The sequence below is a fragment of the Zea mays genome, chromosome 9, assembly GCF_902167145.1.
Source record: "Zea mays cultivar B73 chromosome 9, Zm-B73-REFERENCE-NAM-5.0, whole genome shotgun sequence".
NCBI lineage: Eukaryota > Viridiplantae > Streptophyta > Magnoliopsida > Poales > Poaceae > Zea > Zea mays.
In genome coordinates this window covers 13,051,582-13,121,384 of record NC_050104.1, presented here as the reverse complement: position 1 = coordinate 13,121,384, position 69,803 = coordinate 13,051,582, and the positions used below count along the sequence as shown (strand labels likewise).

General features: G+C 46.6%; 6 protein-coding genes and 1 long non-coding RNA gene across 9 annotated transcripts in view; 4 read left to right on the top strand and 3 right to left on the bottom strand.

Moving 5' to 3' along the window:
* LOC732800 (UDPG-flavonoid 3-oxy glucosyl transferase) overlaps nucleotides 1-979 on the top strand; it is a 1,757-nt gene extending 778 nt beyond the window's left edge. The window contains exon 2 of the mRNA NM_001112416.2: nucleotides 1-979. This exon is cut by the window's left edge and continues 71 nt beyond it. Coding sequence (NP_001105886.2) covers nucleotides 1-822 — 822 coding nt within the window. The 3' untranslated portion in view covers nucleotides 823-979.
* Nucleotides 980-27,366: 26,387 nt separating this feature from the next.
* LOC732795 (sesquiterpene cyclase 1) lies at nucleotides 27,367-31,707 on the bottom strand. The gene is made up of 7 exons (NM_001112412.2): nucleotides 31,253-31,707; nucleotides 30,872-31,130; nucleotides 30,333-30,702; nucleotides 29,739-29,957; nucleotides 29,033-29,168; nucleotides 27,961-28,212; nucleotides 27,367-27,750 (listed from the first exon to the last, which is right to left on the bottom strand). Exons 1-7 carry the CDS (start codon nucleotides 31,649-31,651, stop codon nucleotides 27,454-27,456), a joined length of 1,932 nt encoding a protein of 643 aa, NP_001105882.2. The 5' UTR covers nucleotides 31,652-31,707; the 3' UTR covers nucleotides 27,367-27,453.
* A 2,042-nt stretch (nucleotides 31,708-33,749) lies between these two features.
* LOC100281989 (60S ribosomal protein L35a-like) lies at nucleotides 33,750-36,133 on the bottom strand. Of its 2 annotated transcripts, NM_001374365.1 has the most exons (4): nucleotides 35,891-36,133; nucleotides 35,561-35,789; nucleotides 35,426-35,468; nucleotides 33,750-33,947 (listed from the first exon to the last, which is right to left on the bottom strand). In NM_001374365.1, the coding sequence occupies exons 1-3, from the start codon at nucleotides 35,956-35,958 to the stop codon at nucleotides 35,427-35,429; spliced, it is 339 nt and encodes a 112-aa protein (NP_001361294.1). In that variant the 5' UTR covers nucleotides 35,959-36,133; the 3' UTR covers nucleotides 33,750-33,947; nucleotide 35,426. The 2 variants fall into 2 exon arrangements, with proteins under 2 accessions (NP_001361294.1, XP_035818151.1); XM_035962258.1 differs by lacking the exon at nucleotides 33,750-33,947 and having other exon boundaries at nucleotides 35,421-35,468; nucleotides 35,891-36,098.
* A 76-nt stretch (nucleotides 36,134-36,209) lies between these two features.
* LOC103637957 (uncharacterized) lies at nucleotides 36,210-36,870 on the top strand. Its single transcript, XR_558492.3, has 2 exons — nucleotides 36,210-36,424; nucleotides 36,646-36,870. It is a non-coding gene; the product is annotated as an uncharacterized lncRNA (long non-coding RNA).
* A 406-nt stretch (nucleotides 36,871-37,276) lies between these two features.
* On the bottom strand, nucleotides 37,277-38,835 carry LOC103637956 (hydroxyproline O-galactosyltransferase GALT4). The gene is made up of 2 exons (XM_008660957.4): nucleotides 37,905-38,835; nucleotides 37,277-37,741 (listed from the first exon to the last, which is right to left on the bottom strand). Exons 1-2 carry the CDS (start codon nucleotides 38,686-38,688, stop codon nucleotides 37,512-37,514), a joined length of 1,014 nt encoding a protein of 337 aa, XP_008659179.1. The 5' UTR covers nucleotides 38,689-38,835; the 3' UTR covers nucleotides 37,277-37,511.
* Nucleotides 38,836-44,638: 5,803 nt separating this feature from the next.
* LOC107521953 (Zinc finger nuclease2) lies at nucleotides 44,639-45,994 on the top strand. The gene has a single exon (NM_001321755.1). It carries the CDS (start codon nucleotides 44,757-44,759, stop codon nucleotides 45,750-45,752), a length of 996 nt encoding a protein of 331 aa, NP_001308684.1. The 5' UTR covers nucleotides 44,639-44,756; the 3' UTR covers nucleotides 45,753-45,994.
* A 16,328-nt stretch (nucleotides 45,995-62,322) lies between these two features.
* Nucleotides 62,323-66,508, top strand: LOC100284769 (tac7077). Of its 2 annotated transcripts, none has more exons than XM_008660472.4 (7): nucleotides 62,323-62,787; nucleotides 62,882-63,411; nucleotides 63,675-63,772; nucleotides 63,921-63,945; nucleotides 64,047-64,167; nucleotides 64,250-64,384; nucleotides 65,751-66,508. In XM_008660472.4, exons 2-7 carry the CDS (start codon nucleotides 62,922-62,924, stop codon nucleotides 65,959-65,961), a joined length of 1,080 nt encoding a protein of 359 aa, XP_008658694.1. In that variant the 5' UTR covers nucleotides 62,323-62,787; nucleotides 62,882-62,921; the 3' UTR covers nucleotides 65,962-66,508. The 2 variants fall into 2 exon arrangements, with proteins under 2 accessions (XP_008658694.1, NP_001151136.1); NM_001157664.1 differs by having other exon boundaries at nucleotides 62,690-62,787; nucleotides 62,874-63,411; nucleotides 65,751-66,453.
* The last annotated feature ends 3,295 nt before the right edge of the window (nucleotides 66,509-69,803 follow it).

Below are 69,803 nucleotides of genomic sequence, written 5' to 3'. Positions count from 1 at the left end.
GACGGCGTCGTCTCCGGCGACTTCAACTACGTCATCAACCTCCTCGTCCACCGCATGGGGCAGTGCCTCCCGCGCTCTGCCGCCGCCGTGGCACTCAACACGTTCCCAGGCCTGGACCCGCCCGACGTCACCGCGGCGCTCGCGGAGATCCTGCCCAACTGCGTCCCGTTCGGCCCCTACCACCTCCTCCTCGCCGAGGACGACGCCGACACCGCCGCACCAGCCGACCCGCACGGCTGCCTCGCCTGGCTGGGCCGCCAACCCGCGCGCGGCGTCGCGTACGTCAGCTTCGGCACGGTGGCGTGCCCGCGGCCTGACGAGCTCCGCGAGCTGGCGGCCGGGCTGGAGGCCTCGGCCGCGCCGTTCCTGTGGTCGCTGCGCGAGGACTCGTGGACGCTCCTCCCGCCGGGTTTCCTTGACCGCGCCGCGGGCACCGGGTCCGGGCTCGTGGTGCCCTGGGCGCCGCAGGTGGCCGTGCTGCGCCACCCTTCCGTGGGCGCGTTCGTGACGCACGCCGGGTGGGCGTCGGTGCTGGAGGGCGTGTCCAGCGGGGTGCCCATGGCGTGCCGCCCCTTCTTCGGCGACCAGCGGATGAACGCGCGGTCCGTGGCGCACGTGTGGGGGTTCGGCGCCGCGTTCGAGGGCGCCATGACGAGCGCCGGAGTGGCCGCGGCCGTGGAGGAGCTGCTGCGCGGGGAGGAAGGGGCGCGGATGAGGGCAAGGGCCAAGGAGCTGCAGGCCTTGGTGGCCGAGGCGTTCGGGCCAGGCGGTGAGTGCAGGAAGAACTTCGACAGGTTCGTCGAGATAGTCTGTCGCGCGTGAAAGGTCGTCTTGCTGTTCAGAGGTTTTACCAACAGAAGAACATAATTTGTAGTTGATACATGAGTTGCAGCAGCAGTAACAGCCTCCTGTATCTTGGCTTTGGATCTGTATTCCTGTCACCAGTTGTCTGAAAGCATCAAGAACCTTCTGTCTTCTAGCAGTTGCCTCTCCAGATTGACAAAATAGCATTTATTATAAGGTTTTATGCAATGTTTTCAGATTGATCCGATTAATCGTGATAAGTCTACGATTAGCCTGCATTGTTTGGAAATTTTGGCCTACTTCATTTTTTTCTATCAATCATTTTAGCCCAGCAGTCCAGCCCACTAAATAAACATCCGGTGCACATAAGCAACACGGCTGCCAGCCTACCAGACCTCCCAGCCCGAGACAATTGCCATTATGAAACAACAGATAAGCGGTTTCGACAAATTGGAGGCTTTACCGAGGGCTTCTCTATTTTGTAGACGCAATCAACAGGCAAACACTGATATGGACAACAGAGAGATTTGGTTCGGTGGTCAACTTTAAACTCACTCTGTGTTCACGCCGTCTATTGTACTCGACGCGAGCTGCTTCGAAACAGAAACCCTAGTCTCGTCGCGGCCGGTTGGTGCTCATGCTGGCTGCTTCCCCAATCCATAGAGAAAACCTAGCCGCCTTTCTCTGCTCCTCTTGCTGATGGATCGTTCTCCGAGCCAAGTGGTTGCCGATGTTGTACAAGCGACGTGTGCTGCTGTCGTCGCGGCTGCTGAGGCGAGATGCACGGCCGTTATCGTAGAGAAGGAGGCCAAGGATGCGATTGAGTTCGCCGCCATTGCCGTCGACAAGGTCGAAGCAGTGAAGGTGTCATCAAATGTGGTATGTATTATCAAACTCATGTAGTCATCTGGTTGTATTATGAAGGTCGATTTGTAGCTAAGCAAAACTGTAATCTCTATATGCCGTGATTATCATCTTGTTGTTCCACAGGAAATTGTCGACTTTAAGTATCTTGTGAACATAAAGAATTCGTTGAGATACGCTATTCAAGAAATGAGGAGGCAATCTTCACTGTTGCATTCGGTTCATAAATTGTGTTCCACTATCCCCGAAGTAGAAGGTGGCAAGATAGGAAAGGTTTGTGGGCATTTGGAACATGTGTGCAAGAAGCTAGAGGAAACTTCAATTGTCTGTGAACAAGATTTGGAAACAAAGAATCCTAGTTGGGAGCTTGATGACAACCCTTCCGTAGATGATGAACATCCTTTAGATGATGATGAACTTAGCAAGGGCTACAGTACAGAAGATCCAGAGCTATGGGAAATGGTTTTTGACGACCTCAAGTGGGAAGAGATTAAAGCTAATGTCTCATTTGATGAGCACTACCGTGTCATAAACTACAGGTTCGAAGAGATAATTGATCGTAACATGTAGTTGTGAGGCAGTGTTTGGTATGGATGAAGTTATTTTGTATGTAATGCTCCAAATGTAGTCTGGAGCAATGTATTTTGTATGCTATTATGTATGTTCTATGAAACATTAGCTTTATGTCTCCATTAGCCGACTCTCCAAATGTATCTGCTTTATGTTCTATGAAACATTAGCTTTATTTGTCCCTTTTGTGTATCTGGTTATCTGGTTATCTGTCTGTATTGTAGCTGGCGATAGAAACTGAAACGACAGAAACTGAAACAGAAATTCTTGGCGACACTAACTGCTGGCGACAGAATCTGAAACGAATCCATAGTATGCACTAACTGAAACTGTCTCCAGGATACTAACTTAAATGAATTTTATGTACTTCTGTTCCAAAACCTGATGAAGCCGCAGCTGGAGAAGTATCTGCAACTGTCTCCAGGATACTAACTGAAACTGTCTCCAGGTTGCACTCGCTACAGCTGGAGCAGTATCTGCAAACAGAAAACTGCTTTCTACTGTAGCTAAAACCTGATGAAGCCGCAGTTGAAAAAAAGCAGAAATAAAGAGGCTGCACCTTCTGAGCACAGAAAATGAATGACACAGTACACAATACAGAAAGTGGACATCTTCTGAGCACAGCTTTTGTAACGCCCCGAATTTTGCAGTTGAATTTTTTCTTTTCTTTACTCGCCAAAATTCGGGCGTTACCTTTTCTTTTTCTTTTTTCCCTCGCTAAACCTTGACCTTTTCCAAAGTTCTAGCGGGATTCAGTTTGGAATTCCCGTGTAATGAAAAACCCTAAGTACTTTAGGTTGTTTGATGCACCATGCCGAACCTTGCATTTCTTTTGATTGCTTTGAAAGCGCAAATGCATTCATGTAGAAAGATCGGATTTCGAAAATGAGGAGAAGATCTTTTCTTTCTTTTTTTCTCTCTCTTTCTCTCTCCTCTTTTTCTCTCTCTCCCGCGCCGTGGGCCGACCCCGGCCGGCCCAGCCGCCCCTGGCGCCCCCTCTTGGGCCCAAAAAGGCCCAGCCCCCCCCCCTCTCCCTTTTTCCCCAAACCCTCTCCCTCTCCCTCTCATTTTCCCTCTCTCATTCTCTCCCTAGCCGCCGCCCCTACCCGCCCCCTGCCCTAGCGCCGCCCCTGCCCTAAGCCGCCGCCGCCGCCCTCGGCCGCCCCCTACTGCCGGCCGCCCCTCGCCGTCGCTCCCCAACGCCGGTGAGCCCCCCCCCCCTCTCCCTCTCCCTCTCCCCTCCCCCCTCCTCTCTCCCTGGCAGCCCAGCCGCCCGGCCGGCCCTCGGCCGCGCCCTGGCGCCCCCGGCCAGCCCCAGCCCGCCCCTGGCCGCGCGCCCCGGCCAGCCCCCAGCCGCGCCCCGGCCGGCCGCTGGCCGCGCCTGGCCCGCCCGCTGGCCGCGCCTGGCCCGCCCGCCTGGCCCTTGGCCGCGCCCCCTGCGCAGGGCCGGTTCAACCGCCCCTAGGGCCGGTTCAACCGCCCCCCCCCCTCTGTTTTTTTTTATTTTTTTATTTCATTTTATTTACTTTCTGTGATCCTAGTTACTTTATTTTAGGTAGGTTAATCATTGTTCGTGTTATTGAAATAGGAAGTTTAATTTAAAATTTCGTTATGCTAGTTGATTCATGTAGTTAATTGTTTATCTCGTGCAATGTTGATCAACTTAAAATGATTAGGTTTCCATTAGTGTATATGTAACAGAAGTCTTTTGTTAAGAACCAATTGTAATTGATCGTTAGTGCATAAGATTTAACCCCCTGCGAGACCCTTTCCCGTTTCTTTCTGACCATAACAAATGCGATATCGAATGTCATACTTGATGCATATTCGCTTTACTTGTTCCCTTGTATGGTGTACTGTTCTTTTGTATTAAATATGTGGATGTATGTATGTTTGCGCTCGCATAGAGAACGATCCGGTCGAAGAGCTCGAGGAATTCGCAGGAGAAGCCCCTGAGCAGCAGTCGGTTGGTGGAGGCAAGTGTCCTTTGACCTATCTATGTCCTATTCATTATTTAATTCACCCCCGCTTTACACATTTATGCCTAAGGATTGACTAGCCTTTTGTTATCCATGTCCTTGTTTACCTATCTGGGTTGGATTATTACTGTTTAGCTTTATGCTATTGCTCAAACTATAATCAATGAACATGATGAGATTATCTATGATACGCTGTTTTCCCTTCTCTTATGATGATGTGATACTTGTGGTCTTCAAGGGGGCTCGAGCGGTTTCTCGAGTGCCTCTCCGTAAGGACCTGTTCTATGGATGACCGCCCGGGAAAACAGTGCAACCATGAGGGTGGAATGGGGTGCCCTTAGCTGAATAATTAGAGGATCCGGGGTGTAGTTCACTTAGCCGTCGTGCCGTCAATGGGGCTCGGTGTATGCGGCTCGCTCTGCCAAGTTTGGGTTCGCCCCTTGGGGAGGAGTGCGGTGCATTTAGGAAACCTAACGGGTGGCTACAGCCCCGGGGAATCTTTGTAAAGGCTTCGTAGTGAATCCCTGGCCATTCACCTCGGGAGTGAATAAGGGTCTTGCAAGCCCGGGCCAGAGAGGGAATCACGGCTTGTGGGTAAAGTGCACAACCTCTGCAGAGTGTTATGAAACTGATATATCAGCCGTGCTCGCGGTTATGAGCGGCCAAGGGAGCTCCAGTGATTAGTGGTACTTGATCAGAGATATTTTGGTACAGGTGGTTATGAGATTGATGGTTTTGGTTATGATTATGGTGCTGGTAAGTGGTACTCTTTCCGTTTGGAAAGGAGTACGTTTGGGTTAATGCTAAAACTTGGCTTTCTACTAGTAAGTAATAATCTGACCAACTAAAAGCAACTGCTTGACTTATCCCCACATAAAGCTAGTCCACTACAGCCAAACAGGATACTTGCTGAGTATGTTGATGTGTACTCACCCTTGCTCTACACACCAAACCCCCCCCCAGGTTGTCAGCATTGCAACCACTGCTCAGGCGAAGATGAAGCTGTGGAAGGAGACTTCCAGGAGTTCCAAGACTACGACGAGTTCTAGGTGTGGGTTAGCGGCAACCCCCAGTCGGCTGCCTGTGAAGGCCGCGGTTATCTACGTTTCTTTTCCGCACTTTGATTTATTGTAAGAACTATATGGACGTCTCAGACGTATGATGTAATCGACTATTTCCCTTATTAATACTATTTTGAGCACTGTGTGATGATGTCCATATTATGTAACTGCTGTGTACGTGAATAACTGATCCTGGCACGTACATGGTTCGCATTCGGTTTGCCTTCTAAAACCGGGTGTGACATAAGTGGTATCAAAGCCGTGCTGACTGTAGGACCGCTAACCTAGAGTAGAATGGTCGTTCTAAGGACTATAGACCTCTGTCCCTGCCTTGACTTTGATATCCCTTCAAAAGTTGGTCATACCGACCAAACCTATGTTCTACTATATACTATACCTTGCTGAAAATCATGTTTTATTCTGATCCTTCATTTACTTATGATTCATTATTTGTTGGTCATATTAATTCTGTTCTCACCCTTTTGCTTGCGATGTCTTTTGTAGATGGCTCGACTTAGACACACTGCACGAAAGTCAGTCATCCCCTTCTTACCCTCCCGCCTTGCTGAGCGTCCGCTTCGCCGTCCCGTGGCTGGACAGTCCAGCCACTTGGAGAGACTACACCACCGCCTGCGTGAGGAGCAGGAGCGTCGACGACAGGAGCAGCAGGGCTCTTCTTTCTCGCTCCACCAGGAGATAGAGTCTGTGAGGAGCTGCTCCCCTGTGCTTCCTCTGGAGCCGCCCCCTGCACCACCACTGGGCGCCCCAGCTTCTGGAGTAGCTGCTGGAGGAGACCCAGACGACGGAGACGGCGACGACAGCTCGAGCCACGACACCGACTTCTCTGCTAACCCTGAGCCGGAAGGATGGGTTGCTCGACCCATCACTCGCGACGCTGCTCGCGGGTGCCACTTCCACGATGCGCTCGACACCCTGCTACGTCGGGCATTTGACCGGCATACTTGGTCCGTCGAGTATCGCTGTGTGGTCTACCAGCATAGTCGCGGGGTCTACCCGGACCGCTGGGAGGCGACTTGCTTGGTGCGCTGCCCGGAGAACAGTCTCCAGGGTGCAGAGGCCTGTTCAGAGCACTATTCTATCTCTGAGCGGGACTCAGCTGAGGCAGCCATGCAAGATGCTGCACGGCGTGCGCTTTCGCACTACTGCTCGGTCTTCGGTGGGGCAGCTGATGGTCTTGACCTGAAGTATTACCCCCGCCGTCCATCTGGGAGCACAGGAGGCGTGATTGTCTCACCTGTCGGTGAGGGCAATCCTAGGTTGAGCAGCACAGTCAACCTAGCCGCCGTGCTAAACACGGAGCTGGACCATGCATTAGACGAGCTGAGTAGGGCTCGTGCTGAGATCGCCCTGCTGCGGGCTGAGCGCGCGGAACGTCGTCACCTGGATGGTGGTTCCCCCGCTCCCGTTGGGACTCAACACCTGTACCGCTCACCTCAGCGTGGACACCAGTCTTATGGCAACCCCGACTGCAAGACCAAGATAACTCTAGAACCATAGATCGTTAGAGTTGGATCTTGTAATTAATACGAAATATATGCATAGAAGCTTCAGTCTTAGCGTTAGTCTCGGTCTTAGTTAGTCTTAGTTAGACAGGGTAGTTTGCTATATCCTGTGCATCTATGTTTGTCATGATGAACTATGTTTGGTTTGGATCTTTGTAATGACTGTCACCAGAGTGTGGGTATCCCCTGCATTTTGGTTTATCTATTATGTTAATGGAGTTAGTTATATAGTTGGGAAACCTTTATTCCACTTTCCTCTTTATCTGAGAAGCTGTGTGGCCTGTGTTGGAGATCAGTGAAGATGCTCATCTGTTCAGTGCTGTTGAAGAATTCTATTCTCTTTTCTTATGCTGCAAGATCTGCCAGATCAGTTCTGATGTGTGGTTGCATTCTGCAGATGTCAGAGAACAGGCGCAGAGGAGGAAGGCGTGCTCAGCAGGAGCGAGCCGCTCAACAAGATGAGGTGCCTCAGCAGCAGCACCTGCCGCCCCCGCCCCCGATGTCGATCGAGCAGATGTTTCTGATGCAGACTCAGGCAGTTCAGGCCATCGGTCAGACCTTGGCCGCCATTCAGCAGCAGCAGCAGGCCCCACCTCAGCCTCAGATGCCTCAGATGCCCAGAGACAAGCGTGCTGAATTCATGAGAGGTCATCCACCAACGTTTGCTCACTCTTCTGACCCCATGGATGCTGAAGATTGGCTGCGCACTGTGGAGTGGGAGCTGCATACCGCTCAGTGCGATGATAGGGAGAAAGTTCTGTATGGTCCCCGTCTGTTGAGAGGAGCAGCCCAGTCATGGTGGGAGTCTTACCTCGCCACCCATGCCCATCCTGACGCCATCACCTGGGAAGAGTTCAGAGGTAGCTTTCGTCAGTACCATGTTCCTGCAGGTCTGATGACAGTGAAGAAGGAGGAGTTCCTGGCTCTCAAGCAAGGGCCATTGTCTGTCAGTGAGTATCGGGACAAGTTTCTGCAATTGTCTTGCTATGCTCCTGAAGATGTCAACACTGACGCCAAGCGACAGTATCGTTTTCTGAGAGGCTTGGTCGACCCTCTGCAGTATCAGCTGATGAATCACACCTTCCCGACATTCCAGCACCTGATTGACAGAGCAATCATGACAGAGAGAAAGCGTAAGGAGATGGAAGATCGTAAGCGCAAGATCAGTGGACCCCAGCCTGGAAGCAGCAATCGTCCTCGTTTCTCAGGCAATCAACCTCAGCAGTTCAGGCAGAACCAGCGTCCACCTCAGCAGCATCAGCAGTTTCAAAGGCAGTATCCTCAGAATCAGTATCAGAACCGTCAGAGCAACCAGTCAGGAGGTCAGTTTCAGAGGCAGAATCAGCAGGCACCTCGCCTTCCTGCCCCAGCAAATCAGCAGAACAGTCAGGCAGCACCAGCTCAGGTTGGAAACAGAGCATGTTTCCACTGTGGAGAGCAAGGCCATTGGGTGATGCAATGTCCGAAGAAGGCAGCCCAGCAGCAGTCAGGCCCCAATGCCCCAGCAAAGCAGAATGTGCCTCAGCCTGGAGCAGGCAATCGCTCTCAGCCGCGTTATAATCATGGAAGACTGAACCACTTGGAGGCTGAAGCAGTTCAGGAGACCCCCGGCATGATAGTAGGTATGTTCCCAGTCGACTCCCGTATTGCAGAAGTGTTATTTGATACTGGAGCAACGCATTCTTTCATTACTGCATCATGGGTAGAAGCACATAATCTTCCAATTACTACCATGTCAACCCCCATTCAAATTGACTCAGCCGGTGGTAGAATTCGAGCTGATAGCATTTGTTTAAATATAAGTGTGGAAATAAGGGGGATAGCGTTTCCCGCCAACCTTATAGTAATGGGTACTCAGGGAATAGATGTCATCCTAGGGATGAATTGGCTAGATAAGTATCAGGCAGTTATCAGTTGTGATAAAAGGACAATCAAGTTGGTGTCCCCAGTAGGAAAGGAAGTGGTGACCGAACTAGTCCCGCCTGAGCCAAAGAAAGGAAGTTGTTATCAGATGGCCAGACTGAAAGGACCAATCAAATTCTCGAAGATATGTTGAGAGCCTGTGCGTTGCAAGATCAGTCCGGATGGGACAAGCGATTGCCTTATGCAGAGTTTTCCTATAACAACAGTTACCAGGCCAGTTTGAAGATGTCACCATTTCAGGCGCTTTATGGAAGGAGTTGCAGAACTCCGTTGCAATGGGATCAGCCTGGAGAAAAGCAAGTGTTTGGGCCAGACATTTTGCTTGAAGCCGAAGAGAACATCAAGATGGTCCGAGAGAATCTAAAGATAGCGCAATCGAGGCAGCGAAGCTATGCAGACACAAGAAGAAGAGAGCTGAGTTTTGAAGTCGGAGATTTTGTCTATCTGAAAGTGTCACCGATCAGAGGAGTCAGAAGATTCGGAGTGAAAGGCAAGCTAGCACCCCGCTACATTGGTCCGTATCAGATTCTTGCAAGACGTGGAGAAGTGGCCTATCAGCTCAGTTTGCCAGAGAAATTGTCTGCTGTGCATGATGTCTTTCATGTGTCTCAGTTGAAGAAGTGCTTGCGTGTGCCAGAAGAGCAGTTGCCAGTGGAAGGTCTTGAAGTCCAGGAGGACTTGACCTATGTTGAGAAGCCAGCTCAGATCCTTGAGATTGCAGACAGAGTCACCCGAAGGAAGACCATCAGAATGTGCAAAGTCAGATGGAATCACCATTCAGAGGAAGAAGCAACCTGGGAGCGTGAAGATGATCTGATGGCTAAGTACCCAGAGCTCTTTGCTAGCCAGCCCTGAATCTCGAGGGCGAGATTCTTTTAAGGGGGATAGGTTTGTAACGCCCCGAATTTTGCAGTTGAATTTTTTCTTTTCTTTACTCGCCAAAATTCGGGCGTTACCTTTTCTTTTTCTTTTTTCCCTCGCTAAACCTTGACCTTTTCCAAAGTTCTAGCGGGATTCGGTTTGGAATTCCCGTGTAATGAAAAACCCTAAGTACTTTAGGTTGTTTGATGCACCATGCCGAACCTTGCATTTCTTTTGATTGCTTTGAAAGCGCAAATGCATTCATGTAGAAAGATCGGATTTCGAAAATGAGAAGATCTTTTCTTTCTTTTTTTTCTCTCTTTCTCTCTCCTCTTTTTCTCTCTCTCCCGCGCTGTGGGCCGACCCCGGCCGGCCCAGCCGCCCCTGGCGCCCCCTCTTGGGCCCAAAAAGGCCCAGCCGCCCCCCCCCCCCTCTCCCTTTTTCCCCAAACCCTCTCCCTCTCCCTCTCATTTTCCCTCTCTCATTCTCTCCCTAGCCGCCGCCCCTACCCGCCCCCTGCCCTAGCGCCGCCCCTGCCCTAAGCCGCCGCCCTCGGCCGCCCCCTACTGCCGGCCGCCCCTCGCCGTCGCTCCCCAACGCCGGTGAGCCCCCCCCCCCCTCTCCCTCTCCCTCTCCCCTCCCCCCTCCTCTCTCCCTGGCAGCCCAGCCGCCCGGCCGGCCCTCGGCCGCGCCCTGGCGCCCCCGGCCAGCCCCAGCCCGCCCCTGGCCGTGCGCCCCGGCCAGCCCCCAGCCGCCCCAGCCGCGCCCCGGCCGGCCGCTGGCCGCGCCTGGCCCGCCCGCCTGGCCCTTGGCCGCGCCCCCTGCGCAGGGCCGGTTCAACCGCCCCTAGGGCCGGTTCAACCGCCCCCCCCTCTGTTTTTTTTTATTTTTTTATTTCATTTTATTTACTTTCTGTGATCCTAGTTACTTTATTTTAGGTAGGTTAATCATTGTTCGTGTTATTGAAATAGGAAGTTTAATTTAAAATTTCGTTATGCTAGTTGATTCATGTAGTTAATTGTTTATCTCGTGCAATGTTGATCAACTTAAAATGATTAGGTTTCCATTAGTGTATATGTAACAGAAGTCTTTTGTTAAGAACCAATTGTAATTGATCGTTAGTGCATAAGATTTAACCCCCTGCGAGACCCTTTCCCGTTTCTTTCTGACCATAACAAATGCGATATCGAATGTCATACTTGATGCATATTCGCTTTACTTGTTCCCTTGTATGGTGTACTGTTCTTTTGTATTAAATATGTGGATGTATGTATGTTTGCGCTCGCATAGAGAACGATCCGGTCGAAGAGCCCGAGGAATTCGCAGGAGAAGCCCCTGAGCAGCAGTCGGTTGGTGGAGGCAAGTGTCCTTTGACCTATCTATGTCCTATTCATTATTTAATTCACCCCCGCTTTACACATTTATGCCTAAGGATTGACTAGCCTTTTGTTATCCATGTCCTTGTTTACCTATCTGGGTTGGATTATTACTGTTTAGCTTTATGCTATTGCTCAAACTATAATCAATGAACATGATGAGATTATCTATGATACGCTGTTTTCCCTTCTCTTATGATGATGTGATACTTGTGGTCTTCAAGGGGGCTCGAGCGGTTTCTCGAGTGCCTCTCCGTAAGGACCTGTTCTATGGATGACCGCCCGGGAAAACAGTGCAACCATGAGGGTGGAATGGGGTGCCCTTAGCTGAATAATTAGAGGATCCGGGGTGTAGTTCACTTAGCCGTCGTGCCGTCAATGGGGCTCGGTGTATGCGGCTCGCTCTGCCAAGTTTGGGTTCGCCCCTTGGGGAGGAGTGCGGTGCATTTAGGAAACCTAACAGGTGGCTACAGCCCCGGGGAATCTTTGTAAAGGCTTCGTAGTGAATCCCTGGCCATTCACCTCAGGAGTGAATAAGGGTCTTGCAAGCCCGGGCCAGAGAGGGAATCACGGCTTGTGGGTAAAGTGCACAACCTCTGCAGAGTGTTATGAAACTGATATATCAGCCGTGCTCACGGTTATGAGCGGCCAAGGGAGCTCCAGTGATTAGTGGTACTTGATCAGAGATATTTTGGTACAGGTGGTTATGAGATTGATGGTTTTGGTTATGATTATGGTGCTGGTAAGTGGTACTCTTTCCGTTTGGAAAGGAGTACGTTTGGGTTAATAACTTGGGTTAATGCTAAAACTTGGCTTTCTACTAGTAAGTAATAATCTGACCAACTAAAAGCAACTGCTTGACTTATCCCCACATAAAGCTAGTCCACTACAGCCAAACAGGATACTTGCTGAGTATGTTGATGTGTACTCACCCTTGCTCTACACACCAAACCCCCCCCCCAGGTTGTCAGCATTGCAACCACTGCTCAGGCGAAGATGAAGCTGTGGAAGGAGACTTCCAGGAGTTCCAAGACTACGACGAGTTCTAGGTGTGGGTTAGCGGCAACCCCCAGTCGGCTGCCTGTGAAGGCCGCGGTTATCTACGTTTCTTTTCCGCACTTTGATTTATTGTAAGAACTATATGGACGTCTCAGACGTACGATGTAATCGACTATTTCCCTTATTAATACTATTTTGAGCACTGTGTGATGATGTCCATATTATGTAACTGCTGTGTACGTGAATAACTGATCCTGGCACGTACATGGTTCGCATTCGGTTTGCCTTCTAAAACCGGGTGTGACAGCTTAACACAATACACAACACAACTGAAACTATAAAATCTATCACATGGTGGTCTTCGTTGTCAATATCCACTCTATCTTGCGAATGAGAAGTTGTACCACTGCTATAAAATCTATCACGCTTTCTATTTTTTGCAGCCTCATCATCTGAATTGAGTCCAAGATTACAATATACCTCATTTTCGCATGGAACTTGTACTCTTCCTTCTTCATCCAACACATCAGAAACTATAATCGAATCCCAGTCCAGTTGTGTTGTTCCATCAATCCTCTGCACTTCCTATATTACAGACAATACAGAAGCATCCAATCATCAACGACATTATTTTCACAATTAATGACATAGTTCTGTAAATTTATCTCACCTCACTGCCAACTATTTCCCCCCCTCGCACTGGTGGCGCAGTTGAACTCGGTGCCGCCAATGGCACTAGTGGCGCAGTTGAACTCGGTGAAGCAAGAGTGGTAAACGGTGATTGCACAGGGTGTAGATCCGGGGAGTTGCAGTCTGGCGAAATGCCGAAGGGGTCGAACTCCATGGTTCCGAACTCACATAAACCCTAAGAAATAGGAGTCGAGGAGAACTCAGGTAAAAAGGAGTTAAGAGGAGCGGTTTCGAATGGAAGACGACGAGAACTCACCGCCGCAACAGGAGGACAGTAGAAGACGACCGCTAGACGCAGAGGAGACGCAAGAGCTGTCCGCGGCGAAAAGTCTGTTCGCGACGGAGAGAAGAAGACGACGTCTGAGCTGGGCGACAGTAATAGCGAAAGGAGACTAATCTCTGTTTGCTCAGCTCCTATTGAATGTCTCGTATCCATTTTAGAGTTTGCTAGTTGGCTGCGTCTCCAAAACAGAGACGCCCTCGGCAACGCCTCCAATTTGTCAAAACCGCTTCTCTGTTGTTTCATAATGGCAATTGTCTCCCCAACCCAGGTGCCCACACCCGGCTGCCACTCGGCAAGCGACCGCCGTGAGCCGAACTGAGGAACCGGCGACGGATAAAGCGACAGCTCCCTCCTCCATCCCCGGCGCGGCTGCGCCCTGAAGCTGCAGGTACGGGTCCCGGGCTCCACGCCTCCACCTCTTCTCCCTAGTCCCTAGTCCCCAGTCCCCACTCCCCAATACACGTTCATCTCTTCTAGTGCTAGGTAACTGTGGTTGTGGCCTGTGGGTGCTCGGTTTAGATTTAGCGTCTTAGACTGCTGAATGATGAATGCTGATGAGGGCGATCAGAAAAGATCATCTGATTAGAAAACATTGGTTTTATGGTTTTTTCATAATAATATACATTGACTTTATGTTCTCCAACTAATTAAATGATATATCTTTTTTTGTAACCATGTATAACCACGCTTTTTATCTGGAGAAAGAGAAATTTTACAACACTATCCCTGCAAAGCGAATCTCACAATGACCATCAACAAAGTTAAATAGCAGCTAATTACATGAGAAAGAGGCAACTGAAGATGAAACACAACTAGCAGCTAAAAACAAACACTCTGTTAGTGCCCTTGTTGGGGACTTGTTATCAAATACTAAGAGTTAAGAACAAGGCAACATAAAAAGTGTTAAATGTTAAAGTCCTTCGTCCTTCAAGACATTATGTCCCTTCGGATATAATGAATTCTGGACGAAGGTTATGAAGAAAAAGATCTTCGTGACCTCGATAGATAATAAAGAAGAATACATGTATGAAATACGGATAATAATACAGATATTATCATCAACTTATTTTTATTTGCATTACCAAATTTATAATGACAAATTATAAATGTACCTTCGGATTGACGAAAGTAAAGGTACAGGCGTGATGCGAAAAGTAAATGCCAAGTCAGCGTGAACAATACGGGAGTACTGTTCATCTATTTATAGGCACGGGACGCAGCCCGTGTAAAATTACATTAATGCCCTTTACATTTATCAATATCTCTATAGTAATTCTTCATGGTCTAATTTGGCTTTTCATCTTTAAGTCGGTTCCCCTTTTTTGCTGTCATGCCGAAGCTTATCTGCGTATAGCTTCGTGATCATCTTATGCTTCGTCACAATCGTCTTCCGTTCCACTCAAGCTTCGTCTTGACCATACTCTTGTATACCCGTAACCCGATTCCGAAGACACCCGTTCACATATTTCACTTGAAAAACATTGTCAAATCATGTTTTTGAGGACCTTCGGAAGCCGAAGGCCCCCAACAGCCCTAAATCATATAAAATATACTCATTTTTAAATTATAGGGTATTTTTATAGATCACGCTGTTGGAGATGCTCTTAGGCTGCTGGACACAGCCGCGGCAAACTCCCCCACCCCTGCAACAATCTGTGTCATCACACAATGTCACACCCGGTTCCAGGGGGTAGAACCGAGCGCATACCATATGTGTGCCAGGATCCATTTCCACACATATGTTGACGTCACAAGTGTAATATATCAAAAGACAATGCAATAAAGACGTAAAGAGAGTATAAAACTTTATTACATCATCTGAGACATTGTGTCTTAAACAAGTATCACATCAAAGTAGAGCGGAAAATAAACAACTGGGCAATCTTCCACAGGAAGTTGACCGGCGCATCGTTAGACTTTAGAATTCATCGTCGTCGATAAAATCTCCATCAAAGTCTCCAGCATCACCCTCTGATCAAAATTAAGCAAGGGTGAGCTCACTTATGGTCGGGGCTCAGCAAGTGGGGGAAAAACTAATGCAGGTATAGCAAGGTGAAGCTAAGGTTGAGCAGTAAGCATTTTAGTTGGTCAACATTTTATTATCAACACCTGTCTTACTAATAAGAGTGAATCCCAAATATCCCAATTAAACAAAGTAATATGAATATAACAAAAACACTTAAGTGAAACCACTTAAGCAAATTATTGGCAGATCATCGGATCTCAATTTAATTACATCTTCAAGTTCAATTATCATGTGAGGAGTCCAGGTTGCTCATAACCGGGAGCACGGCTGATATATCAGTTTTACACTCTGCAGAGGTGGTACAACTTTACCCACAAGCCATGTATCCCATCTAGCCCGGGTTGATCGGACCCTTAGACACTGCCGAGGTGAATGGCTAGGGATCCATTATGAGGTTTTCACAAAATACCTTAATACGAAGCAACCCGCTAAGGTTTCTAAAGACGATGGTGGTGGCCCCCTGGGTGAAGTACCTTAGCCAAGAATACGACCCCATGTTAACGTGGGCTGCCAGCACCTACCGCTCCCCCTCTTGCCCATCTTTCAGGTAAGGTTGCTAGGCACTAAGCATATAGAGCTATTTACCAAAGCCAGAGCCATGATAGCACTCGTGGTTGCACTGTTATCCTAGGTGGTCACTCCATGTTCCAATTAAATTTGTAATAAAATTATCTTAACCATCGGGTTAATGCCATAATTGCCAATTAAATCTTTGGAACATTAAAACCAATTAATGAGTGACATTAAGAAATCATTAAGTTGAGCGGTAGCATAAATCTTGCACAGCTTAATTATTTTCCCCAGGTTAAACAAGGAATACAGGTAGTAAATCTAGGAAATCCTTAATTAGGTGAAACCCATCAAATTATGCAGTATATCAAAAGTAAACATTATTAAATGCAATGACTGGGTACAAAAAGAGTATGCAGAGGGAGAATCCACTTGCCTTGCTCAAGCGAGTCCTGCGGATCGTCCTCGAACGAGTTCGGATCGTCTACCGCACAATCCGCTTCTAATAGGGTCGCATAGCGCACATACAAAAATAAAACATACACCAATAAATAAACATGCACCATTCATAAACATACACCAATACGTCATTAAGCACACATTAACACGTCGCACTAATCACATTTTAATTACGTACTAATCGCGTAAATACTTATTAGTTTAATTATAACTATTAATGTGAATCCTAATGGTAAATTTAGGAGTGGGTGCAATAAATATAATTTTAACTAATATTAATCTACTTTAACGCCATCAATGAAAATACTTATTATCTTTTAATACTAATAAATTAATTAATACCTATTATTACTTTTAACACAAATTAGTTAGTATGACCAAAAAAAATGAATCTAATAATATTAATATTCTAAAATCTACATAAACTACTAATTGAACATTTTCTAACACAAGCGGGGTTATTTGACATAAACTAGTACTCTAACAAATTTTAAGTTCTAAAACTGTGAATATGTTTATTTGACTAGCAAAAACCTATTTTGCCATCTACCAATGGTATTTTCTCCTTTCTTTATAAAAAAAAATGCTAATAAAATAATTAGATAAATCATCTAAAATCCTATATTAATCAAATGACATGAGTTCTATACCAGTTTCTAATCCATAAAAAAAATGCACCTATAATTCTCCAAGTAGTTTCTAAAATTTATTGTGACCAAATTTAACTACAAAAATTCCTATCTAGCATTTTTATCGCCAACGTGTGACTACTAAATGTTGTCATATTCTTAATCCAAAATTCAACGCGTCGATTAACATGAAATAACACGGTGCACTACTAATCACATATTTCTAACAAATTCCATAGCGCACACAAATACATAAATCGGAATCACATGTGTTTATATTACAACAAGCAAACTATACAACACATGAATCGAATCAAAAGCACTTTATAAAATACACAAAATAGATTTGGGTCGTCATCAACCTTGGGTTCGCGCGTGTGACGGGGATGGATCGACGGGGTTCGGCCGGACGGAGAGCGGGGCTCGACTACGGACGGCGAGTGTGTCGCTCCGGCGAACTCCGGCGACGAACGGTACACTCCGGCGAACTACGGGCTCCGTGAACTCCGGCGACGAACGGCGACTAACTACGGCGTCGAACAGTGCACTGGCGAGCTAGAGAGATGGGATGAGCTTGGGTTGGGAGGATGGGAGAGGGAGGCTCTGCCTTTTATAGAGAGAGGGTGGTAGATGAAGGGTCGGCCAGGGGAGAGGGAGAGGCGCCGGCGTCCTTCACTGGCCATCAATGGAGACGTTACCGGAGAGAAATCAGGGAGAGGGAAAAGGAAACTGGTGTCCGTTTGATGCTACCATTACGCAGGGAAAATCATGGCCGCGATTGAAGCTCCATTAATCGCAGAAACGGTCGCGCGGGTCACGGCTCGGCTTGGCAAACGGACGCGAGGCATCGCAGTCGTGGCAGGGTCGCGGCGGCTCGATGCAGGGCGCCAAGCAGCCGTCGCGCAGTGGGGCCAGGCGTCGCGCGGTGGGCGCGCGGTGTCGCGGCCGGCTCGGTCGGGCACGGCCGAGCGCCTGGACGCGGCCTGACCTGGCGCCTGCGCGCTGGAGAGAGACGAGTAGAGAGAGGGAGTGGGAGAGAGAGAATGGAGGGAGAGAGAGTGAGAGTGGCGGCGGCTGGGGCTTTGCCCAGGGACGCGCGCGCGTGGTGCGCAGGGGTTAGGGTTAGGGGATTTTGGGCCCCTAAGTGGGCCGGTCGGCTGGTTTTTTTTTTTACAATTCCGAAACGCTTATTTAAGGAGCTCAAAAATCTATAAAAAATTCACCAAAAATATTTATAAACAAAATACTCATTTTTAGACTAATAATTATTATATTTCTCAATTATTGTTTAATTACTAAGATTTCTTTTTAAAAGGAAATTAACAACAATCATCCGATAATCAATCAAGTGCATACAAAGAAAACGATGCAAATGAACAATTAAACACTAAAAATTTTATTACCCTAATCAATATAATATCTAAATTTATTATTTTAATTGATGGCTTTTATGGTGTTACAAACCTACCCCTCTTAAAAAGAATCTCGTCCTCGAGATTAAGAAACTTCCGAGAATAACTGGGGGAATTCCGCTCTGAGTTCATCTTCTCTTTCCCAAGTGGCCTCATCTTCCGAATGATGACTCCACTGCACTTTGCACATGTTAATGACTTTACTCCGTGTAATTCTGCGAGATGTTTCCAAAATTCTGACTGGATACTCTGAATAAGTCAAATCCTCATTCACATTCAGTTCTTCCATGGGTAGCTGTTCTTCTGGTACCCTTAAGCACTTCTTGAGTTGCGACACGTGAAATACGTCATGCACATCAGATAATCTATCGGGTAGCTCTAACTGGTAGGCTACTTCACCTTTTCTTTCCAAAATCTTGAATGGGCCAATATAGCGAGGTGATAGTTTTCCTTTAACCTTAAACCTTTTCATTCCTCTCATCGGTGAAACTTTAAGGTATACGAAGTCTCCTACTTCAAACATCAATTCTCTTCTTCTATTATCAGCATAGCTTTTCTGTCTTGACTGTGCTGTCTTCAAATTTTCTCTGATAATCTGCACTTGCTTTTCTGCCTCCTGGAGAATTTCTGGACCAAATACTTGACTTTCTCCAGTCTGATTCCAATAAAGCGGTGTTCTACACTTTCGTCCATATAGTGCTTCAAATGGTGCCATTTTTAGACTTGCCTGATAACTGTTGTTATACGAGAATTCTGCATAAGGCAAACTTTTATCCCAGCTTCTACCATGTTTTAGAGCGCAAGCTCTTAACATATCTTCCAACACTTGGTTTGTTCTTTCCGTTTGCCCATCCGTCTGCGGATGATAAGCTGAACTAAAATTTAGCTTGGTATCCATGGACTCATGTAGTCTTTTCCAAAAGCGTGAGGTAAACTGGGTTCCTCGATCTGATACGATCTTCTTTGGTACTCCATGCAGACAAACAATCCTTGACATGTATAACTCTGCTAACTGGGCTCCTGAGTAGGTTGTCTTCACAGGTATAAAGTGTGCCACTTTAGTTAATCTGTCTACTATGACCCATATTGAATCATAGCCATCTCGAGTACGGGGTAGTCCAACTATGAAATCCATACTGATTTCTTCCCATTTCCATTCCGGTACCTTGAGAGGTTGTAGCAATCCTGCTGGTCTTTGGTGTTCGGCTTTAACTCGCTGACACACGTCACATAATGCAACATGAGTAGCAACATCTCTTTTCAAACCGTACCACCAATACTTTTCTTTAAGGTCCTGGTACATCTTGGTACTTCCAGGGTGAATAGAGTAAGCTGAATCATGAGCTTCTCTCAAAATAAGTTGGCGCAAGTGCTCGATTTCTGGTACACAGATTCTCTTCTTAAACCATATTGTGCCTTGTTCATCTTCCGTGAAATCTGGGGCTTTACCCAAACCAATCAAAGCTTTAATTTCCTTAATTTTCTCATCAGATTCTTGTCCTTTACGAATCTCTTCTTCCAAAGTAGATTCGACTTCCATCACCGTTGCTTCTACATTATTGAGAAATCCAAGGTTGAGTCGTTCCATTTCCCAGCACAATTCCTGTGACATCAAATGAGTAGTGATGTTGTTTACTTGACCCTTACGGCTCAAAGCATCAGCTACTACATTTGCTTTTCCGGGGTGATATTGTATTTCCAAATCATAATCTTTAATCAACTCAAGCCATCTTCTCTGTCTGAGGTTGAGTTCTTTCTGAGTGAATATATATTTCAGGCTTTTGTGATCCGTGAAGATTTTGCACTTGTTTCCAATCATATAGTGCCTCCAAATCTTCAAAGCATGCACTACGGCAGCTAGTTCCAAATCATGCGTAGGATAATTCTTCTCATGCTTTCTCAATTGTCTTGAGGCATAAGCTATCACTTTTCCTTCTTGCATTAGCACACATCCAAGTCCAAGGTGTGATGCATCGCAATACACATCAAATCCCTTGTGGATGTCTGGCATTACCAATATTGGTGCAGTGGTTAACCTTTTCTTGAGTTCTTCAAAACAATTTTGACAAGCTTCATCCCACTTGAACTCTTTACCTTTCTCCAGTAGAGAGGTAAGAGGTTTCACTAACTTGGAAAAACCTTCAATAAATCTTCTATAGTATCCTGCCAATCCAAGAAAACTTCTGATCTTAGAAGCATCCTTAGGTTGCTTCCAATTTAATATCTCACTTATCTTTCCTGGGTCCACTTTAATTCCACCGTCGGTAACAATATGCCCTAAGAAAGCAACTTCTTTCAACCAAAAATCACACTTCGAGAATTTTGCGTATAGTTGGTTGTCACGAAGCTTTTGTAGAACTAGCCTTAGATGATCTTCATGTGCTTCTTCATTCGAAGAATATATCAGTATGTCGTCAATAAATACGACCACAAACTGATCCAGATATTCCATGAATACTTTATTCATCAAGTTCATAAAGTATGCAGGTGCATTAGTCAGTCCAAACGACATGACCAAAAACTCATATAATCCATATCTCGTCGTGAAGGCTGTCTTCGGTACATCTTCTGCTCGAATCTTTAACTGATGATATCCCGATCTCAGATCTATCTTCGAGAATACCTTAGCTCCTTTCATTTGATCGAATAAATCTTCAATCCGAGGTAACGGGTATTTATTCTTGATGGTTACTTCATTCAAACTTCTATAATCAACGCACATTCTTCTCGAACCATCCTTCTTGTTCACAAATAGCACTGGGGCTCCCCAAGGGGATGAACTTGGGCGAATGAAACCTTTTTCTAGTAATTCTTCTATTTGTTTCTTCAGTTCTACTAAATCTTTAACATCCATTCTATAAGGTCTTTTCGAGATAGGTGCGGTTCCGGGTAATAATTCAATAGAAAACTCTATATCACGGTCAGGTGGCATACCTGGCAATTCCTCCGGAAATACGTCTGGGTATTCGCACACTACTTTGATATTTTCCAAGGGCTTTTCTTCCAAGTGATTGATCACTGTCTTCCCTTTTTCATCTGTTGACTTGTCTATGTTAACTTGGATTCTTTCACCTTGAGGACTTGTCAACATAATTGTTCCATTGGCACACCGTATCACTCCATCACAACTTTTCAACCAGTTGCATCCAAGGATCACATCAATACCGTTGGATCCTAGGACCACTGGGTCAACGGTAAAATCTATTCCTTGAATCTTGATATTAACATGAGGGCATGAGTGTGTGGCCTTCATGTCACCTCCCGGTGAACTAATGTGTAATATCCTCTTCAGAGGGTACTTAGGTATGTTATGTTTTTCCACAAATGACGCAGTTATAAATGAATGTGATGCTCCAGAGTCAAATAAAACTGATGCAGGTATGGAGTTAACAAGGAACATACCATACACTATGTCGGCATCTTCAGGCACTGATTCCGCAGTGACGTGATTGACCCTTCCTCTGCTCTGGTTCTGTGGTGCCTTGTTTTGAGCCGATCCACGAGCGGGGGTGTTCTGGTCATTCCTCTGATTATTGCTTTTCTGAGGTGTCTGTTGGTTGCGCCTTGGGCAGTTGTTGGCATAGTGGCCTAGCTCACCACACTTGAAACATCCATTGGGTTGGACAGGTGCGTTGTTTCTGGCCTGAGTGTTGTTGGTGCCACCTTGACGGTTCTGTGAATTTCCACCAGACCTCTGGTTGGTCTGGGGGTTGCTCCTTTGCTGGTTCTGACTCTGATTATTTCTCTGGCCTTGCTGTCCAGAGCGTTGCACTTGATAATTGTTTCCACCCTGATTTCCAGAGCGGAACTGCGAACCTTGAGCATTGTTTGGCCGGGTGTTCCGGCTGGACTGACCTTGAAATTTTCTCTTATGGTCAGATAGCTCCTTCCTTTTGCTTTCTAGGCCAATTGCCTTGTTCAGCAGTGTCTGGAAGTTGGGGAATGTATGGCTCTGAAGTTGGTAGTTCAGAGGTCCAATCAACCCTTCCAGGAAACGCTCTTGGCGCTTCTCATCAGTGTCCACTTCCTCTGGTGCGTAGCGTGAAAGCTGAGTGAAGCGATCACGATACTCACTGACAGACATATTCCCTTGAGTAAGGGAAAGGAACTCCTTCTTCAGCTTCATGATTCCAGAGGGGATGTGGTGAGAGCGGAAGTTCTCCTGAAACTCCTGCCAGGTTATGGTATCTGCGTTGGGATGTGCCGCTGTGAAGGCATCCCACCAATCGGACGCAGCTCCCTCGAGTCTTCCCGAGGCGTACAAGACCTTCTCTCGGTCGTTGCACTGAGTTATGTCCAGCTTCTTTCCAATGACTTTGAGCCAGTCATCGGCATCCAGGGGATCAACCGCATGAGAGAATGTCGGCGGGTGATGACTCATAAAGTCCCGGTGCTTATCTCTGGCCGGGGGTGCATACTGCTGCTGCTGGGGTTGCTGAATCTGTTGGTTCTGTTGCAATTGCTGAACCGCAGCAGTAAGTCCTTGCAGAATCTGCATTTGGGCGGCGATGAACTGCTCCATATTGGGATTTGGTGGTGGCGGTGGTGGTGGTGCTTGTTGTCCACGCTGGTTCCGGTTGTTAGGTCCTTGACGTTGATTCACCATCTGATTGGTTAGAAAGCGAACATCTTAGAGAAGAGAAGAGTAGAAAGATTCTAGAGGGGAAATGACTTAAGTTTTAAAATTTTTATATGTTCTTATGGCCATCATTCCATAAGACCATTGCACTCAAACAAAGATCCAAATCAAACATTTCAACCAATCACCATCACATGGTTGATATTTATTAATATGAAAATTTAAAGATAGTTTCCATCGTCTAACGCGAAGCGTAATTTATTACATCATGACTCAAAAACTCCTAAAGCAGCCTAGTGACTGATCCGGGCTCTCCATAGCGCATCCTCTTGCGGGGAGGAGATAGCGCCACGGCGGGGACCTGAGCTTCTGGCGGATCCAGTCCTTGCAGTTGGGCTTCCAGGGCTGAAATCCTGGCGTGGGCATTCTCCAGCTCCAAGTGCACACTGTAGAGGTCCAGAGTGGCACTGTCCAGGTCGGTGTTGAGACCGGCCACTACACCAGCTAGGGTGTTGAGGCGATCCTCACCAGGCTCTCCTGGGACAATGTTGGTCTGGTTCTCACCTCGCAGGCGCTGAGGGAGATGCCTGAACCTTGTGTTCTGCAGCTGCTGCCGGTAGGTGTGGCTGAGCGACCACAGGGTCCGACGGGCAGCGTCGCTGACAGAGGCAGCGTAGGTGGACAGCGGTATCAGGGACTCGTGAGCAGACAGAGTCCTCAATCCCCTGTCACCTGCATCCATCACCCTGACATGGATGCGAGTGATGTAATAGCAAGCCCGGGGAGGCTCGCTCACTCGCCTCGTCTCGTACAGGGGGCGGGCGTAGGCTCCTAGCTCGTGCAGCACCGCTTGCAGCAGGTTGGGGAAGTGTCCTGTCTCGAACATTGATGTATAATGTTCGACAACTGGACCAATCCCCATGAAGTGGTCCTGCTGGGCGTAGTCAGCTTCCTCGTTGATGTGTCCGTCTTCTCCATCGTCTTCGTCGTCATCCTCGTCATCGCCGTCTCCGGAGTCGTCGGGGTCGTCGCCTCCAGGTGCAGGTGCTTGAAAGGCTGGTGCCGACGATGCTGACATCGATGACCCAGCTGCGTAGGCCAGGGACTCGGCCAACGGGGTGGGGGTCGGCAGCTGCTCCTCCGAGCTGTCCTCCAGGTTGATCACGTTCTCCACTTGGATGGGAGGGAGATCCGCTGGAGCATCCTCGACTACCACTGGGTAGACCGGGATCTGCCGGGGCTGAGGGGCGTAGCTGGTGTTGACGCGGGTAGTTTGGAGGGTGCGAACCATCTACAAGAGAAGAGTCAACTTAGTTGAATTTCAAAGAGGTAAGACTGATAAAGGAATTTATAGGAATGAAATTAGCAAGTTTTGAACAACTAGGCTTTCCATTTCTAACTAATCTAACGACCTAGGGTCAGCATAGCTTTGATACCACTTCTGTCACACCCGGTTCCAGGGGGTAGAACCGAGCGCATACCATATGTGTGCCAGGATCCATTTCCACACATATGTTGACGTCACAAGTGTAATATATCAAAAGACAATGCAATAAAGACGTAAAGAGAGTATAAAACTTTATTACATCATCTGAGACATTGTGTCTTAAACAAGTATCACATCAAAGTAGAGCGGAAAATAAACAACTGGGCAATCTTCCACAGGAAGTTGACCGGCGCATCGTTAGACTTTAGAATTCATCGTCGTCGATAAAATCTCCATCAAAGTCTCCAGCATCACCCTCTGATCAAAATTAAGCAAGGGTGAGCTCACTTATGGTCGGGGCTCAGCAAGTGGGGGAAAAACTAATGCAGGTATAGCAAGGTGAAGCTAAGGTTGAGCAGTAAGCATTTTAGTTGGTCAACATTTTATTATCAACACTTGTCTTACTAATAAGAGTGAATCCCAAATATCCCAATTAAACAAAGTAATATGAATATAACAAAAACACTTAAGTGAAACCACTTAAGCAAATTATTGGCAGATCATCGGATCTCAATTTAATTACATCTTCAAGTTCAATTATCATGTGAGGAGTCCAGGTTGCTCATAACCGGGAGCACGGCTGATATATCAGTTTTACACTCTGCAGAGGTGGTACAACTTTACCCACAAGCCATGTATCCCATCTAGCCCGGGTTGATCGGACCCTTAGACACTGCCGAGGTGAATGGCTAGGGATCCATTATGAGGTTTTCACAAAATACCTTAATACGAAGCAACCCGCTAAGGTTTCTAAAGACGATGGTGGTGGCCCCCTGGGTGAAGTACCTTAGCCAAGAATACGACCCCATGTTAACGTGGGCTGCCAGCACCTACCGCTCCCCCTCTTGCCCATCTTTCAGGTAAGGTTGCTAGGCACTAAGCATATAGAGCTATTTACCAAAGCCAGAGCCATGATAGCACTCGTGGTTGCACTGTTATCCTGGGTGGTCACTCCATGTTCCAATTAAATTTGTAATAAAATTATCTTAACCATCGGGTTAATGCCATAATTGCCAATTAAATCTTTGGAACATTAAAACCAATTAATGAGTGACATTAAGAAATCATTAAGTTGAGCGGTAGCATAAATCTTGCACAGCTTAATTATTTTCCCCAGGTTAAACAAGGAATACATGTAGTAAATCTAGGAAATCCTTAATTAGGTGAAACCCATCAAATTATGCAGTATATCAAAAGTAAACATTATTAAATGCAATGACTGGGTACAAAAAGAGTATGCAGAGGGAGAATCCACTTGCCTTGCTCAAGCGAGTCCTGCGGATCGTCCTCGAACGAGTTCGGATCGTCTACCGCACAATCCGCTTCTAATAGGGTCGCATAGCGCACATACAAAAATAAAACATACACCAATAAATAAACATGCACCATTCATAAACATACACCAATACGTCATTAAGCACACATTAACACGTCGCACTAATCACATTTTAATTACATACTAATCGCGTAAATACTTATTAGTTTAATTATAACTATTAATGTGAATCCTAATGGTAAATTTAGGAGTGGGTGCAATAAATATAATTTTAACTAATATTAATCTACTTTAACGCCATCAATGAAAATACTTATTATCTTTTAATACTAATAAATTAATTAATACCTATTATTACTTTTAACACAAATTAGTTAGTATGACCAAAAAAATGAATCTAATAATATTAATATTCTAAAATCTACATAAACTACTAATTGAACATTTTCTAACACAAGCGGGGTTATTTGACATAAACTAGTACTCTAACAAATTTTAAGTTCTAAAACTGTGAATATGTTTATTTGACTAGCAAAAACCTATTTTGCCATCTACCAATGGTATTTTCTCCTTTCTTTATAAAAAAAATATGCTAATAAAATAATTAGATAAATCATCTAAAATCCTATATTAATCAAATGACATGAGTTCTATACCAGTTTCTAATCCATAAAAAAAATGCACCTATAATTCTCCAAGTAGTTTCTAAAATTTATTGTGACCAAATTTAACTACAAAAATTCCTATCTAGCATTTTTATCGCCAACGTGTGACTACTAAATGTTGTCATATTCTTAATCCAAAATTCAACGCGTCGATTAACATGAAATAACACGGTGCACTACTAATCACATATTTCTAACAAATTCCATAGCGCACACAAATACATAAATCGGAATCACATGTGTTTATATTACAACAAGCAAACTATACAACACATGAATCGAATCAAAAGCACTTTATAAAATACACAAAATAGATTTGGGTCGTCATCAACCTTGGGTTCGCGCGTGTGACGGGGATGGATCGACGGGGTTCGGCCGGACGGAGAGCGGGGCTCGACTACGGACGGCGAGTGTGTCGCTCCGGCGAACTCCGGCGACGAACGGTACACTCCGGCGAACTACGGGCTCCGTGAACTCCGGCGACGAACGGCGACTAACTACGGCGTCGAACAGTGCACTGGCGAGCTAGAGAGATGGGATGAGCTTGGGTTGGGAGGATGGGAGAGGAAGGCTCTGCCTTTTATAGAGAGAGGGTGGTAGATGAAGGGTCGGCCAGGGGAGAGGGAGAGGCGCCGGCGTCCTTCACTGGCCATCAATGGAGACGTTACCGGAGAGAAATCAGGGAGAGGGAAAAGGAAACTGGTGTCCGTTTGATGCTACCATTACGCAGGGAAAATCATGGCCGCGATTGAAGCTCCATTAATCGCAGAAACGGTCGCGCGGGTCACGGCTCGGCTTGGCAAACGGACGCGAGGCATCGCAGTCGTGGCAGGGTCGCGGCGGCTCGATGCAGGGCGCCAAGCAGCCGTCGCGCGGTGGGGCCAGGCGTCGCGCGGTGGGCGCGCGGTGTCGCGGCCGGCTCGGTCAGGCACGGCCGAGCGCCTGGACGCGGCCTGACCTGGCGCCTGCGCGCTGGAGAGAGACGAGTAGAGAGAGGGAGTGGGAGAGAGAGAATGGAGGGAGAGAGAGTGAGAGTGGCGGCGGCTGGGGCTTTGCCCAGGGACGCGCGCGCGTGGTGCGCAGGGGTTAGGGTTAGGGGATTTTGGGCCCCTAAGTGGGCCGGTCGGCTGGTTTTTTTTTTTTTTTTTACAATTCCGAAACGCTTATTTAAGGAGCTCAAAAATCTATAAAAAATTCACCAAAAATATTTATAAACAAAATACTCATTTTTAGACTAATAATTATTATATTTCTCAATTATTGTTTAATTACTAAGATTTCTTTTTAAAAGGAAATTAACAACAATCATCCGATAATCAATCAAGTGCATACAAAGAAAACGATGCAAATGAACAATTAAACACTAAAAATTTTATTACCCTAATCAATATAATATCTAAATTTATTATTTTAATTGATGGCTTTTATGGTGTTACACACAACCATGCATGGGGCATCACAACTATTTAACGAACGTCTTAGGCTATGGAAACAGGCTCCACAAACAACGAGTTTATGGTGTCTTTGATGACATGGCAATTTGTGTACGCGTCATCATTCTTGTACATATACACCATTGTTCTTGTCAGGTTGAAGATCCTCTCGAGCAGCTCCGCCGGCTGGTGCTTGTTCATGTTCAGCCACTCCTCGTTGAAATCTTTCCATGTTTCATCTATCATTTCCTGTATCTTCACGCGAGCCACTTCGAGCGGGACCTCGTGCTCTCTCATGCAGCTTTCTATTGTCGAGGCAACATGCGGGGCCATTTTCTCTCGCTGCATGCACATGCAGTTCCTTGGTTATATATACTTCCAGGAAGGCGCCAACGCTGTAAAGGTCAGGCAGCATGTATGTATGTATGTGCAACAATGTCTCCTATTCTTCATTTTCTCTGACAATATTCAGTACCAAAAACTATGTGTAGCTTTATGATATGGTGCAGTAGACCCATTTATGTTATAACTGAAAACCAAAATGATTATTACCTCATATGACTTGAGATCATCGGAAAGTCTGAGAATGATGCAGAGCGCCTGCACTAGTTTAGGCACACTGCACACCCATTCGAAAGCTTCTTCACCTGCAACATCTCCCATTCCAACAAATGATGCGCACGACAAGAGGTGACAAGCGCCACTTCTTGCTGAAACCTGCAGGTGCTCCTCAACGGTTGCAGGCACATACCCTTGTTCGCGCCATCTTACCTCCTTGTTGTATGCTCTTACTAGATCTATAATCTGCATGTTAAGGGACAAAAACGTTGGTAAGTGAAATCACGTAATTAGTTGTACCTCATATCATACGTATGAATATTTTAAGAGGAAAAAAAATAAAGAGCAACTATACTTCACTTAACTTCTTGAACTAAAGTCCGTCTTAGGATTTATTGAAATTGGGTATACAACCATACCTAATAATGGATATCTGACACAATTTTGCAATGCAATATTTGACCTAACTATCTAGATTATCCAATCAGATTTCTGATATTTGATGGATATTGTTAATTATTCTTATATTTGACTTATGTCTAGGGGCAAGTATCTGAATTTGTACCCAAAATTCTAGAACATATTTATATATTAAAACAATAGCTTTGAATCACTATTTGGGTGTGGTTGAGTACTTGAGTGGTCCAAAAATATCTTCACATTTGCACCCTTGGGACGATGGATATAGAGATAAACTATGTAGGGCTTGGTTCGGTTAGGAGTGGATTGAAGGGGATCGGAGATGATTAAATCTCTTGCTGACCAAAATTAAATAGGAAGGGATTTAATCCCCTCCAACCCCCGTACAACTGAACAAGACCGCACATGACACCTTTGACCTAAATGAAAACTAGGCTTTTGTGTTGATAACAAATATATGATTTGCTGGTCAATTAATCGACATCATAGGGAGATGTAAGACTATCTCCAGTAGCTTACCCATCCTAATCCTCCACGCTGCAAACAATGCAGTCTGCTAAACAATGCACGGCCATATGGGTAAACTGCTGGAATCGGTCTAACCTAAGCACAGGAGATATTGACAAAATGGGAAAAGTTTGCTCACAAAATTTTTTATGTAGGGCATGCGGTATTTCTCTTCCGGCGCTAACTCTTCCTCAATGCTTTGGTAAGTATCCAAAATTTTTCCAAAAATGAACTTCATGTTCTCTGGAAGACCTCCAGCAACTGCAGGGTCCCAGCTGGACCAAAGTAATTTTCAGACAAAAAAAGTCATTCATCATCTAACTTGATAAAAGGTTTATAAATAGGGAATGTCAAGAGATAGTTGCCACTGGACAAGGGATGCATACCATATACAACCCAGAACATAATGAAAGAAAGGGTCCATTTTAACACAAAAAATATTTCTGTTTGCACATGCAACCTGTTGGGAAACCTTGAATCACTATGAATTTCTTTTTCACTTCTAGTGAATGGCCTTTTTATTTATCAAATTCAATAATATTGCGCTACTTTTATGCTATGTTGTTGTTTAGGCACATAGTCCTGCTTTTAGTAGCTATTTGTCTATAGTTTTTAAAATTGTGGACCGGTACCGCTTCCATGAAGAGATTTAAGCCAAATTTTCATCCATTATCTGTGGAGATGACTTTAACCACTAGGCCTGAGTTTTATGTAGGTCATACTCAACTAAAGTATGCATTGAGTTAATATTTTTTTTTTGAATAACCTGTTGCTTGCTATGTTCTTTCCTTCTTGCGTTATTCTTGCATTGAGAAAGAGTTTAATCAGTCATCGAGAACACAAACCTTTCTATACACTCGGTAAATAACTCGCACTCCTGTGGAGTTCCATAGACATCATAAGTGTCGTCCAATAGGGACACGATGGCGATGACTTTTGTTAGTATTATTCGAGCTCGAGAGTAGCTTGGCTCAAAATATACTCCCACGATCCAGAAGTAGCACTCCACAACTCTGTCTCGAGCGAACGATAGCCTTGACTGAAGCTCTAGACCATTCCACCACCTGCACGTTCTTAATTGAACAGCAACTGCAAATATGAATTGTGTAATGGCAATTTGCGATAGTTCACGATAGCAATTATTTGAAAAAGATAGTTCCTCTGTTTCAAATTACATGTCACTTTAGTTTTTATCTTTAGTTTTGTCCTAAGTTAAACTTCTGTAATGTGTACTGAGTTTTTAGAAGAAGAAAAAAAGGTGTATTAACAACTATGCACTATCAAAATATATTTTACGAGGAATTTAATAAAGGTAGGTTGATGTTGTAAATCTCAGTAGTAGTTTTCTAACGAACTTGATCAAAGTTAGAGCGAGAAGTTTGGCTAAGAACATTGCTGAGCGACCTATAATTTCCAGTGGAGGGAGTAAGTAACTCGACCTTGTTATGATCTTCAGCTCTTGTTGATACTGGAGTTGCACGAGATTATAGTTGAGCTTTGCTAGCTCCATTACCAGTTCATCAGCCTCAGCCTCTCTTCCATATTCAGCTATACGAGATTTAGCCTCGTAAATTCTCACACGTCTTGGGAGGGGGATCTCGAGCGCACGCTTTATTTCACATGCTAACGACGCTGCTCCCGTATACGGCGCTGTTGATTTTAAACTCTTGGCTGTGAAGGAAATGGCCTCGTCAAGTATCGTCTCTCCACGCGTCGCGAGACAAGCAGCGCAGTGAAGGCTCAGCAGATCCCTTGCACTGTTTGCTGTAAAACCACCCCCCTGTTCGTCTCTGAACTCGGCAAAGACATCTGGAACAACAGGTAATTCGACAGTAATATTATTTTTGTACTTAGAACAAAAATAATCTTTGTTCTAAAGTACGATGCCGTTTAGTATCCTTAACGAGCGAAATAATTTTGCCTTGTAATAACAGGCTGCAAACTAGGAGTTCAGTTCAGTAACGCGTGTCTTGGTTACCTGACGAGACACTGTATCCGTGCTTTCGGAGAAGATAGAACCACATGGCCACCGTTTGAAGGTCGCAGCCACTGACATCGACGTCGTTCATTCGAGCTAGCATGTCGCTGATCTCGTCCTCGAAGAGATGATCCAGACAGAGACGCTCCAAGACGTGGATGAGATGAATCCTACGGTGCAGGCTACAGGCGCTGGAAGCTGCTACCAGTTTTGCTGCCACTTCTTCCTTCAGCTGCTCTGCTCGATGTACCATCCATGCCTGTCGAGAAGTTTTCAGACGCATGCATGTATAAATGGCGGATCAACGCTGAGCGCAAAATTAAACGAGTCTTAGATCAACAAGGTGGCAGTTAAATACGGTATACGGGTTTGCTAACAAACCTTGTGAAGGGACGACGTGGCCAGAGGGCTGGAGTAGGTGAGGAAGAAATCGCCCCAGATGGATGGCTCAAAGCCTGAGACGTTTCTGCTCGCGCCATCGTCCTCTTTCGCCTGCCTACTACTACTAGCGGTGGCGGCCCTGCTGGTGCAACCAATTGGTGACGGCGGCATTCGCTTGCCGGGCGACGCCACGGCGCCGGCGATGACAACTGGTGGCGGCGGCAGCGGCGGCCCTCCAGCAGAGGGGTCAACGGCAGAACGGCGGCCACGGCTGCGGCGGCCAGCGCTGGACCGTGCTGCTAGCTTCGTGCTGATGGAGCGGAAGGCCGTGCACGTGCAGGCGTAGCTGCTGCCTGTCATTTGCCAGTGTGCTTGGGTGGTGCTGGCTGCTGCTACCATCTGGCGCCGCAACCGCAATGGCACCAGCAAGCCGAAACTGTTTTCAGAATTCAGAGTTCAAACCTTTCTGTCTTTATGGACCACCATGTCAGCTATTAACCGAATTATCGACCACGCTGTCGATCATTATCAACTAAAATCTGTTGATACCGTCTGATTCCATCCAAGGCATATAATCGATATCGATCGATCGTTACTGATTACACCGACCTGGTCGACTGACCTGACCTACTAACAGGTCGGCGTTGGGACAAACGCGATTGATTGATACTGACAACAACGCATTAGTGACTCACATGGAAAATATGTCACGCCCTCGGGCTGAATTAGTGGCTCACGAGTGCCTACTGCTGGATCCAGCCTCACGTGGACTATGTTATGTCCTCGGATTGGATTAGTGGCACACAATTGGCAGCGTGCCAGTTTCGCATGTGCCTGGTTTAGCGAGTGTGCTAATCCTACGACTAGTCCGACCAGAGATCGCCACGCAATCGGTTTCGCGAGCAGTGAAATAGAATCTTCTCGATGATGTTGACATTTCTGATTTCTTGATCAATGAGACAATGACACTCAAATACTTCGAAGTTGCAAACTGAGGCTATGTTTGTTTCTGATTATAATCTCTCCAGATTATATAATCCATCGCAAATAATCCAGTAGGTAAACAAACAACTAGATTATGGGTTCAGATTATATAATCTAAACCCCCATATTATGATAATCTCATAATCTCCTCAAGAGTAGCTTATTTGAGATTATTTTGGTAAAAGACCCACTACCCATGGTTATGTAAATAGAAATTACAATATATACGATCCTTTTTTCTCACCTCAAATAAACAAATAAGGATATTGTTGTCTTTGTGAATAATCTACATTTATATAATCTAAACTACCAAACAACTACATATAGATTATAATATATCTAGATTATAATCTGAATTATATAATTTAGATTATACTCCAGATTATATAATCTATAAGCTGAAACAAACAGGCCCATAATCCATTAAAAAGAAGAATGACCGCTGCCTGATTCTTGGAAAAAAAACGACTGGTATATGTTGTAAAACTGTCTAGGATTCGTTGCACCTAATGAGACATTGCGTTTATATGAACATACCTATGCATGGCATCAGGATCGTAAATTTGAGTTGAGTTGAAAAGATGATCTATGCGAAGTCCAAAACACTGATGAGACGAAGGGTGTGCCTCACTCTTCTGAACAGATTCGTTGGGGAAAAAAACTGAAATCTAAATCAAACAAGTACAACAGTGGAATAGATTACTGAAAATCTACGTATCCCTCTAGTTAAATTTATAATTACCTTCTACACCAGATTTTCTGTGTAGCTCTCAACCAAGCTACCAAGCTACCATACTCTTGCAACCATCAGGTCGCAACAGTTTTTTCACAGATCACACCTAAAATCAGACTTTTAGGAATCTACAAGTTAACCAAACAAACATAATTTCACTAATACATGCTCTTCGTATGAACCTCATATGCTTTCCTAAATTAAAGCAGAGTTAATCCCCTATTAAAATTTTGTCATGGAATAAATCTGCCTTTGTTTGAATAAACCGGCCTGAACAATTTTATAAAGACTACCAATATCCATGACATTAAAAGATTATATAACTGTAATACTCTATCTAATGATATTAATTCAGTGTTATAAATATTTGTATATTATTATATAAATTAGATCAAACCACGATGAAGAAATACAACAAACTCCCAATTTTAGGACGAGTAAAGTAATTATATTGCTGGTTAACAAAATATTTCATCCATTCTCAAATATTTTGTCTTACGATAGTTTATTTTTGAACTAAAACGCAACAAATTAAAAAATAGAGGGAGTAGCATCCATATTGCACGATGCTATTTGAGGTGGCACACGAACATTGTAGTTGTAGGCAAACAAGTTAAAATATAAGCATATGAATTCGAAAATACGAGAATCAGACCGTCTCAAGCTAGTATAAAATCGGGGGCGCGGAACCGTTGATGACAATATTTATAAAGTGTAGTTTGAAATAGCGGATATGATAGGGGATCTGTTGAAGAGATAGCATCGGACATCGGTGGCACGGGACAAAATAAGCTCTGCTGCTCGCATAACACCGACAATATATAGTTCATCCGTTCGACAACAAATTTAGACAGAACTTCCACCGGTCAAGTGCATGACTGCATGAACAATCTAAGTTGCCAACAAATAGCATTTTAAGCTCAGAAAAAAGTAAGAAATACGCATGACATTTTTAGTCCATCTTTACTCCAACAAAACCTGCAGACATAAAAGCCCAGAATAGCATAAGCAGAGGGTGACTTTTGAAAGGGTAAGCAATGGTTCAAGCTACAAGTTCAAACTTTGTGTTGGCAGCCCCATGCCCAATGTAAATGTTCTAAACAGACAGTATGTTTAAAACCATTCTACTGTATCAAAGAAACATTCCCTAAACATCAGTGTGGACAGAAATATCATAAATTTCTATGGCAAGAAAAATGCACAATTATAAATATATATGGAAAACTGCTAAGTCTAAAGTGCTGAAAATAGGCATCACTAAATCCAATACATTAGTTGGAAAAACTAGACCCCCCCCCCCCCCCCCCGGTTCATAAGAGTAAGCATTTTTTTTAAGCATTCAAAAGTTTCCACAGATGTAAAAATTTCTGGCACATGCCGCTATCCCCATTCCTCACTGCTAATTTTCCTGCAGTTTTGTCTCTCTCATGATATTGACTGATGACGAGCGTGTCATTTCCTTTGCTACTAGAAATGCCTAAATTTGTAAACAGAGGGAGTAATACTGACAACTAATGAAATTAGGTAATGCATATTCCACGTGTACTTGGTATCATTGTGACATGTAAGTAACGAACAGTGGGAAGTTAACCATCCCCAAATACCAAACAGCAGTTTTAACTTGAAATCTTCACGAAGTGAATACTCCCTCAGTCAGATACAAACTCACCAAATTAAAGCCAGTATCAACATGTGCAAACCAAACCACAAAAGCCAAATTACCATGATTTGCAGCAGAATAGCCAGTGTTTGCTGCTACACAGACTCAATGTGTCTCATAATAAACAACCGAAACAATGTTTTCAAATCGTCCTATTAATCGCGATTACTCGTCCAAGTCGGTATGGGAAAATCGCGATTAATCGCCAAGTCTTCCGACTAATCGCGATTAATCGTCCAAGTTGGTCAGCCAGACGACCAGCAAGTCGTCCGACTTCTAAACATTCCGAAACCACAATGTCACAGACAGTGCAGTGGTGCCTGAAGGTGCAACGGTGGAGGAGTAGAAGGCCATGGCGGGAAGTGGGTAAGTCTAGTTGTCATTTGGTAGCTGTCATCTGATGGTTGGGCCATGGGCTGGATTAGCGTCTGAAACGTGGTTATGTGAGGTAATGGGCTAGCCCAAGTGGCGTACTATAAGTACTGTAATGGCCAGTTGGCAATGGTATCAAATAACAGAATCCTGAATAAACTTTCAACCAGGCACGGTGTGCAAATTTGTCACCGCGAGGGTGTCTGGCGATCTCACGTCCCGGCCACCAACGCCGGTGGCCACAGGACGTCACACACAAACTATGATGCGTTTAAGCACCTAAAACTCCTAGCCCATGGTCTACAGCAACGACGAGTGCAGTCTAATCAGAATTCCTTGTCGTATCATTCAATCACAAGCAACAGATTCAACATCAACCAGCCGCCAAACAAATAAAGCATGTCCAGCGTTTGAGGACCCTAACCTTAAATGCTGCTAGGGTACATGAACACTCTGACCTTGCGCCCCTGCACTCGTCAGAAAAAAAAGAACAGCATCAGGACAGAGCATCAATTGGGAAGCAGCACACATCACACGGCGTACTGAGTGCGTCACTGACCATAGACTCAGGCGGGAGGTTCGACTTGAACTTGGCGCGGACAACGCCGGAGTTGCCGTGCGGGCGGGTGACCTTACCCCAGATGCACCTGTAGCGGGTCTCACTGCTCTTGGTCTTGGCCTTGTAGATGTACGCCATGCGCTTGCCAGCGTACCACGCGACGTCCTCCTTGGTGTTCACCCCCTCGATCTGCACAAGCGACGTGGTCTCGTACTGGTTCGACTTGGACCTGCACAGCCACCACCGCAACCACCGTTAGCGGAAACGAACCGAGGAATGGCCAGATCCAAGTAACACGGACGGGGGAAGAAGCGGAGGCAATGAGCTCGCCTCTTGTATCCGAGGATGGTGCCCCGGACGTAGAGCCTGACGCGCTGCCCCGTGCGTCCCTTCACCATGGTGGCCGCCTACTTCCTTCCGCTTCCGCTTCCGCTTCCGCCGCCGGATACGGAGAGAGAGAGAGCTCGTGCACATTGGGGGAAGACAACGAGACGGCCGCAGGCGGAGAGAAGAACGAACGGCCTCGATCGTCTCGCAGAGTCCAGCCTCCAGCGGACGGTCGCCAGCTTAAATGGGCCATTTGGTTAATGATTGTCGTCGCTTTTTCTATCTTTTCTATCAGGGCCATGCTGGGCCGGGCCTATCTGGCAACATAATCAGCCCAACTGCGAATAGGACGCCTCGTTTCATGATAGGTCGCGCGCACACAGTTCTCCGGCGGGGCCCAGCTCGACGCCGGCGCAGCCTTGCCGCGGCGCCGCTCCTCAGTCCGCCGCCTCTGCGGAAGCGGCGTCGCTGCGACCCTGGTCTAGGGGCGTGAATTCGACACCCAATCTGGGCGTGTATAGTATTATTCTTCCCTCGGTGAGTAACCCTACTTGCTTGGGGCCGATGTCTCCCGCTTCTAATCAACTCTGAATCCCTTCGATCTCCAATTATGGCGCTGGTGCATTTTATTCTCCTGAAAAACAACGGAGCTGCTAAGTCAGCCCCTTGCCACTACCCTCTGTTGTGTTACTATCTCGAGAAAATCGATTGTTGCAGTGTTGTAATGCTATTTTGCTACATCTTTTGTTTTATGCTAGAGGATTGTGACACTGAAACAGCACCAAGGTGGCAAGTTGTGGATTTTGAAGAAGGCATTTTTTTTTCAAGAGAATAAGAGAAGCAAGCAAGCCCCTTGTAGGTTCAGTTGTGAAGAAGCTCACAGTCACAGTTGATATAAAATACTTGACAGCGAATTTATCTGTAAGCACAGAAGAGTGTCGTCATGTCACTAATAAAACTAATGCTATGATATTCTGTAGTCACACTTGCTTGTCATCATTTAGTAAATGTCAGGTTACTAACATTTTAATTAATCATGGGATTCTGCATTTATGTATGTATGTAAAGGTTGCTTTCGCATGCGGTATATATGCTGTAGCTTGGAATGCTGGGCAGTGAGTATTCAAAACAAAGAAACAGCTTAGAAGAATGCTTGATTGCCGTCGAATGATTGTGGTTGTGACAGAAACACAGCCTAGTATTATTTGCCGCAAAACTGGTTTTTTCCCCCTGAGTTTCTGAATTCAAAACTCTTGGAGTCCTTATTCAATTGACATTACCCTTTCCTTATATATTAACGCTCCATTATGGAAAGATATTGTAAACGAGATGTATATAGCTTTGCGGTGGAAGCTATCAATTATATATGTTTCAAGCAACACATCATTGTACCAACAACCCTTCATATTTACTCTTTCCATTCTAAATTATAACGTATTTTAGTTTTTTAATATACATTGTGTCTAGATGCATAATAAGAAAAAATATTTATTAAAAAAACCAAAACGTCTTATAATTTAGAACCAAGAAAGTAATTCGCTATGTCACAAATCAACAGCACTACAAATTTACATGTTGGTTCTGACAATATGCATGCATGATTCTGTTCCTCATTCCTCACTCTCTAGAAGTTGTGTAGTAGCATGCTGGAGGGCTCCAGCCTGGTGACATTGAAGTGCTCCAGTGTGTGTGCCCACCTCAGGTCCTGCTTCAGCTGGTGCACCCCGATGGTGTTCTCCAAGAAGTCTTCACCTTTGGCACTCTTGTAGTCATACATCCTGGGGAAGATGTTCACCCGGTTCTTGGCCTTGTGGCCCATGTTCAGCCATTTGCCTGTGGTCAGATCTTCTACACCTGAATATGCATATATGTACATGTTGGTAAACATTGTTAAAAACTGTCATTCATGTCCTGAAAACACAACTTCATGAGAAGTGTAGTAATAGAGTAGTATATGTTAGTACTAGTCAATAAGTAAAGGTGAAGAACGGATGCATGAAATGCAAGTGATGCGTACCCATGGCCTCCCTCCTGACCATGTCGGAGGTGGCGATCCATTCCACGAGGTCCCAGGACAGGAGGTAGCCCATGCCGAGCATGAACGGCGGGAACTGCCGGTCGTGGAACGGGAGCCCCACGCCGCAGTACATGTCCTCCCTCGGCGCAGAGCGCAGGGTGTCCACCAGCGCGTCCAGCTGGAGGAACGTGTCGTCGTCCACCTTCATCACGTAGTCGTACGGCCGGCCGCCGCCGCCGCCGGAGCCGGAGCCGAGCATGGTGGGCAGGCTCGCGAAGTACGTGTACGTCTTCCCCTCCTCCGCGTTCTCGGCGCAGTCGAGGACCAGCACGTCGCCGTAGGCGCGCGCCTCGAGCGCAACGAACACGCGGTGCTCGGGCGGCATCGGGCGCGCGCAGAGCACGAAGCGGACGTCGACGCGCGCGGCGGCGCGCAGCGCGGGCGTCTGCTGCTGCAACGCGTACGCCATGCGGATGAGGTGGCGCCGGGAGTGCTTGCCGGGCATGGTGTGCACGCCGACGAGGACGCTCATAAGCTCCGCCGGGCGCTGGCTACCGACGACACCGTCGACGTCGCCCACGGTCGTCGTTGCTGGCGCAGCGCGGACGACACCAGCGGTGGCGCCGACGCAGGCTCTCGTGGCCACTGCCGTGGAGGCAAGCGGGTTGCTGATGTAGGCGGACAGCGGAAGGAGAAAGGTGAAGCATAATAAGATCAGGGTGAGAGGGAGGAGGACGATGAGGGAGACGCTGCAGGGGGGCGGCTTCTTGAGGTACGTCGACATTGATGATGCCCCTGTCTTCGAGCGAGGTCTCGTTCTCTTCTTCCACCTTCAATTCTTTCTTTCTTTGTGTGCATGTTTTGGTGACTATGTGTCTATGTCTATATATAATCAAGAGATGAATGGGATGCATTGGCAAAGCGGCCGGTTCTTGATACCGTCATCTTCTTCTGTCTTGTTGCTTGTCTAATACTCCTGTATGCGTGTGTCGGTTGCTTGTGATTTATCGTCGTCACTGCCTCGTTTGGTATAGGCGACTAAAGGGTGTTTGGTTTATAGGGATTTTTTTTCTCTATTTTATTTTATTTTAATCTTTAAATTGATAAATACAGAAACTAAAATAGAGTTTTAGTTTTAGTATTTAGAGAGACTAAAATAGAATAAATTAGAGAGACTAAAAATTAGTTCCTATAAAACCAAACACCCACGAAAACAAATATTTGTGCTATGCTATGTGTAGCAAGCTAAAGAATTCTCTTGTGGGTCAGTTTGGTTCTACCATTGTTTTATTAGGCTATCTGCAATTGTTACCCCTAAATTTTTCCTCCTATATCACTTTTCCCCCCTATTTCCCCCCCTACTTTTTCATCTCCCGCAGCGGTTCCCCCTAAATACTCCTCCTATACCCCACTACCACTATAAAATATCATTTTCTATACCAACTATCAATTTTTTATCTACTAACAATTACTCGTAGACCCACAGCACAGTGTTTAGGGTGATGAACAGTGACACGCTAGATCTGGGGGGAGAGAGAAGGGGACCGACACGTAGGGGGCACTGTAGGGGGCACCGCTGCGGCCATAGGGTGCCCCCTACGCACCGCATGCAAGGGGAGGGGGAGGGGCAGCGTCCACCGCTGCAGTTAGCCTTAGACTATAAAGTTGTCGTTAGTTAGCAGTAGATCTATTTTAATTTGATGTGTAAAATACTATTTTAGGATTATAAATGGAGTAAAGTCTGAAATACAGACGATGGGTAGACACTCTGGTGAGATTAGGCTAATGCATCCAGTTTTTATGTCTGATCAATGTATGCAACAGATAGACTGTTGTCACAGAAATGTGTTAAGAGAGGCTTGATTCTCATCCAAATTGCAGAAGACTTATTTATTTATTTTTTATTTTTAATATACAATGTATTGAAAGTAATACCCTCTTAAGAACCTTTTTTACTGAGAGTAGTACAGTGTACTGGGTCAAATTCAGTACTAATGTCGGCCAACTATACGGAATTTGTTCTACCTAGTCACGAACAGCAATAAAAAACAAACGTGAATTGGCCATGAACTCATGAAGTCAAGGGATACAACTAGCAAGGATTATGATTTTTGCCTAACAGTTAATACAAACAAATATATTAGGAGAAAGGTTAAAAACGCACATGGCACTCCCATTATTCCTCGTGCAAGAACCAAAAGGTGGAATGTGTCATTTTTATTTACTTGAAAGATAGGACTAGTGAGGAGTCAAGATACTCTACCGTGGTATACTAGGAATCATGTTAACATGGATCTACTAGCAATTAACAATTAGCTAGCTAATGATCAGTAATAAATAAGAATATTTTTTAATACATTGGCTGTTGATGATTAGCTAGCTAATAACTTCATAGTTAATATTCCCTTTATTTTAAATTACAACGCATTCTGCGTTTTCTAAATACACAACTTTTATTATGTATCTAGCTAGATGTACCTACATATAATTACATGAGAAATAATTTATCTGGAAAAAGTTATACCACGTTTTAATTTGGAATTAAGGTTAGCTGGCTAGCTATTAGCTAGTTTTGTCTAGCTAGTGAGATAATTATTACCTAGGTATTTAGCCGCTATCAATATTTTAGACTATCAACTGACTTATTTGAATTCAAAATATCTCATTATTAACAACTAACTATTAGCTCTATGGATTCATATTATCCCATATGTTAGTTAGCTAACAACATCTCCAAAAGCCTTTTTAGACTCACTTTTTAAATCCTCACTTAGAGAGACATTTAAATAAAAATCGCTCTCTATATCATTTTGCTCTCGAAAAGCTTCTTTACATCTTAGGCGCTCATCAAAGAGCCAACTCCTCTCTATCTTTGGGTAGTGTGAAATCTAGAATAAAATATGGATATACCTAGATATCTGATTAAAGAAGTTGATACACTAAAATATTTATTCCTATTGATTAGGAAAGATACAAAGAGTGCTCTTAATTAGCTACTTATTGTTTGGATACAGTAGCTAAAAGGTAGATGTATTGATGGTTTTATCTATTATAGTCCCATTTTTTCTATTTTCTATTGGCAGCACACAACGGCAATGGTTGGTAAGAGGATAAAAGTATCCTTTTCAATCTATATGTTCTTATTAGGTTGGTTGGATAGCTAGTGAGATTGTTGTTAGATAAGTATCTACCTAATAATTATCAAACCTATTAGTTAGATACATTTGGATGCACCTAGCTAAATTTTTAGTAGCCAACTATTAGTTGGATGAATCTAAACATGGCCTTAAACAGAGTGTTTTTTCTGTGCTTACCTTGTATGTAGACACCAAAGGACCTTAAGCATTTATACACCTGTTTTCAAGCCAGACAATGGTTTTTTTATCATTTTTTGACCTTATGACTTTACCCATGTGTTTCAAAATGAATGGAGACATTGCCCCAATTCTACGAAGTGTACCTCGCGGTGTCAACTTTTGAACAATTGGACAAGTTTGCCCATGCATTTTACCCCTATTTTGTTGTAATAGTTTTGTTCCGCCCCTATTTTAGGCCAATAGTTTGGCAATCTTGGTACAAAATTACACGATCCAATCAATGCAAAACTCAACAATTTTTAGAAAAGACTGCCAACATTTCAGCTAACAACACATACAAACACAAAATTAATTTGACACAACTAATTAATACCACACAATGAATTAGCAACAACACACTCAACATATCCAGTCGGTGTGCTAAATGTTTGTATTCTGGTTCCTAAGTCCTAGTATTTTGTTTTTTGCTGCTGTTGTTTACAATATTATAGGTAGGGGTCATATAGACCCTTGATATATTGTAGGGTTATATAGATTTCTAAAAATAACACATCAATAAAATCATCTTCAAAACTGTCTCAGAGGTTATTTAGACGGGTTCTAATAGTTTGAGGGGGGTACTTAGACGTTTTTTACAGGTGATGGGAGTAAAGCAGACAATCATCATCCATAGTTGAAGACAACTCAAACCTGACTGTAATAATCTATCCGTCTCGTATATTTCTTTACGGACGGGAACCAAATAAAGTAAGGCCTTGTTCGTTTGTGTCGGATTGGTGGGTCGGAACGATTCCGAGCCGGATTGCTTATATAATTTATATAAACTTTGATTAGCCGGAATAATTCCGGATGCAATCCGATGTAAACGAACAGGACCTAAGTATTCACTTAATTTGGTTCCATTTTTCGCGTTTACGTTTACACGGTGCAACATTATCAAACAGCACAAGTAGTAAAATGAATATGCGGTCACGAGTCCTTTCTCCTCGCTATTCCTCGTCACTAATTATCTGATTAATTGGTTATCTCGACAGTTGGAGACGTTTACAGCTCAGCCGACGCGCCAATGTCAACTCTTTTGAACCGTACCAAAACTGCGCACATGTGCAAAGTCCCAAGGGCCAAGGAGATTAAAATACACAGAAAGAAACAGTGCATGGGCCATTTAAGGCCTTGTTCGTTTGTGCCGGATTGGTGGGTCAAAACGATTTCTAACCGGATTGCTTCTCTAATTTATATAAACTTTTATTAGCTGCAACGATTCCGGGTACAATCCGACACTTCACGAATAAGGCCGAAGGGAGAGCTCAGAATAAACAAAATGGAATACTAGAGCTAGAGGACGCCACAAGCCCACAGCTCCGCGGGATATTTTATTGGATGGATTTGATGGATGAATTGCCAGTTCTCAAAGAATCAACAACAAACTTGGACAACTTGAGACTATTAATTCCTACGGGAAAGTCAAATATACGTTCTTAGCTGACAGGATTGTATTCAAATACGCTATTACTACTAGCAGTTGGCAGCCCCATTTGTACAAGCGTCGAAGCCACAATGGCGTGCATTCTAAACCTGTACCTGTACACTGAAAAAAATTAGAGTAAAATATATCGGCGGTCCTTAGACTTGGTGTATGTTATGTCATTTAAGTTTCCGACTTCAGAAAATGGGTTCTGAACTTGGATGATTCACGTAAAATCGTTCAAAACCGGTTTTGATAAAAACCCGATATAGCGAAAGTGGCGTGTTACGCTGGAGCCTCTCTCGCGTGTGTCGTGTGCCCTGGTACGCGGTCGCGGAGTCTTCAGACACGTTATGCTGTGTCACTTGGGTTTTAAAAACTTAGCATACTGTGTTACTTTGGTCCGGACCGAAGTTTCAGTCCAAACACGACACGGGTGGTTTTAAATGGGCCATGCCGATCGTGATACCGTGTCGGGCATCCCAGCGCCCTAAGCTAACATAGCTCGAGAATAGCTTGTTTTTTTTCTTCTTCTTTACAGCTCGTTTCTCTCTATTTATGTAACGGGAGCTTGGAAATGGGGGTTGGATCGCCCCCGACGGGCTTGTCCGCAAGCCGGGCCTTATTGGAGCAGAAAGGCCTGGGACGTGGGCCTAGCTTGTGTTTGTGTCGAAAGGCCGAATAAAGCCCATACGCATCAAAGTCAAAGCTTTGCGTCCGTTTTATCCCCGAGTCAACTGCGGTGCGAATAGGGTCAAGGCCACTAGGCCAGTACATCTTCAAAATCCATTGCACCTAAAAAGAAAAAGGTTATAGTTAAAACGGTGGAATTGCTAAGCTCTAACCGACGACCGAGAGCGTTCGCCGTGCTGCCAATGCCATGAGTTCCGGCACAGCGACCACGACCTTTCCTTTCTGCCCGAGATGCAGCGCAAAAGCCCCGGCATTCCGTCGCGGTGGCCGCCTGTGGGGAGAATCTGGCTGTGGAAAGAATCTGAGTATCATTACGATTACGTGTGTAGGAAGATAAAGTTGTTCATAGGGGTCAGGATCTAGAAAGTGACGGATTCCTACTATTACAACAACTCAACCAATTATGTGTTTATGTTGATTTTGGATGGTTTTTGCCCCCAACGAATTTTATAGAAGCTGGCTGAAAAGCTGAGCGTTTGGCAGTCCGCAGCAGCTTTTGGTGGCCAGAAGCTGCTAGAAGCTGAAACAAACAGGCCCTATATATCCGATTATTATTTCTCACCATATACGATATCCCTTTTAACAAACTAGTAGTCGAGTCGATCGTCCGTTGAAACAGAGCGAAGGACACGCTGGCAGCAGAGGAGGCTTGGCTATCGACGCACGCCCCCCGTCCGGCCAGCCACGCACACACGTCAAACGCGAGAGATTTCGCACGGGAAACGGAAATCTCGTAGACGGTAGACGCCCCGGTCGTCGACGACCGGCCGGCGGCAGGCCCGCCCCGTCCGTCGCCCAGCAACGACGGCTACGCCTTCCTCGCCCCGGCGCGGTGGCAGCCTTTCCGGTCTCTGCTGGCCGCGGCTCGGCGCGCCGCCAGTTGGATGCTTCTGCGAGGCCGCCGCCGAGGTTCGTGGCAGCCGAGTGGGAGTGCACGTTGAAGGCCCAGCACAGCAGAAGCGGGCGGCAGAGCAGTCAAAACAGACCGAGGCGACCCGCGACCGGGGCGTTGTCTCGTTCCGCGGATCCCAAAGCCCCGCAACCACTGGGTGACAAAGTCCGCCACGCATACCAGGATCCTCTGCGCTAGGGAGGCGGGGGGGGGGGGGGGGGGGGCATGGCATGCCGTGGCCCAGTCACCCCATGCCGCGCCGCAGAGGATCCCACCACGGCAAGCCGCCTTGGCCTCACCACGCACACCTTCAAATACAGAGTGTGTGCGTTCCTTCCTGCTCGTCGCTCCTCTCAGTCCCTCCCTTCCCGTGTCCCGTAGTCGTCTCCTCTCCGCTTCGCTCATCAGCTGCGCCTGCGGCGTCGTCAGCCAGCGGCAAGAAACAAAAGCGCCGCGATAAGTCCGTTCGTTGAAGGCAGGCAGCCATGATCCCTAGGACGTCCTCGGTCTCGGCGGCGGCGGCGCCCTCGCCGCCGGCGTGGCAAAGCGCCAGCAGCAGCGACGGCATGTTCCCGGCCCCGGGTAGCTCGGGGCAGCAGCAGCTGGCCATCAGCAACGGGGTGCTCCTCGCCGCCGTCATCTTCCTCTTCATGGTCGTCGTCTTCGTCTTCCTCCTCTACCTCTACGCCAAGCGCTACCTGGGCGCGAACCCGCTGCTGGCGCCGTCGTCGCCGTCCTCGCGGTTCCTCTTCGTTGCCGCGTCCCCGCTCCCGCAGCGCGGCCTGCCCGCCTCCGTCCTGCAATCCCTCCCCGTCACCGTCTACGGCTCCCCCGGCGGCAAGGACAAGGACGCGCTGGAGTGCGCGGTGTGCCTGTCCGAGGTGGGCGACGGCGAGAAGGTGCGGACGCTGCCCAAGTGCTCCCACGGGTTCCACGTGGAGTGCATCGACATGTGGTTCCATTCCCACGACACGTGCCCCCTCTGCCGCGCCCCCGTGGGCGACCTCGACGCGCTGCCGCGGGAGGAGCCCTCCGGCGCGCCGCTGGAGTTGCCCGTGTTCCCCACCAACGTCCTGTTCTGGGGCACCCACGACGAGGTCACCAACGCCGGGCTCGTCGCGCCGCCGCGCGCCGCCCCGTCGGCCAGCTCCTCGGCCTCCGGGCGCAGGAAGGAGAACCTGGTCATCGACATCCCGACGCGGGCCGTGGCCACGACCACGACCACGCCGCCGCCCGCCAACTCCCCGCTGCCGGCCAGCCGGATGCCCGGGAGCGCCGACGAGATGCGGTCCCCGGTGTCCGCCAGGCTGCGGTCGCTGCGCCGGCTGCTGAGCAGAGGAAAGCAGGCCATGGTCGGCACCTCCTCCTCCTACAGCCCGCGCGACATCGAACAGGGGCTCGCGGGGGGCGAGGCCGCCGCCGCCGCCACCGCCCGCCCGCCAAAGACTCCGAAGACGCCTCCGTCGGCGCACGCGCACTGATCCATCCAGATCCCCCCCATCCCGAGCTCTGCTCCGGGACGCATTTGGCCCGACTCGCCGATCGCCGGAGCGCGCGCAGCGCATGCGTTCATTCTTTCTTCTTCCCCCTTTTTTTTCTTTTACCTTTCATGATTCGAAAAAGGAGTTTTTTGGTTCGAAAATTCCTATGTAAACAGAGGAAAATATTGGTGTTGATTGGTTGCCGTTGGTGGTGGGGATGAATGGTGAATTTGTTCATATGTTAATCAGGAGTCTCTTTTCTTGAAATTTAGACTTCGTGTGCCTTCTCTGGTCAAGGATGTTTCCTTGCTATGAGGTGCATGTGTTCCACTTGAACACGTTCGGTTTCTTTAGGAGCCGCAGTAAAAAATGGGTCACTACTCACTTGTTGCTGTCAGTCACTAACTACCGTCTTCAGTCAGGACCGTGGTACTCCTAGTAGAAATGGTCAAACTGTACTTACCAACTCAAAAAAGGTGATTGCCTTGCCGACGGAAAGATAGATGAATGAAACGTGCCTAACAAAGTGGAAAAAAAACCGTAGGCTGGCCGGAGTGGCAAGTGTGCGGGGGACAAGGTCTACGCGTTTCCGGCAAAAGAGTTCGGTTCCAGCTGACGAAAACCTGTCCCCTGCACTTCAGGGCCCAGCACTCCTAATCCTGTTGCCGTCCTTGGTCCAGTCCCGTCACATCTCCGGTCGTCGTCGCTTGCCGATCAAACACGGCGGCGCGTGGAGGCTAGCCGGAGGCCTGAGACGGCGGCTCGCGGGCATGCGGAGTACGAGCTCTGGCCCCGCCCTCCCCCGTCCGTCTCGTCTCGTCTCCTCCCTTAAATTAAGCAGCAATTGACTTGAAACCGCATGCATGCAGTCACCGGTCGGTCAGTCAACCACGTGTGAGAGAGCCGAGATGCAGAGGCAATGCGCGGTGGAGTCGTCGTGGCGGCCAACGGGGTCGCACGACCAGGCCGGCCGCCTTGCCGTTGCCACGCGCGCGCTAGCTAGTGCGAAGTTTCTTGGGCGAAAGTCAGTCGGTCTCCGTCGCAGGGACAGGACAGGACAGGTCGTCGGATGAGCCTGCTGCCGGGGTTAAACTCAAGGTAGACGCACGACGGCCTTTGTTTAACGACGCTTCGATGTATGAGGGGCAGTTTGGGAGTTGTCTGCACGAAACCGGGGCGAGGAAACCGTGTCGAGTAGAGTGTCATGGCCTCACGTCAGACGAGCGAGCGAGCGAGCCGCCGCGGGCACTGCAGTTGCGTTGCAGCCGGTAGCGCAGCTGCGTGGCGTGCGTGCGTGCGTCACCCACCGCACCTCCTCACCTAACCCCGGGTGCTGTGAGTGTAAACCGGGACGGAGAGGTTAGGCGGGCCGTTGACGAACGTGGCGCCCGGCGGGACGGCGAGGTGGGCGATTACTGGGCCCGTGCGTGCGTCAGCGAACACGTGCTTCTCGTCGGGCGATTCACGAAGCGCACCGCGAGGCCAAGGCCCAACGGTAGAGAGCGAGAGGCAGGCGTCCGGGCCGGCTGGTCAGTGGTCACGGTCGAACCGCTGGGCGCTCGGGGTCCCGATAAAGGCCCAGTTTGGCGCATGGGCTTGCAGGCCAACCACAGCCACAGCTCAGTGGAGACGGAGAGTGCTGTGCTGTGCTGGTTGAGAACCAGGCCTATATACGCATCGTCAGACCCGTTTTCTCATTGCTGATTTCTTTTCTTTTTTAAGAAAGAGATGCGTACTCCTAAATCCTAATCGTCAATAAAACTGCATAACACATTCCTAAGATAAATAAAATAAATAAATATATAATAAGAACCATCTTTTTCATTAACTATTACTATATTATACATATAATTTTGTTATATAGACGTAGCCTTTAGGACGTACATATCCTTCAATTAAAGACATGTTTTTGTGTTTTCTTTTCCAAAAAAACTAAATTTAGGGGAGACTTCTGGAAAACTTTTAAAGATGCTCTTAGAGCATCAGCAACGGCTCCCTATATTTAGTCTCCTAATATCCTTAAATTGGGATCTCCCAAAATAAAAAATATTAAAGGCCGCAAACAACAGCTCCTCTTTTTTCATTTCCCAAAACTGTTTGAATATCGTGTAAATAGAGAACGACGTCCTGGTGACACGCAAGCTAAAACAAATCACTATGTACCGACATCGATAACACCAACTGTCTAGCGTTTTAGCTCGAGGAGGACAGAATCAGCCGAGTAACAAGTTGGAAGTGGCTGCAGTTTCAGTAAAAAAAAATCAACTTATCATGCATACCACCGGAAGGATAACACTGCATGAATCTAATCTCATTTAGGCTTTGTTCGTTTGTGTCGGATTGCACCCGAAATCGTTACAGCTAATCAAAGTTCATATAAATTAGAAAAGTAATTCGGTTAGGAATCATTCCGACCCATCAATCCGGCACAAACGAACAAAGCCTTACTGAATTGTAGTTCTGGTCAGCCTTAGCATATTCTACTTTGCCAGAACAAGAACACTAGATGCATGACAGATTTGTGATAAGAGCAAGTATGTAGCTGGAGGCGCGGCAATGGGCAGACGGGGGAAAGGATAATGGCGCCAATGGAAGGCGCCCTCGAAGATTTCGTTCGTGTCGTGCGCGCCAAACAGTAGATTGGGAGTTCGGGGGAGCGGCGAATATGTAGGAAGCTGTAGCGGATTTAGGGTGCGTTTGTTTCCCTCCTAAGAGCATCTCCAAAAACCTCTTTATTTTTAACTTTCTATTTGACTTTTTATTTGTCTCTCTATAAATATTAAACTCTATATATAACATCTCATTCCAATAGACTCTCCAACGTGTAAGTTAGCTTGGCTAGCGAGAGTTGCTAGCCAAATTTTGCTAGTGAGAGAGTTAATTTAGAGAGCCAGATAGTGTGGGGGACAGATATTCCCCGGGTCCACTGCAAGGATAAAAGAACTCACGAAAGGCCCAAGGGCCCAATAAATCGTAAGGTCATCCCTTTGTGGGCCTGGGAGGAATGACCAATGAAGCGGATCGACACAAGCCCGGATCGGTGCGAACCCAGACGGCCCAACAACGTCGAGCAAGTAACCACCACAGAGACCCGACTTTCCCGCGCTGGAACCCCGTACAACGGAACCAAGCGAGGATGAGTCGGCAGAGCTATAGGAAGATAGACTCAATCGATTCACTATTTCTTAGGTGCGCATTGTTATCATATCTGCATGTATTGCCCCACGGTCGAATATATAAGGCCTAGGGGGCACCCCTTCAGAACGATGGATCTCACTACTCAGCCATCCACCTCGACTCTCTACGTTCCTTATACTAGAGAGTTCCCTTGTAATCCACCACATAAAGCATTCCCGCCAGGACGTAGGGTGTTACACATCTCTAAGCGGCCCGAACCTGTACATCATTGTTCACAGTTTCTCGTGCGCCCAACACGAACCATCGAGCTACAGTCGGTAACATCGTCCTACTCCTAAAAACACCTCGAGGGGCAACCCCGGGTGTGCGGTCGGACCCAAAACACCGACAGCCGGCGCGCCAGGTAGGGGGTGTGTAGCCGATCTAAGCTAGCTCAATGGTCGTCACCTTCCAGCGCAAGATCACCCTCCGCCCCGGATCCGTGTTCTGCTTCGGAACTATCTCATCTGTAGCCGATGAGGAAGGAACTCTACATCGCATTGCAGATCCGCCAAGGAAGAAATCTCCTCCAGCAACCTCCGAAAATATCGGAGTAAGGCAGGGAAAAGCGCAACCTCCAGCGCTCCGAAAAAAGATCGCCTTCAGCAAGCCAGGGGCCGAGGGCCCGCTGACCCGGAGAACTCCACTGTCTACTTCTCCGACGAAAGAATGGACACAAATCGCAAGGAAGAAAGAAACAAATAAAACCGGAAGGAAGCAGGTTGTTCTTTCTGTGCCTCCGCCCTCAAAGGAGAACGGAAAGAAGATCACCACGACAGCCTCCCCCCTTCTACCCCGACGTCCTCTTCATCAGGAGAGTGGAGTCGCCCCCCGTCTCGGACGACGAGCCAACTGCACCCGGAGAGGAACCTCCTCAGCGGGAATCCCGCCGACGGAGGAACCGACGCCGAAATATCCGGCGACATCACGAGGCCGGAGAGCGGGACCTCGAGCAGCCTGTTTCGCGAGACGAGGTCTCAGAAATAGGAGAGACTCCAGAGGAACGTGTCTTCAGGGAACGAAGGAATTCTCGACGGCGTGATCGCCGACGAGCTCAGGAACAAGCCGAGCAGGGGGCAAGGCAACGTCGGGAAAATCCACTCTTCGGGCGCAACCTGAACCCCGACTTCGCCCGAGCCATGAATACGCCAAGTGAAGTCGGAGGAGTACTGGCTCGGATAGCTGATGGGCTCCCTCGGACTCCCGACGTCGAGGGCTATCGACGACTGTTCACTCAAGCAGCCAACCATCTTCTACCTCTCGCTCACCCGCCGAACGACCTACGACATGCCATCAACAGTCGCCGGGACGCGCGGAGCTCCATCAATGCCTCGCGTGAACGACGACATGAGAACGAGATCCGCCGCCGGGAAGAGTACGACAGGGACCATGGCATCCCAGCTCGGAGTCAGGCCACCAGAACTGAGTCGGCGACGGCCTCGACTGGCGGAACCACCCGGGGACGGTCGAGGCGCCACGACAACCACTCTCCTCCCTGGGACAGACATCATCCCCGACAACAGGAAGACACGTGTGGAGTGTCTGCACTTACTCCACGCCTTAGGGCCATTCAATGGCCCCCTAACTTCAAGGTATCCAATGTCGACAAATATGAACCTAAGCAGGATCCAGGAGGTTGGCTGGCCATCTACACCACCGCTGCTCGAGCTGCTGGGGCGTCCAAGGACGTGATGACCGCATACTTGCCCATTGTCCTCGGGCAAGACGCGCTGCAATGGCTGCGACATCTACCCCGACACTGCATCGACGACTGGAGCGACTTCAGTCGACGTTTCACCGCCAACTTTCAGTCCCTCTCCGACAAACCAGCGCAACCATGGGACCTCAAGTCCATCAAGCGCCAGGGGGACGAAACTCTCCGGTCGTACCTCAAAAGGTTCCAGACCATGAGAAATCGTATCCCCGAGGTCACGGAGGCGGCCGTGATCGAGGATTTCTACAGAGGATCCAACGACTCGGCCTTCGTCTGAGCCATATTACAGAAGGCGCCGACTACCTCCGAGCAACTGTTCCGGGAAGCCGACCTCTACATCACCGCCGACGAGCGAGCTCAGGACCTCATCGGAGGAGCGAAGCCTGCGCCGGCAGCACCACGACGCGATACAAACCAGCAACCCGACAAACGCTGGGAGAAGAGGCCTCGCGAAGAAGTTCACGCCGCCGGACCACCCGCCTCTCGCGCCCGGGGAGGACCTCGTGGGGGCGAACGCACGCTGGACGACATCCTCGACGCCCAGTGCCCGTACCACAAGGACATGCGCCACACCCTTCGGAATTGCAGAGACTTCAAGCACTCCGTCGGACACGGCCGGCCCTTCCAACCTCTACCTCCTCCTCCGCCGCGGGGAGGACCAGCAGAACCGCGACAACCCCAACAACAGGAGGAGGGAGGAGGCGGAGCCTTCCCGCGCGTCGACAGAGAGGTCAACGTCATCTTCGGCGGACACAGATCGCAGGAGAACAGAAGACATCAAAAGCTCAACGATCGCCAAATATTGGTGGCGACCACCGGTCCTCCCGCTCCGTACCGATGGTCGGAGCACCCGATCACCTTCACTCGGGCAGATCAATGGCTCAACTTCGACCACCCGGGCAAATACCCGCTCCTCGTCGATCTGGTGATCCGAGAGAGCAGGGTGAAGAAGGTATTAGTGGACGGGGGAGCAACATCAATGTCACCTTCCCCCAGACACTCTAAGGCTTGGGAGTTCACCTCAAAGAGCTCCATGAGTCAGATACTCCTTTCTTCGGCATCATGCCGACTGAAGGAGAATACCCGTTGGGCCACATCTACATGCCAGTCACCTTCGGAACTCCGGAGAACTACAGAACCGAGTTCCTAAGGTTCGAAGTGGCGAACTTCGACTGCGGGTACAATGCTATCATCGGGAGACCGGGATTGGCAAAATTCATGGCCATTCCATATTACACGTACATGATATTGAAGATGTCAGGACCGCAAGGAATCATAACTGTGCGCGCTGACTTCCAAGGCGCCGCAGAATGTTTTCGAGTGGCCATCCAGGCGGCCCTCACCACCAAACCGTCGGCGATTTCTTCTATACAGGCAAACTCTAAGCCTGAGGAAGACCTCACGGTACCCGCAAATGAAGCACAAGTCGCGACCTCTATGCGGCCGACTGAAGAAACCAAAAGGATCAACCTCGGGTTCGCTGACAAACGCAAGACTGCCATCATCAGCTCCAGCCTGGATGACAAATAGGAAGGCGTGCTCGTCCAGTTCCTGCAAGATAACCGAGACGTATTTGCATGGCAACCTGCGGATATGCCGGGAGTCCCGAGAGAACTGGCCGAGCACAAATTGAAGGTCTATCCTCAGGCGAGGCCGGTTCGGCAAAAACTACGTCGTTTCACGCCCGACAAGAGAGAGGTCATCCACGCTGAGTTGGCTCGCTTGGTCGCGGCTGGATTTATTAGAGAGGTGTCACATCCCGAGTTAGCCAACCATGTTCTTGTACTCAAAAAGAATAAAGTGGATTGGCGCATGTGCGTCGACTACACGGATCTGAACAAACACTGTCCAAAGGATCCCTTTGGGCTCCCTAGGATAGATCAGGTGGTAGATTCCACCGCTGGATGTTATGTGCTGTCTTTCTTGGATTGCTATTCCGGGTATCATCAGATTAGCCTGGCGAAAGAAGACGAGGAAAAAACAGCGTTCATCACTCCATTCGGTGCTTTCTGCTATACCTCCATGTCGTTCGGCCTCAAAAACGCTGGAGCGACTTATCAGAGAGCCATCCAAACATGCTTAGCCGATCACTGGGGCAAGAGTGTGGAAGCTTATGTGGACGATGTGGTAATCAAAACAGAAAATTCAGAAAATTTCATTGAAGATCTACAACTGGTTTTCAACAGTCTACGACGATATCGATGGAAGCTTAATCCCGAAAAATGTGTCTTCGGGGTACCAGCAGGAAAATTACTCGGGTTTATTGTTAGCCACCGGGGATTGAAGCTAATCCAGAGAAGATCGAAGCTATCATGAAAATGGAGGCACCGCGATCACAAAAGAAAGTTCAAAGACTTACCGGATGTATGACTACCCTGAGCAGATTCATATCCAGGCTGGGAGAAAAAGGCTTACCATTTTATAAGCTACTCAAGGAGGTGGATAAGTTTCAGTGGACTTCAGAAGCACAGGAAGCCCTAGACGCATTAAAAAAGTTCTTGACAACACCACCAGTGCTGAAACCGCCACGACGGGCCACGTCGACTCAACCAGCTGAAGATTTGCTGCTATATATCTCTTGCACGACTCACGTGGTGAGCACCGCGTTGGTAGTCGAGCGAGCAGAAGAAGGACATGCCTACCCAGTGCAACATCCTGTTTATTTCATCAGTGAGGTTCTGGGTCCCTCGAAGAAAAAATATCCTCAAGTTCAGAAGCTATTATATGCAGTACTTCTAACTGCACGCAAACTACATCACTACTTTGACGACCACAAAGTCATAGTGGTCACTGGTTTCCCGATAGGGGATATTCTTCATAACAAGGAAGCCATTGGCAGAATAGCCAAGTGGGCCTACGAGCTGGGATCTCATGACATTGAATTTCGACCTCGCACTGCCATCAAAACTCAAGCATTGGTTAATTTCGTATCAGAATGGACTGAACAACAAGTACCAAATAACCCAGAAACTGCAGAGGTATGGCGAATGTATTTTGACGGCTCGTTAAAGCTGCAGGGAGCAGGCGCAGGGATCCTCTTTACCGCACCTGGAGGCGAGCACCTCAGATATGCTCTCCAGTTGTTATTTCCGGCCTCTATTAATGCAGCCGAATATGAAGCCCTGATTCATGGACTGAACATTGCTACATCACTGGGCATCAAGAGACTGATGGTATACGGAGATTCTCTGGTAGTCATAAGCCAGATAAACAAAGAATGGGACTGCTCGAGCGATTCAATGGGAAAGTACTGCACCGCCATCCGGAAACTAGAAGATAAATTTGAAGGTCTGGAATTTCACCATGTAGAAAGAGATCGAAACACGATAGCTGATGTATTGTCCAAGCTAGGATCTAGTCGAACTCAGGTCCCACCTAGAGTCTTTGTACAAGAAATACCACACCCAAGCATCTCACTGGATCAGGCAGAAGAATGTAATACCGTGAGCCAACCAGAGTCAGATTCTGATGACTGGAGAAGGCCGATCATCAGATATATAAAGAATGAAGAGGAACCAGATGACAAAAATGCAGCCGAGCGCATCGCTAGACAGTCAGCTCACTACACACTCATTGGGGAAACACTATACAGAAGGGGTGCATCGGGCATCCTCATGAAATGCATTCTCTCATCTACTGGGAAGCAACTTCTAAATGAGGTCCATGCTGGGTAGTGTGGAATACACGCAGCATCCAAAACACTAGTTGGGAAGGTCTTCAGGTCGGGATTCTACTGGCCAACAGCAAAAAGTGATGTAGCCGAGTTAGTTCAGAGGTGCGAAGCCTGCCAGTACTTGTCAAAGCAACAACATCTACCAGCACAGCAACTGCAGACCATACCAGTAACTTGGCCGTTCGCATGCTGGGGACTGGATATTATTGGACCTTTCAAGAAAGCTCAAGGAGGATACACTCATATACTGGTAGCAATTGACAAATTCACTAAATGGATAGAGTTCAAACCCATTGCTTCTTTAACCTCAGATAAGGCCATGGAATTAATACAAGACATAATATTCAGATTCGGAATACCAAATAGTATCATAACTGACCTAGGATCCAACTTCACAAGTTCAGAGTTCTTCGATTTCTGCGAGCAAAAAAGCATTCAGATCAAATATGCTTCGGTGGCACACCCAAGAGCCAACGGGCAGGTTGAACGAGCTAACGGGATGATATTGGAGGCACTCAGGAAAAAAGTCTTCGATAAAAATGAAAAGTTTGCAGGAAAGTGGATAAGGGAGTTGCCCTACATCGTTTGGAGCCTAAGAACTCAACCTAGTCGAGCTCTGCATGGAAATACTCCTTTCTTCATGGTCTATGGGTCAGAGGCAGTACTACCTGTTGATCTCAAGTTTGGGGCGCCAAGGTTGGTCTTTGAAAGCATAGCAGAAGCCGAGGCTACTAGGCTGGAGGATGTTGATATACTCGAAGAAGAACGGCTAAACACAGTAATTCAATCAGCACGGTACCAGCAAACTTTGAGGCGTTACCACGATAAGGCCATGCGATGTCGATCCTTTGCAGTGGGAGATCTCGTCCTCCGCCGAATTCTAACGGGGGAGGGACGACATAAGTTGTCACCTCTATGGGAAGGACCATTCATGGTAGCAGAAGTCACTCGGCCGGGATCATATCGTCTCACTCAGATGGATGGCACAGAAATTGGAAACTCATGGAACATAGAACACCTCAGGAAGTTTTACCCCTAGCTGTATTTCAAAAGCTATCGGGATGACAATGTACTCTATAAACTGGAAATATATCATCAATAAAGAGACCTCAAAGAATACCCATATTGTTCATGGTCGACCTGCATTCTTACTTAACTCGGGGTGACCACTATGCCCTGCTAACAGAGCAATCGGCTTAAGTCGGCAACGACTTAAGACGGTGCAACATGCTCGCGCTTACTTAACTCGGGGTGACCACTATGCCCTGCTAACAGAGCAATCGGCTTAAGTCGACAATGACTTAAGACGGTGCAACATGCTCGCGCTTACTTAACTCGGGGTGACCACTATGCCCTGCTAACAGAGCAATCGGCTTAAGTCGACAACGACTTAAGACGGTGCAACATGCTCGCACTTACTTAACTCAGGGTGACCACTATGCCCTGCTAACACAGCAATCAGCTTAAGTCGGCAACGACTTAAGACGGTGCAACATGCTCGCGCTTACTTAACTCGGGGTGACCACTACGCCTTGCTAACGGAGCAATCGGCTTAAGTCGGCAACGACTTAAGACGGTTCAACATGCTCACGCTTACTTAACTCGGGGTGACTACTATGCCCTATTAACAAAAGCAATCGGTTTAAGTCAGCAACGACTTAAGATGGTTCTACATGCTTACAATTACTCATATAGGGACGACCTCTATGTCCCATGAAGAAGTCTCGAAATCATCACACAACATTTTGCTTCTGCAAATTTAGATACTGCTGAATTCTAAACAATATGAGAATAACGTTAGCATTCAAATATCAAGCAGGTGTCCTCTAACAAAATATCCAAGCACGATAACCGCGCGCTCAAAGCACGCAATGTTTTTCTATTTTGCAACATTCTTCTCAGGAGCAATCGACGAAGAAGGACGACTTGAGGAATCAGGAGCAGCGTTCACATCAGCCCTTATGTCGTCGGGAACAATCGCACCAGGTCTCCTCATCAAGATCCGCCCTGCGCGAATGGCTTTATCCATGGCTCTGTCACGCTGGGCCCTCAGAGTAGCGGAAGTCTCTTCAGCAACCTTGACAGCCAACTGAGCGGTTTCTAGCTCCTGGGTGATGGACTTCTTGGAAGCACGCAGTTCCTTGATGACAACATCTTTAGCCGATATCGACTGTCTGAGACGAATCACGTCATCCAAAGATTCCTGCAGCTTACAGCGATGATTGTCTAACTCCTCCATTGTGAAGCGGTGACTCCTCTTCAGGGTGGTCAACGAGTTGCTGGAGTCACGATATAGCTTGTCAAGATTGTCACGAGAAGCAACAAGGGCACATTTTTCTTCCTGCAAACAAGAATTAGCTTCTTCAGACGTCGAGCAAGCAATAAGAACATGGCAAAACAAAACCCGGGCTTTTAGGTCACCTTTTCAGAATCAAGCTGAGCGCGAAGAGTAGAGTTCAGCATGTTGGCATCGTTCAGAGCAGCAGAAACCTGGGCCAGCTCAGCCTGGCTTTGGGAATACTTTTCCTCAAAATCAGAGCACCGCCGGACCAGTTCAGCCTGATTTTGAGAATGTTTCTCTTCAAGAACAGAAAACTGCCAAGCCATATCTAGCGAGAAACGGTCAAGCAAAAAGTTTAGATTAAGAAGCAGTTTAATAAGATAGACGAAAGGAAGCAGAAAAGCACTAACCAGCATTCGCCGCCTCTAAGTCAGAAACACGCTGTTGAAGCAGCACCGGATTCCAACGTGCCAGAGACGAAGCTCTTTCTGGAACAGAAGCACCCTGCAACTTCAGCTGACTAGCCATCCCGTCCACCAATGCCTAATATTGAGAGCAGATGAGTATAATGGCAGCAGTTCATCCGGTGTAAAAGTCAGACTAGAATAGACCATAGTACCTGGAGATTGGAGAAGAATGAGGGGACTCCCAAATCGTGAGAGATCAATTGATGGCTTTGCGTAGGATCACCACCCGGAGCAACTTGCAATGAACCAGCAGGAACCAATTCAATGTCATCAGCAGAGCCCAAAACTTTGTCGTCAGGTACGCTAGCCTCTAAAGCGACTCCTTGACCAAAGGCTTGGGCTACCACCATGCAACCAGAGTGTGGAGGAGACCCTACGTGAACATCCATGGAAATACAAGAGGGAGACCCCGCTCGGACACCCCCGGGGGCTGGGTCATAGTTTGCGCTACCCATTCGAGCCGGATCGTCTCCGGCAATACCCTCGGGGGCTGGGTCGCAACTTGCGCTTCCCACCCGAGCCGAATCATCCCCGGCAACACCCTCGGGGGCTGGGTAAGTGCCAACACCATCCTTGAGGGCCAAGTTCTCTGCAGCAGCCACCTCTAAGGCTGAAGGTCCCTCAGTCACTTCCATGGGAGCAGGACAATCCAAGTCAGTTTCCTGACCCTCAAGACCGCGCTCCAAGGTTGATGAGGCGCGGGACGCTGCCCGGGATGACCCCAACCCGACGTCGAACACATCAGCACAAACATCCATCGCGTCACCATCCGTCGGCTCTGATAACAGATCCTCTGGAACCATATCCTCAAGAGTCTGATCAAAGTTCGCCAGAGACAATTCTTGTAGACCAATGAGGGCAGACAGAGCTCCTTCGGAGGAAGAACCCCGATGGACACGAGGTGGAGAAGATCAGACTCAGAAACAACTGACATATGGTTACCTGCGAAAGGCAACTGGCTGTTGGGATCGATGGGAGGAATGACAGTAGCGGATGAACTTGATGCTTTCCGCTTGGGCGCCATCTCAATCTCGCTGGAGAGCATGGCGGAGGCAGTATCGCACTAGCGCAAGGAAAGCTTGGATGCAGAAAAGCAAGAATTAGGGCACGAAAAGCGGAAGCGCGCAACGATGCAGTACATATGGGGTTTTTCCCGGCCAGATACCGTTTCCGAAAAGCGTCCAGTCATCACCCAGCGGTTATTTCTAAAAACGCTGGCATGTCATGTCATCGCTCGGCCGTTATTTCCAAAACGGCCGACACGGCCCGTTCTAACTCGGTTGTTACCTCTAAAACGCCGACACTACCATCAGTCACTCGGCTGTTACCTCTAAAACGCCGATGTTGCCATTACTCACTCGGCTGATTACATCTAAAACATCGACACTACCCACCGTAACTCGGCCGTCATTCCTAAAGCAACAAGGGGATTTCGGATGACTCGGTCGCGACCACCGAAGCGCCATCATTACAAATAAGGCAGTCAGAAAGGCGATTTGATGATCACAGATACTCCTCGCACATTGATTGGCGTACAGCGAGAAAGCAGCATGACACACGCAAAAGTGGAGCGAAATCACTTTTCATTATAAAGGGAAGCTACCGAACTTACAGACCAACTCATTATGAGTTGATGACCTCTCTACTACTACATTACACTTCACTACTCTATACTACTAACTACTACTACATTATTTCATTATACTACTTCTAATCTACACTAACATCTAAAAAACCAGTGGCATCTAGCCACTGGTCTTGTTGCTGCCCTTGCTGCCGCTGCCGTGGTCGCCCTTGCTGCCGCCGTCGCCGCCCCTACCCCTGTCGCTGCCGTCGTCACCGTTGCCCCCGTCGTCGCCGCCATCACCACCATCGCCGCCGTTGTCCTCCTCGGACGAATCCGATGAGTCCTCCTCATCCGAGGAGTCCTCCTCATCCGAGGAGTACTCCGACTCATCCGAGCCTTCGAGCCCGGAGCGCTCGACGGCCCGGATGTAGGTCCAGACCTCCGTGACAATCCCCTGGGAGTCGTCTGAATCATCAGACGACGGGGGAGAGACGGGAGCTGGGGATCCCTTGGACTCGGAGGAGAACTCCTCCTCCGAGTACTCCGAGTCGCCGAAGTCCTCCGAAGGAGGAGTCAGATCACGTTTGCGTTTGTCACCAGAGCGAGGAGAAGAACCGCTACCCTTCTTACTTTTACCCATGGTGGCAGTGGGGGAAGAAGAGGAGAGTAAACAAGCATCAAGAGATGTGAAAAAACCAGAGAGGCAAAGGCACTATTTATAGAAGAAGAAGGCAACCGCTCATCTCCTACCACGGTCACTGAACAGTCGCAAAAATTCAATATACACTTCAAACCGTCTGAAGATACGTCAGGCGGCTGACGCGGCTTCACGCAACGCAACACCCATTGGGACTCCAGTCAACTGCGCGGGCGATATGATTACACCCGCGGTCACATCAAATTACTACTCAGAAGCAGTCTGCTAAAACACTCAGCGTACCAAGCCGTCCCTTACCCACACCCATTGGGGGGGGACGCCCAGGAATTATCAGTATATTTTTCAAAACTGTCACATCCGTGCAGGGCATGCAATGAATACCTCAAGACAAAAATGAGATATTAGTAAGGATCAAAGGAAAGCCAAATATAGCCGGTGAAGTACAAGTCTGACCGACAGAAGCGACATGAAGACTAGCCAGGGGACGTCCATCGAACGTCCAATCAGTTGCAGATCAAATAAATTGCACCACCTAGCAAGATATGGGCAGATCATGAACTCGGCCTCAAAGACAAAATACACGCTGACCTCTAAAGCATAATATCAATGACATAATGATGACCTCTAAGACATCCGGAAAAAGAGAGGATGATTCTCAGCAAAAGGGCACGAAATGAAGACCTTCGAGTGGATTATTTTCAAAAATCCACTCGAAGCTCGGGGGCTACACCCATTGGGTGCACCTTCGGTGCACCCAATGAATCGTCATCTCAAGTCAAGACAATGCCAACTTCTAAAGCATAGGGCAAGATCAAAAACAAGGCTGACCTCCAACAAAGTGCAAGTGGAAAATAAAAATGATTTCTGATAATACTCAAAGTGAAGACCTTCGAGTGGATTATTTTCAAAAATCCACTCGAAGCTCGGGGGCTACACCCAGGTGCACCCAATGAGGTTCAAGGTCCTGCAGTACGAAATGCTGACCTCCAAAGCGCGAGTCTGAGACAGAACACCAGTTTTCGAGTGATAAAAGCAGAAGGAGACAGTAAGGAATCGTTTTTACCAGATTACCCGGAAAGCATTTCCTGTCATAAACAAAGACCGCAAGCTGGACCTAGGATCTTTGGGCCGATTATTTCAAAATCAACCCAAAGATCGGGGGCTTGTGGGGGACAGATATTCTCCGGGTCCACTGGAAGGATAAAAGACCTCACGAAAGGCCCAAGGGCCCAATAAATCGTAAGGTCGTCCCTTCATGGGCCTGGGGAGGAATGACCAATGAAGCGGATCGACACAAGCCCGGATCGGTGCGAACCCAGACGACCCAACAACGTCGAGCAAGTAACCACCACGGAGACCCGACTTTCCCACGCTGGAACCCCGTACAACGGAACCAAGCGAGGATGAGTCGACAGAGCTATAGGAAGATAGACTCAATCGGTTCACTATTTCTTAGGTGCGCATTGTTATCATATCTGCATGTATTGCCCCACGATCGAATATATAAGGCCTAGGGGGCACTCCTTCAGAACGATGGATCTCACTACTCAGCCATCCACCTCGACTCTCTACGTTCCTTATACTAGAGAGTTCCCTTGTAATCCACCACATAAAGCATTCCCGCCAGGACGTAGGGTGTTACGCATCTCTAAGCGGCCCGAACCTGTACATCATTGTTCACAGTTTCTCGTGCGCCCAGCACGAACCATCGAGCTACAGTCGGTAACATCGTCCTACTCCTAAAAACACCTCGAGGGGCAACCCCGGGTGTGCGGTCGGACCCAAAACACCGACAGATAGCTTAGCAAGTTAAATGACTAGTCTGTTGCAGAGCTATTATACTATTAAGTAGCTAAAATTTAGCTTGACTAGCTATTTAGCTAGTCTCTTGGAGATGCTCTAAGAGCATATCTAAAAGACTAGCTAAATAACTTGTTAAATTAAATTTTAGCTATTTAATAACAAAATTGCTCTTCAATAGACTGGTCATTTAACTTATCAAGCTATCCGGATCTCTAAATTGACTTTATCACTAGCCAAATTTTGCTAGCTACTCTCACTAGTTAAGCTAACTTGCATGTTGGAGAGTCTGTTTGAACAAGATGTTATATATAGAGTTTAATCTTTATAAAGATACAAATAAATAGTTAAATAGAGAGTAAAAAAATAAAGAGTCTCTTAGAGATACTCTAAGAGCATCTCCAATAGATTAGTTAAATGGCTCAGCAAACCAAATTTTAGCTATTTAACAATAAAATAACTTTCCAACAGATTAGCCATCCAACTCGCCAAACTATCCGGCTCTTCAAATTGGCCCCATCTCTAGCCAAATTTGGCTAGCCGCTGACTAGCCAAACTAAATAAATAATCTGTTGGAACGATATGATATATAAAATGTAATATCTATGGAGAGGTAATTAGAGTGTCATATAGAGAGTCGAAAATATAGTGTCTCTCGGAGATGCTCTAAGGTCAGTTTAGGAACCCTGTTTTTGTAAGGGATTTTAATTTTTCTAACGCCCCGTTTGGATTATTGGAATTGAATTCCATTCTAATAATAGTAATTTAGACATATATCAATTAAACTAATTCAGTTTTATACAAAATATATTTGTATACTATTATTATCAAGATGTCGGAGATATTTATGTGCTATATTTTTACTATAGAGGAGTGATACGAAGAGTGTCACGTAAGTTACAGAGTAGAAACAAATTCTACTACTGTATAAAATCATTTCTCATCCCCCACCCCGTGAATTTGAGATAGACTAATATCTGAACTTTGGAAAGTGGTGTAATGTCAAATTCCAAACTAAATAAGTTACTTTATTGAGTGAATTCCAATTCCTCTAAAATAAAGGGATCCAAACGCTCCGTAAGAGAAATTAGATTATTACTTCACAATTTTTCATTTTTCATACTATATATTTATATAAGAAAAATAAAGCCGTCTATTAATACTTGAGTTACGAGCCAGGTGTCAGACACATCTTTTCATATATAAATTGCTTCACAATTATTTTACAAATATTTGTTTAGACAACTTAAAAGTCTTACATGTCTATAGATAGATAGATAGATAGCGCCGTTCGAGAAAAAAAAAACCTATGATATGATGAGCACGGCTCCTTTCCCGAAAAAGAAGCGAGCCCACCACCACGGTCACTGACGTTCACAAAAAAAATCGCACACAAAATTCCTAGACCACGTTTTTTTTAGTCGCACAAATCCTACAAACCAAACAGCAAGAGCGGAAGAAGAAACGAAAAAGGTTCACTGGAATCGACCAAGAAATCCGCCTTGCCATCTCCGTTTCGTATATGCCCTGAGAATTTCCAAACGAAATTTCCGAGCTTTTCCCTCGCCGCGCGACCTTCGATCTCGCTTGAAAGAGATGGCCCAGATCACGGGACCGGTGTGAGGACTGAGACGCCGACCTCCGACCTCACCGAGGCATTCGATTCGTCGCAATCCTCGCCCTCACTCGCGTGTTCAGGCAAGCGATTCCGTCGGTTATTGTGATCTGCGCTTTTGTTTCTTCTCGATTGCGGGGTGTGACGAATCTGATTTGCCGAATGCGAGGCGTCCAGGTTTGTCGGGCTGCCCCGGGATAGGAATGCTTCTGTCGACATGCTAAGCCGCGGAGCCGTGCGGTTGCTGTTGTATCGTCTCCGGCCTCCGCCTCTGCGTTTGAGTTGGAATCCGAGCGGTGCTATGCCATCCGCCGCCGCCAACCGCTCCTGCCTCTGCAGGTTCGCCTACTCGACCGCGCGCGTCGAGAGGGGCAGGACCCTGCCGGGCAAGGCGGTATTTCTTGATCTGGGAGCCGGGAGGAGGTTCACGCCGAGCGGCGCGCTTAGCTTGAGGGGTTGCTTGGGTTGGCGGGATGGTGGCGGCGACGGCGAGTTCAGGAGGAGGGTGGACGGAGAGGCGGCGGGGATGAAGGCGCAGGTGCTCACCACGCAGCGGCAGCTGATGCGCGATCCGGAGGTGCTGCCGCTCGAGGAGGCCGCCACAGGCAAGAGCATGAACGTGAATGGTGCCTGTCGGCGAGGGAAGCGGCTAGGGTTTCCGGAGCAGGCAGCGGCTAAGATGGTGGTTGCTGTTGATGTAGATGAAGGTATGTGAATTGATTACATCATAGAGTTGTTTGTTTGAAATTGTCAGCTACTCAGCTGTGCATTTGTAGTGTCTGTAGTCGAATGCACTGTTTTTGTATTATTAGTGGTTGATTTCGTGGTCCTTAGTCTAGAAACAATTGATGGAATAACCAACATTTAACAGACTTGAAAATTTTGCATCTGGTCAAGGCAGCAACACCATTTTTATCTTTATTATGGTTGACCTTTTCTCACTACCTTGTACTGTATATCTTGCTTGCAGTTCTTGGTAGCTTCCTTGCGGCTCTGAACAAATTTATTGCTGATCGTTATTCTTGGAATCACTCAGTATCAGAATATCATGTATACGAGTTCTTTAAGGTGAACATGAAGTCCTGATTCCCTTAAAAAATTGACTCCTGTAATATTTGTTTTTTGATTAGTCACATTTTCGCTTGAACTTTTCAAGCTGAATGTTTGTTCACCATGTAGTTCTTACATCCTTTTTTTTTTGCAAAACTATATGCAGATATGGAACTGTTCTCGAGAAAGAGGTGTGTTGATGTTACTTATCTTTGTTTTATTTGGGATTACACTTATTGTTGTAAATATACAAGTCATCATATGAAGCCAAGCACTGGTCTGAATTCTGCAGCTAATTTTCTTGTCCACGAGTTCTTCACAACCCATTACTTCCAAGATGGCATTCATCCTATTCCGGGGGCTCGAGATGCTCTCCAAACTCTTTCTTCTTTCTGTAGCTTGTCTGTAGTAACGTAAGTCATTTATTTGATATAAAAGACAGATCAGTTTGTCTTCCATTATACGAGTTTGCCTAATATATCCTTCTTTTAAAAGATCTCGGCAGGATGTAATTAAGAATCACACATTGGAATGGATTGAGAAGTATTATCCAGGCTTATTTGAGCAGATCCATTTCGGGAATCATTTCGCTTTGGAAGGTCAATCAAGGCCAAAATCAGAGATTTGCAGGTAATACACGGGGGAACATAGTGTCCCAATCATTTTTAGGAGACTGGTAAGTGGTAACATAGCTTAACATGCACTGAAGCATAAGAGCATCTCCAGAACACTTCAAATACCACCCTCCATATCACTGTGTGGCTATCCACTCCATAAGATCCCCTTTCCATATTTCAGCACACTAGCAGACTAGCAAAATCTCGATCCGTACCATGTTGATCTATGTTTTCTTGGTATTCAAATTGCCATGAATCGATAGTTTTTTTTTCTTGATTTTAAGATTCACGTGCCAGAACCCTGATTGATAGTTTCGCTTTTCCTCCTTAATCGTTTGACCTTTTCTTGTGTCCATTTTAGATCTTGCTGGTCATTGTGGGTTTTATCTCTTTTATGTGTTTCCCTGTTTCGTTGTTTTCGGTTCTCCTTTGCCTTTGTTTCCCTTTTCTGTTCTTTGGGGGTTGAGCTCTGAGGTTTTCATATGGGGTTTCATCTCTAGCCTACCCCAACGTGCTTGGGACAAAAAGGCTTTGTTGTTGTTGTTGTTGTTGTTGTTGTAAGAATTAAATGGATACTGTTTAAGTTCAAATACTTCATAAAAACAGCCAATTCTGAAGAATCATAGCTTAAAGTCCAGAAGATATTTTGAGTTAAATCCGATTAGAATAGGTTCTTTGGTAATTATTTCTATGGACAAATAGGTGGACGTGATGCCAGGAACTTGACATATTCACATTTTGAATTTATTGGCGGGAGGGGTGGGGGAGGAACTTGATATATTCACAATCTCGAAGTAAAAAGAATGTGAATAAGCATGGTCCTAGCTGTCAGCCTCACGTACTGGAATATGCCGTTTAGCGAAGCACGCACACAAACGAAGTTTGGCTGGCCACCCTTGCCTGATACCGTGTCAAACAGAGATGATAAGGCCGTTAGCTAATCCATTGTAGGCTCGATTTCCTGCACGATGGCTAAAAAGGCGATGGTGTATGTTATTGTGTGTGCTGGAGATTCTCTAACAACGGTTAAAACTGTGACGGGCTGGCCTGTTTTTGTTTTTAATACTATTTAGGGGGCAACATGCCTCAATTAATCTTTGCATAGCAAGTGTAACTGTCTCTGCTCATAATACTAACTCATTCACCAGCATTGCATCATGACTCGATATACGATATAACACAACATTAGTTAAAAACTGTAGCAATCTTGGTGGTCTCTTATTTGTGTTTTAGATTATTTTTAGGGCAAACATGGCTTGGCTGATTTATGCAAACCTGGTGTCATCACCTAACTGTTACTGTTGCAAGCAGTGATCTATAGCTGTCTCTTCTCTGGAGGGTTGAGGCTAACTTATTTGCTGTGGCACAACTCATTGTAGGTCTTTCGGCGCTCAGGTTCTAATTGATGACAACCCCAGATATGCTCTAGAGTGTGCTAATGATGGCATGAGGGTCCTTCTGTTCGATTACGAAAGCTCGTATCCTTGGTGCAAAACTGGAGCCGATGAACTGCATCCGCTGGTGACAAAGGTTCACAACTGGGAAGAAGTCGAGGAGAAACTTCTCTCTTGGGTAGTACCTGATAGCTGACACTCTTCTGTCTTGTGAGAAGCACTGCTTGAGACCAGCAAATGATTCCTTTTGCCTGGTTTCTAAAGGAACCTGATAGGGTGAAAGACTGCAATGTTCCTAGAGCTTGATTTTCAATACAGATGTCGATAGCCTCTCCAAGAGTCATTCTAAAACCCACTCTAAATCATCATCCGAAGAGTCATTTGCATAAATTTGACTCCAACTCCAACAGTTTTTCTATATCCTGGGATATTTTTCATTAAACTCTCTATTCACAATAATTAGTTAGGATATGGAGAGTCTTGGGGATGTTGTCAACGTAAGCTAGGATATTCAGCTTCATTACCGCAGCCTGGTTGAGGCATATTCGACTGTACTTGGTCAGTCTGAGCTGTAGGCGCTTCTGCTCTCACACATCAGAATCTTGTTTTATCCTTTTGCCGCAGCCGGGTGTACTATGTATATATCGACGCTGCCATATGGCTAAGATGGTATTTGAATTGTTCTAATACAGAAAACTCGTGTGTGTGTGGGTCCTTGGACCAACTGATTTGGAGCATTTTCATTATTGAGGTTAAGCACAAACTCGATGAGAGTTCAGTCTTTATATTTGCATTTCCGAATCATCACAAACCAAGAAGGAATACATATACCGCGTGATTGGTTCGTCTCTGACTGCACCCGCGGAGATTCAAAGCATACTTTATTTGGTTCTCTTCTCTACGCGCACAGCTTCAGCAGATGTAAAAAAACGGCGTGACCTAGACCCGCGGGAGATGATGCTGCCGTTCATACGCACAACCGCACGGGTGCAGGCTGGTTGCATGCACTAGCACGTATACCGAAAAACTTTTTTGCTTGTTTTTTTTATTATATCTTCAAATTAAAAATCTCATCGTCAGATCGATTTTATATATATATATATATATATATATATATATATATATATATATATATATATATATATATATATATATATATATATGGACGAGGTAATGGAAGCCCTGGGCTTCCATTAGTACCAGGAAGCCCCAGCCAGGTATAGCCACGTCCCGTACCAGCGGGCGTCCCATCGGACACGGGTTCTGACTCGGACAGATTTTAGCGTAAAACGTAAACAAAAACAGCGTAAATGATTACGAATTTTAGCGTAAATCGTAGATCTGTTTTGAAACTGCGAATGCGGCCCGAAAATTACGGCGTAAAAATCTCGCGCGTCCCATCGTGATCGGGTTCTGACTCAGAAAGATTTTAGCGTAAAACATGAACCAAAACAGCGTAAACGAGTACGAAATTTAGCGTAAATCGTATATCTGTTTCGAAACCGTAAATGGGTCCCGAAAATTACGGCGTAATAATCGCGTGCGTCCGATCGTGCGCGGGTTTTGGCTCAAATAGATTTTAGCGTAAAACGTGAGCTAAAACAGTGTAAATGAGTACACAATTTAGCGTAAATCGTATACATGTTTCGTAACAGCAAATGAGGCCTGAATTACGGCGTGAAAATCGCGTGCGGCCGATTGAGCGCGGGTTCTGGCTCGAATGGATTTCAGCGTAAAACGTGAACCAAAACATTGTAAATTAGCACAAATTTTACCATAAATCGTATATCTGTTTCGTAATGGCGAATGGAGCCCAAATTTACGGCTCCAAAATCGTGCGCCACCGGTCGTGTGCGGGTTCTGGCTCGGACGGATTTAAGCGTAAATCGTGAACTAAAACAACGTAAATGAGTATGAATTTTAGCGTAAATCGTCCATCTGTTTCATAATAACGAATGTAGATCGAATGTATCTCTCAGCGCATGAGATTGTCATAAAATGCATCAAGAAATTTTATAAATTGGTGTAAGATACAACAAGAAGTGATCTGAGGTAATTGTAGCGTAAAATGCAAGCTAACCATCTACATGAGAACTGTTTCAGATTTTACAATAAGATATAAAAGATAATTATTCCTGTACTCAGCTATGATAATGTCGTGTTTACATTTTAGCTGTTGGTACATACACACAAACTCGATTTCACCATAACACCACTGTTAGCAAAAACTGAGTTCAAAAGGCTCTTCCAGCTTTCCTAATGTGGAGAAAACCACTGAGGTCCATATCTGCAAACGTAACATGAACTGTTAATATGATCTTTCCTTGTTAATATGTCTTTTCAAGCTTGTTATGACTAACATAACCTAAAGTCTAAACTGAATGCAAACTTGAGTTAGAAGATCATATTACCTATAGCACAAATGTCATGTTATTCTGACTATTTTAGGACCAACAAACCATTTGGAAGCCAAACAAATCCCTGTTCAATTTGCCTCAAAGCAACATATAAGAAATTACATAGTCAGCTTCTGAATACGTGCACTGCTCTTAAATGAAGAAAACTGGAGCCAGGCAAAAAAATAAGTGAAACTATACCCACAAATAACCCAGTGAAATCATAAAGCTAAGGGTGCACATGGATCGGACACAATCGTATATCACTAATATTACATTTGTTTCCAGATTTCTATTCGGATTTGAATATGGATAGTATCAACTAGCTATGTCGGATAGGATACAAATGGATATCGACATCATAAACAGATTTATTTGTTCTGATATGGATGCGGTATCGGATGTTAAACATCCAGACTCAAATACGAACGGATCTGAACTCCTCTAAACAAATTCTATGGTTAGAAAATATATTCCAGCGGAAACCCACAACCTCGGAACCCCAAACAGCCCTTGCGGATGGAAATCCACAAACCAGATCCGAAGCTCCCGAACCCCGCCAGCTGCCTTAAGCGCAGAAAACCCCCAAATCGTAACCCCATCAATCGTAGATTCCACAAAATCCACACCCGTCACTAGAGAGACAAGAAAGAGGAATCACAGAGAATTGCCAATGGACCTCGGTGCAGGCGGCGGTCGGCATCTGGCCAATGGAGCTCGGTGCAGGCGGTGACGCAGGGATGCCCGGAGCTGGATTCTTGGTCGGTGATGGCGCGGGAGCAGGAGAGGGTGTCGGAGATGGCATCGCGGAGGAGATATTGGGGCTGGCGCTGGGGTCGGACGAGGAGGCAGAGTAACCAGGGGGGCACTGCCGCGTCGAGCCAACGCTGGAGAGCCCCCGAGGTGGCGAGCAGCAGAGCAGGAGATCCGGACGCCGGTGGCCGGTGCCTAGGCAGCTGGCCGAGTCTGCGAATCACCGAGTCTGGAGAGGGCGAGGGGCGAATAGATCTGGGCTAGGAGGCACCTCTGGAACGATGACAGGGAGGCGATCGCCATGGATCTCGTCTATGGGATGCTTGTCCGCCGTGCTCGCTCGTGTCGCGCAACAGCCGCCACTGAAACCCTAGTCTCAGCCATCGCGCGGAAGGCCAGGTAGAGCGGTTGGTTTTATACAATGGTACATGAGCGTAAACTTGTGTATAACTAAGCGTAAACATTATAGTGGGTGGACCGGATGGTCGCCTGGTCAACCGAGCGGGTGGTTGGAGCTTCCTGTAGTTAAAAAGAGCCCAGGGCTCTAAATACTATTATATATATATATATATATATATATATATATATGTATGTATATATATGTATATATGTTTCTAAGATTTTTTAATAAAACTAGGTCAGATCGATTTTATATTTATGTTTCTAAGATTTTTTAATAAAACTAGACCATTCATGCTATATATATATTTCAAAAAAAAATCTAATCACATGTATTTATATATCTAATCAACAAAACAATGTCTATACCGGTTTACCTCGACTCTTATAATTAACCAAACAAATATATCATACATGAACTCAATCAAGTTCTCCTCATGGCTAGGTTTCTACATGCAACCAAACATACGCATACTGAACTTCACTAGAG

Bases quoted from the DNA above. Each gene is read 5' to 3' on its own strand.
- LOC103637956 (XM_008660957.4), bottom strand. From the start codon at position 38,688: ATGTCGACGTACCTCAAGAAGCCGCCCCCCTGCAGCGTCTCCCTCATC. The intron at 37,742-37,904 runs GTACGCATCACT...ATGCATATTCAG, and splicing joins GGTCAGGAGGGAGGCCATGG to GTGTAGAAGATCTGACCACA.
- LOC100284769 (XM_008660472.4), top strand. From the start codon at position 62,922: ATGCTAAGCCGCGGAGCCGTGCGGTTGCTGTTGTATCGTCTCCGGCCT. The intron at 63,412-63,674 runs GTATGTGAATTG...TCTTGCTTGCAG, and splicing joins TGCTGTTGATGTAGATGAAG to TTCTTGGTAGCTTCCTTGCG. The intron at 64,385-65,750 runs GTAATACACGGG...AACTCATTGTAG, and splicing joins CCAAAATCAGAGATTTGCAG to GTCTTTCGGCGCTCAGGTTC.
- LOC107521953 (NM_001321755.1), top strand. From the start codon at position 44,757: ATGATCCCTAGGACGTCCTCGGTCTCGGCGGCGGCGGCGCCCTCGCCG.
- LOC100281989 (NM_001374365.1), bottom strand. From the start codon at position 35,958: ATGGTGAAGGGACGCACGGGGCAGCGCGTCAGGCTCTACGTCCGGGGC. The intron at 35,790-35,890 runs GCGAGCTCATTG...GTGGCTGTGCAG, and splicing joins ACCATCCTCGGATACAAGAG to GTCCAAGTCGAACCAGTACG. The intron at 35,469-35,560 runs GTCAGTGACGCA...TGACGAGTGCAG, and splicing joins ACCTCCCGCCTGAGTCTATG to GGGCGCAAGGTCAGAGTGTT.
- LOC732795 (NM_001112412.2), bottom strand. From the start codon at position 31,651: ATGGTAGCAGCAGCCAGCACCACCCAAGCACACTGGCAAATGACAGGC. The intron at 31,131-31,252 runs GTTTGTTAGCAA...ACTTCTCGACAG, and splicing joins CCACGTCGTCCCTTCACAAG to GCATGGATGGTACATCGAGC. The intron at 30,703-30,871 runs GTAACCAAGACA...CTGTTGTTCCAG, and splicing joins CGGATACAGTGTCTCGTCAG to ATGTCTTTGCCGAGTTCAGA.